The sequence below is a fragment of the Fusarium coffeatum genome (genome assembly GCF_003316985.1).
Source record: "Fusarium coffeatum strain FIESC_28 chromosome Unknown BRIP53273_contig_116, whole genome shotgun sequence".
Lineage (NCBI taxonomy): Eukaryota > Fungi > Ascomycota > Sordariomycetes > Hypocreales > Nectriaceae > Fusarium > Fusarium coffeatum.
In genome coordinates this window covers 1-67,134 of record NW_022157909.1, presented here as the reverse complement: position 1 = coordinate 67,134, position 67,134 = coordinate 1, and the positions used below count along the sequence as shown (strand labels likewise).

At 48.6% G+C, this 67,134-nt stretch overlaps 22 protein-coding genes across 22 annotated transcripts; 8 read left to right on the top strand and 14 right to left on the bottom strand.

The window, feature by feature from the left end:
- Positions 1–686: 686 nt before the first annotated feature.
- FIESC28_05457 (uncharacterized protein) lies at positions 687–3,731 on the bottom strand (the record flags this gene model as incomplete). The annotated part of the gene is made up of 1 exon (XM_031159603.1): positions 687–3,731. One exon carries the CDS (start codon positions 3,729–3,731, stop codon positions 687–689), a length of 3,045 nt encoding a protein of 1,014 aa, XP_031016343.1.
- A 2,208-nt stretch (positions 3,732–5,939) lies between these two features.
- On the bottom strand, positions 5,940–8,657 carry FIESC28_05456 (uncharacterized protein; the record flags this gene model as incomplete). The annotated part of the gene is made up of 2 exons (XM_031159602.1): positions 5,940–6,956; positions 7,005–8,657. 2 exons carry the CDS (start codon positions 8,655–8,657, stop codon positions 5,940–5,942), a joined length of 2,670 nt encoding a protein of 889 aa, XP_031016342.1.
- Positions 8,658–16,055: 7,398 nt separating this feature from the next.
- Positions 16,056–17,280, bottom strand: FIESC28_05455 (uncharacterized protein; the record flags this gene model as incomplete). The annotated part of the gene is made up of 2 exons (XM_031159601.1): positions 16,056–16,990; positions 17,046–17,280. The coding sequence occupies 2 exons, from the start codon at positions 17,278–17,280 to the stop codon at positions 16,056–16,058; spliced, it is 1,170 nt and encodes a 389-aa protein (XP_031016341.1).
- A 1,608-nt stretch (positions 17,281–18,888) lies between these two features.
- FIESC28_05454 (uncharacterized protein) lies at positions 18,889–22,374 on the top strand (the record flags this gene model as incomplete). The annotated part of the gene is made up of 3 exons (XM_031159600.1): positions 18,889–19,084; positions 19,141–21,896; positions 21,946–22,374. 3 exons carry the CDS (start codon positions 18,889–18,891, stop codon positions 22,372–22,374), a joined length of 3,381 nt encoding a protein of 1,126 aa, XP_031016340.1.
- A 692-nt stretch (positions 22,375–23,066) lies between these two features.
- On the bottom strand, positions 23,067–24,194 carry FIESC28_05453 (uncharacterized protein; the record flags this gene model as incomplete). Its single annotated transcript, XM_031159599.1, has 1 exon — positions 23,067–24,194. One exon carries the CDS (start codon positions 24,192–24,194, stop codon positions 23,067–23,069), a length of 1,128 nt encoding a protein of 375 aa, XP_031016339.1.
- Positions 24,195–26,421: 2,227 nt separating this feature from the next.
- FIESC28_05452 (uncharacterized protein) lies at positions 26,422–26,940 on the top strand (the record flags this gene model as incomplete). Its single annotated transcript, XM_031159598.1, has 1 exon — positions 26,422–26,940. The coding sequence occupies one exon, from the start codon at positions 26,422–26,424 to the stop codon at positions 26,938–26,940; it is 519 nt and encodes a 172-aa protein (XP_031016338.1).
- A 178-nt stretch (positions 26,941–27,118) lies between these two features.
- On the top strand, positions 27,119–27,950 carry FIESC28_05451 (uncharacterized protein; the record flags this gene model as incomplete). The annotated part of the gene is made up of 2 exons (XM_031159597.1): positions 27,119–27,191; positions 27,304–27,950. 2 exons carry the CDS (start codon positions 27,119–27,121, stop codon positions 27,948–27,950), a joined length of 720 nt encoding a protein of 239 aa, XP_031016337.1.
- A 1,066-nt stretch (positions 27,951–29,016) lies between these two features.
- Positions 29,017–30,512, top strand: FIESC28_05450 (uncharacterized protein; the record flags this gene model as incomplete). Its single annotated transcript, XM_031159596.1, has 5 exons — positions 29,017–29,208; positions 29,315–29,376; positions 29,741–30,173; positions 30,228–30,312; positions 30,367–30,512. The coding sequence occupies 5 exons, from the start codon at positions 29,017–29,019 to the stop codon at positions 30,510–30,512; spliced, it is 918 nt and encodes a 305-aa protein (XP_031016336.1).
- A 1,924-nt stretch (positions 30,513–32,436) lies between these two features.
- On the top strand, positions 32,437–33,279 carry FIESC28_05449 (uncharacterized protein; the record flags this gene model as incomplete). The annotated part of the gene is made up of 1 exon (XM_031159595.1): positions 32,437–33,279. The coding sequence occupies one exon, from the start codon at positions 32,437–32,439 to the stop codon at positions 33,277–33,279; it is 843 nt and encodes a 280-aa protein (XP_031016335.1).
- Positions 33,280–33,780: 501 nt separating this feature from the next.
- FIESC28_05448 (uncharacterized protein) lies at positions 33,781–34,735 on the top strand (the record flags this gene model as incomplete). The annotated part of the gene is made up of 2 exons (XM_031159594.1): positions 33,781–34,644; positions 34,697–34,735. 2 exons carry the CDS (start codon positions 33,781–33,783, stop codon positions 34,733–34,735), a joined length of 903 nt encoding a protein of 300 aa, XP_031016334.1.
- Positions 34,736–35,600: 865 nt separating this feature from the next.
- FIESC28_05447 (uncharacterized protein) lies at positions 35,601–38,876 on the bottom strand (the record flags this gene model as incomplete). Its single annotated transcript, XM_031159593.1, has 7 exons — positions 35,601–36,944; positions 36,992–37,327; positions 37,373–37,606; positions 37,654–38,304; positions 38,351–38,470; positions 38,527–38,778; positions 38,865–38,876. The coding sequence occupies 7 exons, from the start codon at positions 38,874–38,876 to the stop codon at positions 35,601–35,603; spliced, it is 2,949 nt and encodes a 982-aa protein (XP_031016333.1).
- Positions 38,877–39,528: 652 nt separating this feature from the next.
- On the bottom strand, positions 39,529–40,803 carry FIESC28_05446 (uncharacterized protein; the record flags this gene model as incomplete). The annotated part of the gene is made up of 2 exons (XM_031159592.1): positions 39,529–40,661; positions 40,770–40,803. 2 exons carry the CDS (start codon positions 40,801–40,803, stop codon positions 39,529–39,531), a joined length of 1,167 nt encoding a protein of 388 aa, XP_031016332.1.
- An 879-nt stretch (positions 40,804–41,682) lies between these two features.
- FIESC28_05445 (uncharacterized protein) lies at positions 41,683–44,355 on the top strand (the record flags this gene model as incomplete). Its single annotated transcript, XM_031159591.1, has 3 exons — positions 41,683–41,914; positions 41,966–44,095; positions 44,144–44,355. 3 exons carry the CDS (start codon positions 41,683–41,685, stop codon positions 44,353–44,355), a joined length of 2,574 nt encoding a protein of 857 aa, XP_031016331.1.
- A 588-nt stretch (positions 44,356–44,943) lies between these two features.
- Positions 44,944–45,944, bottom strand: FIESC28_05444 (uncharacterized protein; the record flags this gene model as incomplete). The annotated part of the gene is made up of 2 exons (XM_031159590.1): positions 44,944–45,079; positions 45,154–45,944. 2 exons carry the CDS (start codon positions 45,942–45,944, stop codon positions 44,944–44,946), a joined length of 927 nt encoding a protein of 308 aa, XP_031016330.1.
- Positions 45,945–49,798: 3,854 nt separating this feature from the next.
- FIESC28_05443 (uncharacterized protein) lies at positions 49,799–51,498 on the bottom strand (the record flags this gene model as incomplete). The annotated part of the gene is made up of 4 exons (XM_031159589.1): positions 49,799–50,059; positions 50,113–51,143; positions 51,193–51,320; positions 51,374–51,498. The coding sequence occupies 4 exons, from the start codon at positions 51,496–51,498 to the stop codon at positions 49,799–49,801; spliced, it is 1,545 nt and encodes a 514-aa protein (XP_031016329.1).
- Positions 51,499–53,159: 1,661 nt separating this feature from the next.
- FIESC28_05442 (uncharacterized protein) lies at positions 53,160–54,193 on the bottom strand (the record flags this gene model as incomplete). The annotated part of the gene is made up of 3 exons (XM_031159588.1): positions 53,160–53,747; positions 53,856–54,059; positions 54,110–54,193. 3 exons carry the CDS (start codon positions 54,191–54,193, stop codon positions 53,160–53,162), a joined length of 876 nt encoding a protein of 291 aa, XP_031016328.1.
- An 866-nt stretch (positions 54,194–55,059) lies between these two features.
- FIESC28_05441 (uncharacterized protein) lies at positions 55,060–57,603 on the bottom strand (the record flags this gene model as incomplete). Its single annotated transcript, XM_031159587.1, has 1 exon — positions 55,060–57,603. One exon carries the CDS (start codon positions 57,601–57,603, stop codon positions 55,060–55,062), a length of 2,544 nt encoding a protein of 847 aa, XP_031016327.1.
- Positions 57,604–58,866: 1,263 nt separating this feature from the next.
- On the bottom strand, positions 58,867–59,989 carry FIESC28_05440 (uncharacterized protein; the record flags this gene model as incomplete). The annotated part of the gene is made up of 2 exons (XM_031159586.1): positions 58,867–59,420; positions 59,470–59,989. The coding sequence occupies 2 exons, from the start codon at positions 59,987–59,989 to the stop codon at positions 58,867–58,869; spliced, it is 1,074 nt and encodes a 357-aa protein (XP_031016326.1).
- Positions 59,990–60,958: 969 nt separating this feature from the next.
- FIESC28_05439 (uncharacterized protein) lies at positions 60,959–62,060 on the bottom strand (the record flags this gene model as incomplete). Its single annotated transcript, XM_031159585.1, has 3 exons — positions 60,959–61,637; positions 61,686–61,822; positions 61,869–62,060. The coding sequence occupies 3 exons, from the start codon at positions 62,058–62,060 to the stop codon at positions 60,959–60,961; spliced, it is 1,008 nt and encodes a 335-aa protein (XP_031016325.1).
- A 1,154-nt stretch (positions 62,061–63,214) lies between these two features.
- FIESC28_05438 (uncharacterized protein) lies at positions 63,215–63,645 on the top strand (the record flags this gene model as incomplete). The annotated part of the gene is made up of 4 exons (XM_031159584.1): positions 63,215–63,257; positions 63,311–63,326; positions 63,375–63,557; positions 63,612–63,645. 4 exons carry the CDS (start codon positions 63,215–63,217, stop codon positions 63,643–63,645), a joined length of 276 nt encoding a protein of 91 aa, XP_031016324.1.
- Positions 63,646–63,870: 225 nt separating this feature from the next.
- On the bottom strand, positions 63,871–64,489 carry FIESC28_05437 (uncharacterized protein; the record flags this gene model as incomplete). Its single annotated transcript, XM_031159583.1, has 2 exons — positions 63,871–64,275; positions 64,322–64,489. The coding sequence occupies 2 exons, from the start codon at positions 64,487–64,489 to the stop codon at positions 63,871–63,873; spliced, it is 573 nt and encodes a 190-aa protein (XP_031016323.1).
- Positions 64,490–65,077: 588 nt separating this feature from the next.
- Positions 65,078–65,878, bottom strand: FIESC28_05436 (uncharacterized protein; the record flags this gene model as incomplete). The annotated part of the gene is made up of 4 exons (XM_031159582.1): positions 65,078–65,571; positions 65,621–65,687; positions 65,740–65,798; positions 65,851–65,878. 4 exons carry the CDS (start codon positions 65,876–65,878, stop codon positions 65,078–65,080), a joined length of 648 nt encoding a protein of 215 aa, XP_031016322.1.
- Positions 65,879–67,134: the final 1,256 nt, after the last annotated feature.

The window sequence follows — 67,134 nt, the reverse complement described above, 5'->3', positions numbered from 1 at the left end:
TTTCTATGATGGACAACATGGACTCGGTCAAGACACCATAGATGTATATCATACCCGCGATACTTGTCGAAGTATTCAGACAACCATCAGCTAGTTTCCATTATCTAATTGTGTTTTGTAGAAAGACTGTGTATAAAAGCAACAATCTCATCTGCCACTCAAATAATGCGAAAGTCGTCCTATAAAATTGAAAGAGTTGGATCAAAGGATATAGTTTTAATGTCAATCTAAGCTAATTATTTCGTCTTTTATGCTCTCGGCGGGCGCTTGTTAAACAACATGGTATCTTCACTTCGCATCAGTTTCAAGTATAGATAACGTACCCAGTATGAGCTGGGAATTCAATTCTCACCAAAACAAACGCACTTGACGTGTATCTACCGCTCCGGTTGGAAATATCATTCTATCCGCCGATCCAGCCAAAAAGCAATGTACCGAGATCCGTGAAACAAGTAATTCATCAGCGCTACCATGACCTCTTGAAAGGTAAAGTTGAACCAGATCCCACCGAGTGAGCCATATTAGCTATCCATACCAGTACGCCATGAAAGCCAAAATCAAGTAACGCTTCCCAAGATCAGATCCCGTCCTTGCCAAGGTGAAAAGCCAAACGCTAACCTCCATACCATGCATCCGTGTTGCTTGCCCTCATGCTTATCAAAACACCTCAACTTATTATGCGCCGTCTAAGCTGACATTTCGTCTTGCTCAACCTTCGTTGCTACTGCGTCCCACCAAGGTCCATGGGCTGCCCTGTCGACAGTTCCAATCTTCTCTAACAAATTCGAAATTTCTCTCACTCGATCGACAAATTCAGAAAGACCAAGACTGGCCAGCTTCTCGCCTGCATTATTAGCAGCCTTGACCTTGTCGCTTGCCGATCCAGCAGCCAAACGGGCAAGGATGTTACCACGAAGGCGAGTGAGCAAGAGTCGGAGAACGGGTTCTCTTGGTTCGTTTCCATTTTGTGCCATATCTTGGCTGGCAGTCAGAACCTTTGTGACAAGGGCACGCAGGTGACCTTTGGTCGCTGTCGGCATCGACCTACCAGACTCGAGAGCGGCCATAGTGCCGTCCAAAGTAGTTTGAAGAGGGTGACCAGCCTCTAATACAGCCATGATGCGAGACGCCTCCATTTTCCAGGAAGACCGGACGTCACGCTTTAGCAGGTTTTTGCACTGTAGCAGAATTGCACCCGCTGTGATGACACGCTGGATAGTGGTGGAGATCTGACCAATGCGGCCGTAATCCAGTCGAAGCATCTCTGGCACTTCTTCAATGGGAGTTGGCGAAATCTTGGTGAAAATATCGACAAGCATCTGTGCGTAGAATCGTCCAGCTGTCGGCCGTGACCGAGGATGGTTGATTCTCTCAGGGTCCTTTTTGTGAACTTCTGCCAGAACCTTTGATCGCGAAGCCTTCCATGTCGCCTCGGCAGCTGAAAGACCAAGCTGGTTCTTTTCCACATCCTCGGCAAATTTCTTGGCCTCGTACGGAGCTGCAGACTCAATGAGCTGAGGCGCGGCAATCCGCATGAGGTAGTTGATGTAGTCGCAAAGCATTAGGTCAATGAAGCCGTTTAGAGCCTCAACTCGGTCGATGATATTGCCGTCTGCAAGCTTGTTCTGGATCAAATCTTTGACCTCTTCGTCCCGGAAAGGGGCACACAATTTCGGCAAAAGAGATGCCATGGCAGTGAAGAACTTCTCATACGAGAAATTACCCAACGCAAACTGCCTCTCCGCCATCTCAGGGTCCAGAATTTCGCCAATGAGGTTGTACAACGAGTTGCCAGGCTTGAGTAGGCGCTGAAGTTTGTTTTTGATATTACTAGCCACAAGAGCGAAGAACTGAAAGTTGATGGCACTGTCGTCGCCCTCCATTGTGGCACGCATCTGTGTATACATGGGCTGTTGCTGATTTGACTGTTGTTCCTTATACTCATCCGAGGAGAGCTGATACTCCTTATTGATAGCCAACTCGTGAACCACGATTCTATTGTTGGGCAGTAATCCATTAAGTCCAGTCTTAGGGGCAGGGGCTTTCTCCTTGGCTTTGCTGGCAGGTGTCGCAGGTGGCGTGAGTGTTTGTGGTTCAGACGAGACCAGGCTGTCGGCTGTCTCGGATGCTTCTCGAGGTGCATTCTCAGCTACACGGGGTTTTGTATCGCCCGTCTTCTTCTTGGCAGTACGAGACTTTCTAGCCTCGGATACCGCGTCAAATATCATCTTTTTACCCTTTTCTGGGCCAGCCAGCTTTTTGATACGCACAATGAGCATCAGCTGATTATCTTGGATGCTCTTCTTGTAGAGGGCTGTAGCAGCATCGTCGGTCGTATCCTTAACCGTCTGATAGATTGCGTCAAGCTCAACGAACTGCATGAGCATGACCTCAATCAAGGCATTGGAGTCTCGAGACTTCCAAGCGATGAATGCGTTGTAAAAAGTGGCGTACGCCTCTGGCAGAGTCTTCTTGAGCGCCGGTGGCATTGTGTACTTGTTGGCAGATGTCAGACGAGAGAGAATATTCTCGAAAGAGATAAGCACATCTCGTGCTTTGCCGACCAAGTCTTGTAATTGGGGATTAGCCAGATCTGTCGAAGGCAGACGATGGGAAGCAAGTGCATCGACGACCTCCTCATCGCCACTATCGTTCTTGTTGCTGAGGACCTGGTTGGGATGACCAAGAATTAGGAAAGCACTCAGAAACGTGCGAACAGCGGCCATCTCGCCAACCGAGCCCGTCTCACCCTCTTCAAGACCACACAGCCGAAGTAGCCGTGCTGTGATAACAAGAACTCTTTCTTGGGCCAGGACTTCCACGACAGTATCAAAATCTGTATCCCTGATCCCATCAACGGTTAGACCAAGGTCGTTGAATTCGGCAATAGCTCTCTTGCGGAGGTAGCCGCGCCACCACCATTGAATGCTGGCTGCTGCTTCTTCGGTGGTTGGCTTGCGTCTCTCTTGCTCAAGGTCAGGCAATGAGTCGGTGGTCTTCCTGGACATGACACTATGCCCACGGCTTCGCTTGGACGTGTTCTTTGTTCGTAACTCCTCCCTCCGCCTTTCCGCTTCGGCCATTCTCTCGTCAATCTGAGCCTTGATCCTAGCCATGTCTTGTTCTCGCTTCTCTCTCATGAATTCGGCAACTTGTTTTGCCTTCTTGACTTCGTCTGCGCAGTTGGCGACAATTTCTGCCAAGTTGCGTTCCCTGGCTTGCTGTGCCGCAATAGCCCGCTCTTCGGAAAGCGAAGGATCGCGATGAGTCGCTTTTGCGAGGGCTGCTCGAAGACGAACCTTTTCGGCATGTGCTGCTCTATCAGCAAGCCGAGCCTTGCGATCCTCAATAATAGAGGCGCGACGAAGGTGTTGAGCAACATGCTTGCTCTGTTCACCTCCACGGTGACCAGATGGTTGGATAGAAGAGCATCGTGAGTGTGCGGATGAAACTGAGTTGCGGCGCGAAGATGCAGCCGAATCTCTGCGGCGAGCCTGCGATGGGCGATAGAATCGAGCAGCGATGTGGGGAGGTGGTGTATATATTCTCGGGTCGTCCTCAAGGACGTCATCCTCGTCGTCAACCTCAGGTGGAGGCATAGACAAATCAAGACCGTTCTCCATTTCTTGATCAGAGAGCGGTCCGTTGGATTCTTCGATGTTGCGCGACGGCTCTGCCAGGTCATAGGAGAGGCGGCGCATCGTATCGGGGGCTGTTGGCAGCTGTGGCATGACCACGGCAATAATAATTATGTAGTAAAATCGATCAAAGATCAAGTAATGGTGGAAGAAAATGCGATCCCAATATGGGGGATGTCGTTTCGTGGTCGACGCCCAAACGGAAGAGGCCGGACTGGGCGCTGAAAGCGTAAGTCAAGAACCAGGCGCCGTTTCGGCCAGGGCAATTCTGGTGGCGCAGTGGGATCTGTGGGCAGTGGTTCTGAATCAGGGAGTCTCACGTCCGCTAAACGAGCCCACCAGGCGAGGTTGGAATGAAGGAGTGCGCAGTGTATCGCAAACGAATCGTATAAAAATGGCGACGATCACCAAAAGTGAGGGGAAGTGGAAAAGATAAAGTATTGTACAAGCCTGGTAATATTAAAGCCTACAAAAGCGAGCGGTCTTGATGAACAAGGAGAAAAAAGAAGTGTGAGGTTGGAGGAGGGAAACCGGCGAGAAGATACCAGATGGAGGCGGGGATGGATGGAAAGATCCAATGGAGCGCGAATCCTTATCGCACCTGCTTGTGCTTGTTGCACGCACTTGCACTTGCAGTCCGTAATGAAGGTCAGGTAAGTGGCGTATTGTCGAAGTGCCGCTCTTTCCGCACTCTGTACTGCTTGCGATCGCAACTGCGACACTAATAATACAATACAAAACGATGTTGACGATAAAAAGGAAGGCACCGACCGACATAACACAACCCACCGCGACTGCCTTAAAGGGTCCTGCACCAGAAAGCACGTAAAGTGGGGTTTATCAAAGGAAGGTTCCAGTTGTTGTTGAAAGCATGGACGATTTTTGTTACAGGGCCTTACCTTATTGCTCCCTTTTTCCTTGGAACACATTGTCTTGGGCCTGTGAAACTTTGACGCCCCGGCTCCGTGGACACGACAGGGCATGTGTCAGAATCCTTTCAGGGCACTCTCCACTAAGGGGGATCCATTCTGGGGGACTTTCAAAGACTTGGCTACAGCGGAAGGCTCCCGTCCAGTCCGAGCACGATGTCGGGTGCTGCTCAGGGCTGCTAGGCTGAGTGCTTACAGCGGATTTTCGACATTTTAGTTAAGATGAGCTCTATCCATTCAAAAGAACCCACCAGAACTATGTCTCCACGGATTATCAATCACTCCAACCCAATCTAGCCTCATCCGTTTCTTCCATGGCTTGGTGTAAGTCAAGTTCTACAGTAATGTACATGTACAAGACGCAGTGAAACGAGGCCCTTTTCTCCACGGGTCACGCCCGTCTCATACCCCAGCCATGTCATTTCTATCTTTGGTTTACTGGACCAGAAGCCCCCAGATTCTAATTCATGCATCTTTGACGACGTCATCACACGTGTTTCCCCCCTCTCATGACCCATGGAAGGTTGTGCATTGAAAGCTCTCCTGTGATACACAACACTGCCTGCAATTGGACGTCTTCATCGATGCTAAAGTAGTGCTTCAGAGACCAATAGGAATGTCTGAAGCTTCCCAGAAGGGTACAGCATAGGTAGGTTAAAGGATCCTACTCTGAGACTCGAGGTATAAAAATAAGGTAACCTAAATGATGGTCCCACATAACATGAAAGGATCAAATTGATTCCGTCTCTTGGGTATATCCGCTTTCAATACTCGGGCTGTAACTCACACCAGTACAAATGTTTCTTTGATATGGAGCGTTAGGATACTGGGCTGTTAGAAGAATTGGTCGCCAAAGGCCTGCTGTAGGTCAACTGTAACGTTAACCCGCTGTTCTTCAAGGATCAAATCGACTGTTCTACGACGCTCTTTCAACCAAACCCACATCTTCAACTCAAAATTCGTATACACGTGCACATCATAGTACAGTCAGTCACGATCCAATAAACGCGCACGCAATGTAGCCTTTTATCGATCCCTACTATGCAAGTCCCATGTTTCATGCAAGGTCGCACCGTTTCCCTCCCCCGTCATCCCTTTTATTCTACTATACAGAAACCAACAACCTTGTCCCACCACTCTCATAGTAAGTGTCAACCAAAGGTGGCCCTCCGTACCGTCATTTTTTATATAATGTTCCCTTTCATAAGCATCGCATGCTCGCTGTGCTGGCATCCTGATCAGAATCATACGCAGCTGAACCAATAAACGCCTGTAACCCATCCACCCATATTCCATTGTTGCATTATTCCATGTGCCTATGCAATTGTTTGTGCTCCATAAAACCGTTACTTATTCATGATGCATTCTGGTCTTAGTGGCGAAGGCTTCCACTTCGAAGTCGACCGTTTGGAGCGTTTGACCCTCGCTCGTTCATTCTTGTTACCCATTCAAGAACCGTTTCGTAACAGAGAACGTATTGTCTGAGACTTTGCACCATGCTCAGTCTCTGTTCTCGGAAATCCTCTACCGTCTTCTGGATAAGATCCACACTGTCATCGTATACCCAGTCCGTATCAATGTGGGCGCCGCCTCGAGCAACCTTTCTTTCCATGCTCGTTCTCTGGCCAGGGGTGTAGAAATTGAAGTGCTTCATCGATCGAGGGGAAGTATCCATATTCTCGCCCATAGAGACATCTCCATCGTGATCGCGTGATCGTACCGAATCTATCTTGGCTTGTCTCTGACGCTTCAACATGTCAATAACACTGTCGACAGTGCAGAAAGTACCAGTGCGACCACATCCAGCAGAGCAGTGTACGAGCATTGGTCGCGCACGAGAATCGGCCTCCGGCTCGTCGTACCAGGTGATAGCAGGCGGTTCCAAACTTGAAATCTTTGATACTTGAGATGTCTCGACTGGCAGGGCAGAACGTTGCATCACATTGGCCAACTCCACAAGAGCCAACAAGTGCGATGGCTGAGCGGGTGTTCCAAAGTCGGGCCATGAGGGGAAGTGCAGGTGCGTAATCTCTCGAATGGGCGCAAACGGATGAGAAGCGTGCGAAAGAGCAAACTTTCGGACGATCACATAGGGTGTTTCAGCTGGTGCGCCTGGTGCCTTGGGTGTCTGGTTCGGATCCATTGTAGTCGTGGTATGAGCGCGCTTCCTACCCGCCTCACTTTCCGAGACAGATGGAGTATGGTTGGATTCGGACCTATGCTTATCAATGTCAAGAGATACCTTCTTCTCAGACAGAAGCTTGAGTCGAATAGCCCCAAAATCTCGGCCCTTCCAGTAAGGGTGACACTTGAGTTGGCCGCCCTCGGACTCGGCAGTCAACATGACTACGACACGCACATCCTGCTGCCAGATAACAGACCAAAAGTCCTAAACGAAAGTTAGTAAAATTCCGTATGCTGTAAGTGGCTGACATACCTCGAAGGTGGCGGGGAGGGGTCCCTGGGTGGCGATATACTGCTTGTTGCTTCGAGATGCTTTGAGATGACTAGCGTTGATGTAATCGCATGTTCCTTCAGGCTTCTCTTGCAACTTGACTCGAGCGTGCTCGAAAGGCAAGATGTCCTTGTACCTGTTCTTGACTCCCTTCTCAACACCGCAAAGCTGTACCTGGCTTCGCTTATCTTGGTTGTGCGGGTTGAAAGCTGCGTATGCTGCCTTCATTCGAGATTGCTCATCAACCTCAATGTGCAAAAACTTATCTGAAACCTTCTTTCCGTGATCAGGCTTGGCAGCCGCCTCTCGAAGCCAGCGAGGTAGAGAGGGGGAATCCAATGCAGAGGGTCTTGAAACATCCAATTGGCCTACACCGTCTGCAAGGTCCATGTTCTGTCGAATGTTGGAAAAGAACGGGTTCACATCATTGCTGGCGTTGGGAAGCATAACTCCACCAATGACAGGGGCAATTCCTCCATGGCCAGGACCAGGCTTTCCGGGTGCTCCAGTAGCTGATTGATGATCGACAAAATCGGGAAAGTTCTCCTGGAATGAGTTGAAGCCACCCTTGAGGATGCATGTGCCGCCAATGTAACCTTCGTTGGTGAATTTCTTGATCATGTTCTGAGCAGTGATCGCATCTCGCTTATCGGAAGCATGAGCATCATAAACGACAATGTAGTCTGTCTCCTTCCATGTGTCAAACTTATCTGAATCAGCGCTGCTCTGGAAAGTCTGCTTCAGCTTCTGAATATTGAAAGTAGCTCGCTTCAGAAGAGTGGTAGGGATGCAAAGGTTGAGAGCACGCTGAATCCTGGACTGGGCATAATTTTGAGAGGAGCGAAGGTCAAGAAGAAGTAATCGCTCCTGCTTTACGTTCTGAAGCATGTCTCTTAGCTGCTGTCCGGTGATCATGTGTGGTTGTCCAGGCTCGAGGGTTGCTGGTACAGTGGCAGAGCGGTGGATATCTCGAGCATCAGGAGGCTCGGGGCGATGTTCCATGACAGACAACCTGGGGTCGCGGTCTTCAGACCGAGTTAGACCTGTACGGTTCTGAGGAGGATCCATTGGTAGAGGAGACTCGAATCGTGGTAGGCTTAGTGCGGGAATATGATGGTGAAGAGACGATTCGGAATTACGCTTTGAGTCCGATGAAACATAGGCCGAGTCCTGTAAGCTGTCCTGGTCGATATCCATTCTGCTAGCTGGCCGAACATTGGCAGAGCTCAATCCCCGACCAAATGGAGATGGTCCGCCAGTATCGCTACCATGAGTGTGCCATCTCGGTGGTCGAGGGCGCACAGGTGCGACTCCATTTGATGTCACCGAAGGCTGAGCATAATGACTTGTGGAGAGAGCAAAAGACTTGCCCCGATTGAAGTCTGCCTGCCTCCTGAAAGCCTCGAATTCGGGATTGGCATCAAGAGGAACCTGCTTGGGGATGGCGGCCTGGAAAGATTTTACTGATGACGATGGGCTCCAGTTGTCATTAGGGAGCCCTGAGGAGGAGCCCCCCTGCTCATTGGCCGACTCGACAATGAGACCAAAATAATTAGGGCTTGGTGATCGATTATCGGAGACGACACGAGGCGATAATTTGGGTGGCGGATGATTTTGGCCGACCGAGTATGGCATTCGTGGAGAGGCGAGAGGAGTCGAGGTTTTTGGCTGTTTAGTAGGCCGAAGCGACTGAGAGTGAGAATGAGAATGAGAATGGGAGTGTGAGTGATTGAGGTTGTATGAATTCGAGCGAGAGTGGGAAATAGAATTAGAATGAGACTGCCCGACAGGGGAATATTGTGCAGGAGTCTTCATTGTATAGTGTAAGGGCGTTCGGTCGCCTGGTCTAGTATCATGCATAGCGAAGGCGGTGATCGGGGTAGTCGACGTCATCTCTGAGGACGCAGGGGGGCAGGAGAGGCTGAACGAGGCTCATAAGGCCATGGTGAACAGACTGAAAATTAGTTTTAAGAGAGTTTTGATTGTGGGAGTTGACGGTTATTTGAAGCAATAACTTAACTTCTAGAGTCAAGCTTCAGCTAAAAAGTAAAAGGGTATGTATGGTATGTATGTATAGAAAGGTATGGTCAGGGTCTTGGAGGGCGAGAAACCTAGAACCAAGGAGGGTGCGGCTGGTAGGTAGATTAAGGAAATGCAGTGCCACTGTAGCTCGCACCAGCACAGGGTCAAGAAGCGGGCAGAGGTAGAGGCAGAATAGATAGATGGTGGGGTCTTTCTTTTTTTTTGGTTCTGGTTCTGGTTCTTGGGAATCCCTGGAAAAGAGACTTGGAAACAAGCCAAGAGAAGGGGGGGTACAGTATGAGGAGAGGGGGCGTTTACATGGGCGGTTGATGTAGGGGTCAGGTCCGGGACCAGGGGGTGATGCAGTATCGTGACGAGACGGTAGCCGAATTCGATGAAGGGGTCCTGACGTGCTTTGACCTCAGTATTTAACGGAGGGAATTGACCCGAGCCCAGTCTGAAGGGTGCGATATAGTAACTGCATATATAGATGGTGTTGAGAAAAGATGATGATTCTACTCAACAAAAGTAGACTCTTGCAGATTGTATCATCTGTACTGCAACAATATCACAGTCGAGATACTGTAAATGGTGACAAACGGTGGCAAGAAATCACAATGAATGGGGGTCGCAGGTCAAAATAACGCCGTTACGGATCCAGTGGGATGGCGACGGTGGCGTCTGACGGACGATTGATGACGTGGGGTGGAGATGGGACGGGAGAAGAAAAGAAAGATCCAATGAGTTGATGAGAGGAGAAGCGACAAACAAAGATAAATGTCATGTCAATCAGACCAAATCTAGCAGGTAGGATTAACAGATGGAGAAGAGTAAAATTTTATTCTTTTACTTCTTGCCTTTTTGGACAAAATGATTAGTATTCACTTCAGTGCTGGCTTTCCTTCTAGAAGAAGCATGACAGCGATTAGCAAAGCAACTGTCAAAAAAGAAAGTCATCAGTGGCGTTGAATAAGTCCGCACCCAGTTGAGTTTGTCATCAGCCTCAAAACACAAACACCGAAACCGAGAGATTCTATGACAGCTGTCAAACAAATAATATACATGGTAAAATGGAATTCAAAACTGTCATCTACCGTATTGCTTGTCCTCGTGCTACGTCTCTCTCAAAGCCAAGACTGCGTCAGCATGGTACACTCAGTACAGCATGGGCAGGCAAGTGGACCAGCGTCGTTCGTGTGGGGAGACGAGAGGACAGGCGATCCCATCTGCTGCAGACCATTAATCAGTTGAATCCCTATCCCATGCCTGGGCCTACACTTGATCTTTAAAACTGGGAAACCCAATGCTTGGAGGTTGGCCAAATCGTTCGATTATACCGGTTAATGGAAGCTATCACGAGATTGGCAAGGATTTCTGCAAGCAAGAAGGGACCTCTCGCTACTTTTGCTTCTCTAGATAACCCTAAAGAAAAGCATAACCAACATACAAAAAAGACAAAAGACAGAGTCAGAGAGTGTGCTGTGCTGTGATGTGCTGTTGACTGTTGAACTGTACCGTAGTATCAACCACAATCTAAGCTTTTTAGGAACTCGCTCGTCACGATAGTGACGTCGATCATAGTTGCGCCTGTCACATCAAAGTACCCATTACAACACAGCATCTCCCCTTTTCTTCTCGTGTTAGTTATGACTGTTCAACCGACTATCTCATAGTGGCATGTTTTGAGCATGAAAGGTGGTGGGTGACAGACAAAAGACAAAGAGACAATGCTGCAGAAGCAGCTCGCAGGTGAAAACGGTCGTTGGAGTTTGGTGTGGTCGCGTGTAGTAAAGATCATCCAAGCGAATGGACGCTTGTCACTGCAAAGGTAGCACCGGTCCGGAGTTATGTCTTGTGAGTGTGTGTAGGACTCGCGACGATACCACTCACTAAAGTCAGCCGCGCAGATGTGCAGGACCCCTTGGAGATCACTACAGTATTATGTTCGCATTCGCACACCATTGTCCTAGCTCGTTGAGATGCGAAGATTGTCTATCATTATTCACTGCTGGTCGGGCGGTGGAAGGGGACTTGTATGGAGTCCTCAGGTAGGTTGTCGGAAGAATTGGCCCCAGGGAGCACAAGAGACGAAATAATTTAGTCACCTTATGCTACCTTAGGCTATTACTTAGGCTCCTTTATTTCTGTAGCCTAAGCCTTAAAGGACAGCTTTTCTGCTACTTTATGTGAATAGGAAAGAAGGAGAATTCTGGTTGATCTGAATAGACAGGATAGCTAATGGTTCTAACCGAAGCTATTATTCAACTCTATTACACTATCTAAACTGTCAAGTATGCAAGGTACCTGGATATCGGAAAAGCCCCAATATCAGATATAGCAGAGGTATTATTGAAGCTTGACAAGAATATCTACTCTCCAGCCTTGCTCAATGTCACGCATTCCCCATAACCATAGCCCCTCCTCGTATCTTAGCGAGGAACATTTCAACAGAGTTCAGTTGAATCTCCGAAATGCCATCATCTTTTTTCCCTATCCCTTGTCTTTGTCTATCAAGATCATCTCCCCCGCTGATGTTCGCTATTAGACTTTCCCCTCTCCTCTGTCGCTTCAGTGTCTCTCCTCCCCCTGACTATATCGTCATGGCAGCGTCAAGGGTCCCCACCTGAAAAATATGGAACGCTTCAGGGAGTGTGCAGCTGTTTTGTGTTTCTCCTCTGTCACTTCATCCAATCAGAAACCCGCGTGGCGCCGTCGTCAACGTCACTGGTCCGCATCCATGTAAGCTAAAAAAGCTGGCATCTTTTTTTCTCCCATTCAGATTCTCCGCCTTTTTATTCAAATGCCTATCCCATTCTGCCAACCTCTGCCCAAAAACAATGATCGCCCAGAGTCTAGAACGGTCGTGTTGGGGAAAAGACCGCGTGTACAAACCATACTTCGTGTTTCCTCCAAGGCAGCACAACATTTATCCATAGATTAATGGCTCAGCCTCGACGTTTCCTCTCTGTATCCGAGTCTCGAACAGGCTGGTAATCTCGCACGAAACTATTTCTGCGGCATGACGTAGCTTGTGATGGGTTCGGTACAGCATCTCCGTTACAGTGCTCTATACAATCTACAGTTTTGACTGCAGTCACTGAACGGAGTTTCAGCTGAGAAGCCATCGGAAAGCTGAATCGGAACCGAACCAACCCTCCTCCCGTTACTGTCAGAAAACGGCCGCTCCTCCGCTCCGCTTCGCTAGTCTACAGAATCCCTAGTCTAGCGCTCTGATCTGTGTAATGGTTTTGTTTCAAGGCTGGATGGCTTATGCCGTAAACCCCAGCCATCGGCTTCTGAGATGAGCTCAAGGACCTCCGCTTAGACAGCGCTTGAGACAGGGCTGACTTGGCGATTGCTAATCGTAAGTGAAGCATAATGCCCATGTCCATTTTCGATTTATTAGCAAGGGAACTCTTATGCGAGGATCTATGATCGTGGCCTGATGCGACCAAGCTCACGCTATGCCCGTGGCCCCTGTCGTCTATGTCCGAGTCACGACGATATTCAACGGCCGAAGCTTAGCAAGCCGCGTCCCCAATTCCGAGTCAATCTGGCAGTCCTTGGGTTTTCCATTCCAGCCTTGTCTAAACATGGTTGCCGTTTAACCACATCGTCCGCCGGTCCCACCACAGTTAGTTACGGTTGCCGTTTGAGGACCCTGAATCGGCACTAAGGGCACACCCTTTGTGATGGGAACCTCAGACATCTTCTCACCGTCACGTCCGTCCCATCCACTTCGAAGGGCCTGGACCCTGAGATCATCCCCCCTAGATGGATGGATTACCAAATCAAGAACTCGACTAGGTTGCACGCGAGTACAGCAGCTCATCCTCTTCGATCAGCGGCGCTTGCTAATCCCAAGGGCTTTCTTCTCGATACTGTATGTATGTTACAGCAAAGCAGCAGTAGCATCAGCAGCAATTCCGATACCCTGGCCTAGCCTCATTCTTCATCCCGAGACTCGGAGCTTGAGCTGCTAGTCTGACCTGTCTTGCTTTGTCTTACCTTTTCCCAGAGAAAGAGCATGATCGAGTTTCGACAGTTACAGTAGGGGAAAATGCACAAAGTGGAACTTCTCGAGGCGAAAAGAAGTTTATCCCCTTACCGCTAGTTGGTCCCAAGAAGATGGCGTCCGATTTCCCAGCTTCTAACGTTAGTTAGCCAAGCACCCAAAAGCCCTGAGGGCTGGTGCCACGAGAACGCCGCCTCACCTGGCCCGGACTAGCTTCATCGCAGCAAGGCGGACCCTTGAAAATCTGACTTTAGCATCTAAAACGCGAGGGGCAGCACTGGGCACGAGACTGATAGACAACACGACAACTGTAACCTGACCAGGATATGCCTGGGCAATCTGGCTCTTAGGTTTCGTCTGATATATGGGTTTTCCAACAATTCAGCATTGTCCCCCACGTGGAGATTGCATTCTGAGAGATGCACAAGGCTTTCGAGTCTCGACTGACACTGACAACCGCATTCCCAAAGTCCCCAGTGCCTGGTACCGCCCAAGGCGTACAGGTCTATGCGGCCTCAGTGACGTAGGTGAGGCCGTTCTAGAATGCTCAGGCTGTGCTTCAGCTGTGAACAGCGCATAAGTCAATGTGTTCTAGACACTGATTATGACATCGTCGACTCGAGTTGAGCTTCTTGGTTGATATGTTTGGATAATTAATGTCTCCGAGGTTTGATATATCAATTGTGGTTCAGTTATCCCTGTCGTAGATGAGTCCAGGCATGCCGATCATGCAAGTAGAGACAGACACAAAACAGTTCGTTCATCTTTCTAAAATAAGGCATGTGAAATGGATGCATTTCTGAAAAATTACATACCCAATTTAGCAGAATGGGGTGTGATATGGAAACAACACCTCCTCGCTTCCGACTGGTTGGGTATATCGGTCGAGATGGTTGGTACCCTGATCTTCGGACATTCTTCAACGGCACGAGTTGCTAAAGAATGTTTTGTTCCTGTTGTCAGGTGTACGATGCTTTTGTTGACTTGGGTTGTCCAACTGCTAAACATGGCCTGTCCTCAAGCTAGTTCCATCCAATGCTCGTCTAAATATTACTGCGTTGCGCGAAAACTACGTCTGTATTACGATATTCTAGAAGCCAATCACTTACAACACATCTCGATCGTGTCAGGATATTAGAAGAACTGGCCGCTAAGAGCATAAGAGACGAAATAATTTAGTCACCTTATACGAGCTTAGAGAAGCACTTAGGCTACTTTATTTTGGCGACTTGAAGCCTCGGAAGACAATTCTTCTGCTATCCACCTGGCTATCTCTTACCACAGGGTCCATCTCAAGTCTCAAAACCGCCAAAGCCTCACTGACTCGCTATAGTAACGAAGTCCGTCATGAGCACATCACAACTACCCTCGCATACCAGCATCACGACCAGCTCTCCAGATCTATCTTCCGAGAGTCCCTGGTCCCTGTACACCGCCCAGCACATCAGCTCATTATCACCACTAGCCCAATATATAACTTGATCTTACAAAAACTCAATTTTCTCAAAAAAGATCAGGCTTCACCGGTAGAGCAATCAGTTGACCAAAGTACCAAGAAATATCCTGTTTCTAATTCTTACACATCTTGGTTTTAGGAAGATAAGTTGTTCGTACCTGGGAAGCATGAATCTGTTAGCGTGACACACGACTCGAGGCCTTGAAACTCGTGCGGATAGTCGGGGCGCCCGGACGGCGTCAAGTTGAGCTTGTGGAACGGGTCGAGAGATGGGCTAGACTCAAGATAGCTGGTCTTGGTCGATGCGTCGAAAACACCATGGTTAGTAATAGTTGACTGATACGGCTATAATGAAAGCTTCACTTGTGAAACATTATGATAATTGATAATAAGATATCATAAAGTCGAAGATATCTTGGGCTTCTTTAGACTACCTAAACATGACAATTTGTTATAAGCTTCATTTCAGATGAATGGTGTGTCCGCGTCATGTTGGATTTCCTGGTAACAAGACAAGTTGACTCTCCCATGGTCGGGGTTATCAATAACTGTCAAACATCAAGGCCACCTACAGATCATCCGATCTTTTGGTCAAGACATATATGTCGAAAACGCTAGGAATTAGCATATACCATATAATTAACAAATAACATGAGCCATGGCAGCTACCTTCCTCCTCTGTGACTCTATGTTTTTGCAGTTCGCCGAAGCATTATTTCCTTGTCTTCTAAATTGGCCAAACATATAGATAACAGAAGAGAAATCATCTTAGACTTAGAGTTCCAAAATAGAGTAGCCTAAAAGCTAACTCTAAGCTCACATAGAGTGAACAAATCATTTCGTCTCTTATGCTTTTGCCAGCTAATTCTTCTAACGCCACAACGCCTAACTACTAAGCCAGCTGTGATGGAAATAACCTCGTTCTAAAATGATGTCTTAGCCGACACTTCACTGTTGGACCACCAAAAGCAGTAGCTACCTTAGGACCTAAGGTGGTAACTTGGATACATAGCAGTCTGACATTCACGGGACATATGTCTCATGTGCCAGCGGAGCGGCCGCTCCGGCATCATCAATATGGCTCTGAGGCTTTGAGGCTTGAGACGTGTAAGGATCTCCAATAAACCAGCTGATGCAATTCAAGACAAATTTCCATGTTTTTGTTTACTGTTTACCTTGAATACCGTATCCGGCTCCTGAAGCCACCGTTTGCTGGGCATGCAAGGGGTAACTTTTAAAGATACGCATTCAAGAGTCTGGTCTCTAGTCACGGGGTCAAAGTTAAGCCATCATACGCACTCGAACTGACAGCGCAGATATCACAAGGCGAGATCACAAACCCCAAGTAGAATTGCGTGTGTAGCTTCATATGATTGTGTCCACTATTGGTACAATTTGCTATCCTTACAACTCCACTCCCGCTGTTATAACACAACCCATCTATGAATGACCAGGCGCTGTTTCGAACCCAGGAGATGTACCAACAGCAGAGACGAAATGAAGATGGATGAATAAAAGAACGCCCCTTGTCGTAATTTTCTCACTTCCAGAGCTTGCCGAGAGACACTTCCTTGTCGTCGTGCTTGTTGAGAATCTTTGCCGTGGCAAGCTCAAAGTCTTCTTGTGTGACATGCACTCTTCGTTCACGCAGAGCGTACATACCGGCTTCTGTGCACACACCCTTAAGCTCAGCTCCAGAGCATCCGTTCATCTTCTCAGCAATCTTGGTGAGGTTGATACCGCGGGTCAGGTTCATCTTGCGGCTGTGAATACGGAGAATATCTGCTCGAGCTTCAACGCTGGGTGGGGGGAACTCGATCTTTCGGTCGATACGTCCTGGTCGCAAGAGAGCAGGATCGAGAATGTCGAGACGGTTGGTGGCCATGATAACCTTGATGTTCTTAGTAGGCTCGAAACCGTCAAGCTGGTTGAGCAACTCCAGCATAGTTCGCTGGACTTCGGAGTCACCACCCGAAGAGCCCTCCACTCGCGATGAACCAATGCTGTCGATCTCATCCATGAAGATGATTGATGGGGCGTGTTCTCGAGCCATAACGAACAGCTCTCGAACCATTCGACTACCCTCACCGATATACTTCTGCACCAGCTCGGAACCTGACACTCGAATAAATTTACAGGCAGTATGATGAGCGACAGCTCGCGCCAACAGTGTCTTTCCTGTACCGGGGGGACCGTATAGCAAAACACCCTTGGGCTGTGCGATACCCAGAGACTCGAAGAGTTCGGGGTGCTTGAGACCGAGTTCGATAACCTCTTTGATCTCCTTAATTTGCTGGTCCAAACCACCAATCATGTCGTATGTGCTGTCGGGAACCTTTTCAACCATCATGAGAGAGACGAGGGGATCGACGGAGGAAGGTAGCATCTTCTCTAACTTGTAACTATCGGATAGTAGAGTGACTCGCTTTCCTGGGGTGAGCTTGCCAATGTCGACGCTATCGGATACATCGACGACTAATTCAGTGTGAGTATACATTGGTCAAGGATTACTATAGCAAGGTCGTCATACCATATTTGCCTTCTGGGTGCACCTTGACGAGAATCTTCTTGGTACTCATGACCTTGACAACCTCGCCGACATAGGATCCGGGCTGCTGCAACAGACCAAGTTCTTCTCTCAACAATCGCACTCGGGAGTTGTAGTCGTTTCTCTGAGCTTCAAGGCGACGAAGCGCGGCTTGACCCTTGAGAATCTCGAGCTTCATGCCCTCGATCTTGTTGTGGTAGTACTCGTCGAGCGCCATCTTGGCGTAGCTCCCTTGACGTCAGGGAAACGAGCTGTGATATGTGGTTCGGAGAGTAGGATCGAGAGATTTGCTCGATTTGTTCAAATTACCGGTTCGAGGCGTAGTAGAGGGTGGTGATGGGGTCGTGAATTGAAAGCGCCGTTGGTGATGGTATGCGATGTGGTTGAAGCTCGATGACAAGGCTACAGCTTGTCTCGTAATCCTCCAAGGCGAGTGAGTGCACAGACCAACCAAGGTTGGAGCTGCCCAGTGTCCAGCTCGGGGTTATGTTGCGCCGTCGTCCGGGCGATGGACGTACAGGGTAAGTTTAATCGACTTCAACACTCCAGGCACTAAAGACCCAGCACCGTAAGTCTTGGATACTCCACTATCGGCGAGCTCTCTGCCGCGCTGCCCCCACTGAGACATGCTAGACCGCTTGAGCCTAAGACTTGTTGATCGAAGACTCATGAAGCTGACCACAACTGTTACTGTGCATGGGGATTGTCGTTAATGGCACGCTGAGCATTACTCAGATCACAACCATAGAAGATTTATTTGCCGCTAACACCGCTTTCTATCACTTCTCACGAATCTTTTCTTATCTTACAGAAGCGAGTTTCCTTGTACCCCTCTATTCATCAAGCATCAAAGTCGTGCAAAGAGCCGCCCATTGGTACTATTCAAGACCCTGGGGATGCAGAATGACGTTGGTTCATTGGACAGGGGGGAACACGCGCGAGGTGCGGCAAGACACACTAAACTGTCATGGGGAAAGTTGGCTGATCACGAGCTGCGAGCTTGGTTATTGTGGATCAAATAGCCTAGAGAATTCATGGAGAATTGTCGATGCGATGTCGATTGCCTACGCTATGAGTTGAAACCACGCTTGTTTATATCGTGTATGTACATAATGTATACAGATTGGGTTGATATGTGAGTAATATAGATAGTACTCGGAAAGTTTCTTTGTAATGGAACCCCAAGAAATACGGTCTGGCCTGGTCTGTTGATCTCGTTCCTCTTTTCTTACCTACATACAAAGGTCCCTACCCTACCTGCCTCCTCAAAAGTCTATTCTCTTACTGGAGAGTTGTTTTGGTAATCACCTTGCCTTGATTGCACTTCCTCCTTCTCTGCTAGGTCTCTCTAGCGGATTTTACTTTTGGAAAGCTCTCTGCGGCTCAAGTACCACCAATTCCTTGGTTCTCATTCGGACACGCCGTCGGTCTCCTTTCCATCATCTTCGTTTGCCTTTCTGCCCAAGGTAGAGAGACACAGACGACGACTCGAGTCGACTGGGATTAATTCAACCTTCAAAACCCAACAGTCCCGCTCTGCCCAATCTATCTCGTTTCATCTCGATTTCCAGTCGCTTGGACCGCCTCCATCATCGCATCGCATTGATTGTATGACTTTCTAGGTACTGCATCGTGACATTGGCATGCTCGGCATTCCCACTTTCTGCGGTTGTCCAGCTACTTCGAGAACAGAAACAGGGACACCTCGCGTCTGATCGCATTCTTGCGGCTGTGTCTACTGTACTGCTTCTCTTCTTGTTTATTCGCCTTTTTACAACAAATCCAGATTTCTTGTGACAGAGTTGTGTATTCTTTGCCCTCCACTATGGATCCTTCGAGACGAGAAACCTCGTCGCCTGGGCGCCATCTTGGCGACGAATCGTCCGGCAATGCATCTCCCGCCGACACGCGTCGCCCGACTGCCCAGCCCGAGTCTGCCGCATCTCCTGTTCTTCGCGGTGATAACATGTCCGAAAGCTTCCAGTCTTCAGACACAGTGCGACCTAGACCAGAGGGTTATGGTAGGTTTCATGCCTGTTTTGGCGAATGGACCAGGGTTGATCTTATTTCTCTTTAGGTGCGATAAGCGGTCCAGCTTCAGGCTCTGCCCAACAATCGAAAGAAACGTCCCAGGAGCGCAGTTCGATTCGCCCTGCCCAAACTTCACGACCTTCTCGCGGCCCCGAGAGAATGCGATCTGCTACTCGATTGCGAAAACCCCCAATGCCTCGACGACCATCTTCAAACACCCCCTATCGTGGCGGCGTCTTCTCAGCAGAAGATGAAGTGCACGAGGTAGAAGCCGACGCTGCTGTGCGCCAACAGTCCTACCGCCGTAGACCCCAGCTCCCGACCCAGCTTTCCCGCGTTCAATCGCATCCAAACGATGAGGGTGACAACGACAACAACAATGACAGTAACGAGCCGTCCACCGATAGCCCTGGCGAAGGTCGCGATGACAACGACGATGACGAGGAGGAGACTCCCATCGAAGAACAGGACGATTCAGATAGCGATGTCAGTGAGGCCGAGAGTTTCACCCTGAAAGATCGACAACAGGCGATCAACCAAACCCACCCCTTCGGTATTCGAGTGTGGAAGCCCGCATTGTATAAAAAGGATCGTTCGATTCAAAAGTTCGCCCAAGCAGATATTCACTCGGCTCCTGGAGGTCGTGTTAACAACTGGCTTCTTACCTTCAATCTGCTCTGGACACTCCTATTTGGCTGGTGGATGGCCACTTTAGCAGCCGCTGGCGCTATTGTGTGCCTGCTTTTTGCTGCTGCTCCCAGTGGAAGAGAGTATGGTAGAGTTCTTTGGGGCCTCGCCGGGTATTTGTTCTACCCATTTGGCAAGTTTGTTCGCCTAGAAAAGGACGAGACCTACATGCACGAGGACCAAGACGAGGGGCGCAGTATCTCGGAATATGAACAATGGCAAAGCGGCGACCTCGAGTACGGACGACTCTTCTTTGGACCCGCTGACCGTAGCCGTTCAATCGTTGGACGTTCGAGAAGAAGTATCGATTCGGAGCCTAGCGAGACAGAAAGTCTTCTTGGCCGAGGCCGACGTGGTGAACATATCGAGGCCGATGAGTCTCCTCAGTACAAGAGACGACTGTTCGGTCGCGGTGAATGGAACATCGGCCGCGTCATCTTTTTCGTCTTTTTCTACTGCCTCATCTCGCCCTCGCTTCTGTTTGTGTCGGGCATCTGCTGGTTCTTGGTCTTCTGGATCCCCATGGGCAAGACCACATTTTTGCTGTTCGACCACCTCCGACGACACCCCCTGGCTTTGTCATTCGAGAGTGATATAAAATACATTCGTGAAGATGGCGGTCCGAGCTCGTCTGTTCTCCTCTGCACCTACCGTGCCGTAGGGTCAAGATACTGGAAGTATACCGTTGACGGAACCAACATCTTCCTCATCAACCTGATGGTGGTTGTGTTCTTCGTCATTTTCGACTGGCTCGTGATTGAGGGTGTCTTCCATGTCGAGGGCTTCATTACCTCTCCCGCTTTCCTCTTCTGTGCCGGTCTCCTCTCTATCATCCCCCTGGCCTACTTCATCGGACAGGCTGTTGCTTCTATTTCGGCACAATCATCAATGGGCGTGGGCGCTGCCATCAATGCTTTTTTTGCGACTGTTGTTGAAGTGTTCCTTTACTGTGTTGCTCTTACACAGGGCAAGGGCCAGCTTGTTGAAGGCAGTATCGTGGGTAGTATTTTTGCTGGTATTCTGTTCTTGCCAGGAATTTCTATGTGCTTTGGTGCCATCAAACGAAAGACGCAGCGCTTCAATGCCCGATCCGCGGGTGTGACATCGACAATGTTGCTCTTCGCTATTGTAGGAGCTTTTGGTCCAACCCTGTTTTACCAGATCTACGGAACTCACGAGCTTAACTGCATGGACTGTGAGGACTACAACACTGGCGAAAACGGTAGAGACTGCCGCCGCTGTTACTTCAGCCAGGCTCCATCACTCAGTGACAGGTTCTATCTTGAAGCTGTGCGTCCTTACTGTTACATGGCAGCGACTATGCTGTTCTTCTCGTATCTGATCGGTCTATGGTTTACTCTCCGAACTCACGCTGCCGTCATTTGGAACGCCGAGGTTGAGGAGAAGCGACACGAAGAGCACATGCATTCATCAAGTCTCCGCACTTCTCAGCTCCATGGCCATGTTCATCCTCATGCTCACACTCCAGCGACTGCCGAGACCAGCGGTACTGACGTTCGTGATTCTCAGCTTTACAAGCGAATTCTGGGCCAGTCTCTGAAGCAATCTGGTTTCGGAGAGGATCTTTCCCGCCAGAGTTCCACTGCTGGACAGACGGCTGCCACCAACGGCTCAGCATCAACCCCTCATGTCGTACCCCCCAAGTCCAGCGGCGGTGAACCATCGCACTCTACTCTCCATGTTCCAGGCCTCAGCGATGCCGACAACAAGATGCTTGTGCGCGAGGTTGCCGAGATTGCTGCCACTGCTGCCACCATTGCCTCGCGCGAAAGAATGTCGAGAAAGCCATCCGCCCTTCCTGCTAATCACGGAGCTGGCCCTCGTCCTACACCAAGCCGTCAACACACCCACGTTGAAGCTGCCGAGACGGAGGGTCCTGCCACCGAGGCTCACCAAGCACACGGTGGCCATGATGCCCCCAACTGGAGTCGCGCCAAGAGTGCCATTATCCTTCTTGGAGCAACAGTCCTGTACGCCATCATTGCCGAAATCCTGGTTGACACTGTGGATGTTGTTTTGGAAAGCTTCGCGATTGATCAAAAGTTCCTTGGTATCACCTTGTTCGCTCTTGTGCCCAACACAACTGAATTTCTGGTAAGTTGCTCTGTTCATTATGTGACAACAATATACTAACCGCCGATAGAACGCCATCTCCTTTGCTATGAACGGAAATATTGCGCTGTCCATGGAGATTGGTTCAGCTTATGCCCTACAAGTGTGCCTGCTTCAGATTCCTGCGCTCGTTTTCTACTCGGCCTTCTGGCCCGGAGTGCCTGAAGGTGCTGATCCGGCGTTGTACACTTTCTCGCTTCTGTTCCCTCAGTGGGACCTTGTCACCGTCATTCTGTGTGTGTTCTTGCTGAGCTACATGTATGGTGAAGGAAAGAGTAACTACTTCAAGGGCAGCATTCTTATGCTGACCTACTTGGTTGTTATTATCGGATACTACTTCAGTGGCTACACATCTGATGCTATGGGCATGCAGAGATTTGATGTCATGGGATCCGATGGTAAATACCAGAGCTACAAGACGATCGGTAGATCGACAAGGGGAATGGCCTTCCCGGCCTGAGATGTTGATCAGTGAGCAGGGGGTCGAGTTGAAGATTGTCTGGAGTAATGCATTTACGTGGGTTGTTAATATCGGACATACACTACATCATACATACAACATTGAAGGTGCCTATTACAAGAGAAGTCGCAATTTTGGGTTTGCATCGTTAAGAAGGATGACTGCTTTTATACGGGCTCATAAGCTACCAGCATTGGCGTGGTTATAATGATATTTTGATAAGGGTTCAATCATTCCAAGGTGTTGGTCATTACTCAGCTGTCTTGTAGTCGTTACTTAGAGTTACTTAAAAGACAGGTGTTTGGGAAATTACAATCATGTGTTGGGTCCCTTCATTATACATGAAAGTCATCTGAGTAGCCAAGGCAGGTCGGTGATAGAAGAAATGTCCTCTAAGGCTCAAGCTGCCATGATAAAAGAAGTAAAGCGGACATAAGTGACCAAATTATTTCGTCCCTTATGCTTTCAGGGGCCAATTCTTCTGGTGTCACAAGGCCAAGGCTATGGGTCAATTCCACATGATTGTTAGACCAACTTGGATCTGCATTTACATTAACAATGTGAGTGAAAACATGCAATATGTAGTTGTTATGGACAAAGGCCTCTGGAGAGAACCAGAGGCTGAAGTATACTATGTACAAAGAAGTGATAGGATGTCAACCCTAACGAAGCTGAGTAGACGGAGGTCTAATTTAAGCCATGCCGAAACCAGCGGAGGTCATGACGCTCTTGGCGGTGTTGTAGTCAGAGGCAGAAGCAATGGTCTTGCCCTTGAAGTTGTTAAGGAAGCCAGTGCTGGTACCACCGAGAGATCCAGAGCTGCCAAAGCCGTTGATCTGGCAGTTTCGGCCGAGAGCAGAAGCACAAGCGCCACCACCGTTGGGAACACCGAAGAGCTGGCCCTGGATACCCTGGGAGTTGACGGGGTTCTTGACGTTCTGGAAGACGTTACCCTCGGCAAGAACGCTGCCAGAGTCGATCTCGAAGGAGTGCTCGGGAACGTCGTGGAAGAAGTTGTTGACGGCGTGGAGGAGAGTGTTGCCGGCGACCTTGGGGCCACGGCCAGAGACACGGTAGATGTAGTTGTTCTTGAGGGTGACCATGTCGTTGGAACCAGCAAAGTAGAGACCCCAGTAGTGGTAGTTGTTGCACTTGGCGGACCAGTTGGTGGTACCGTCGATCTTGCTGTTGGAGATGGTAACACGGTTGCAGGCCTTGTTACCGAGGACAATGTGCTGACGGCCGATGAGAGAAGTGGTGACATGGTCGATCCAGACGTTGTCGGTATCGTCAAGAGTAATGGCATCACCACCCCAGACGAGCTGAGGATTCAGCTCAGTGATGTGAACGTTCTGGATGATAACGTTCTTGGCTCCGACGATGCGGAGACCCTTTCCACGGATAACACCCTTGCTACCAACACCGATCAGAGACTTGTTGGAGCCGACCTTGATACCCAGAACACCGGCCTTGTCGTACTTGACGTTGACCTTAGGGGCGTTGGGCTGGTAGTTGTTGCACCAGCCGTTCTGGTTGATGGCGAGCTGGCACTTGGAGCCGGTTCCCCAGGGAGCACAACCAGTCTCGGAAGCTGAACCCTCAGTGCCGATGAAGCTGATGGTGCGGTCGAGCATGATCTTGCGAGGCTGGGAGTCGCCGAGGTAGCTGACAAGCTCCTGGGCGTTCTTGGGGTAGACGGCGCCAGCGTTGCCACCACCGGTGGTGCTAGAGGCGAAACCCTCAGCCTTGGTAGGGAGAGCACCGAGGGCTGAAGGAAGGAGAGCGGCGACCGCGAAGAGGGTCTTGAAGAGAGAAGGCATATTGAAGGATATCTGACTCTAGCAGAAGTTTGGATGTATGTACAAGAGAACCAGAGGCCCAGCTACTGGTTGTATATAAAAGAAGGAGTGGATAGAGATGAGAGAAGAACTAGAAACAGAGAGGATATCGCGAAGCTCATATAAGCATAGGTAGCTCGCAAGCTAGACCGAGCTGTCCCTCATTAGATCGGGGGGTCTCCATGCCAAACGAGGAAGCTATGGTACTATCATGGCATGGATAGCTTAGCTCCCCCCTTGGCGTACGGCATCTCGGCGTTGGAGACAAGATTTGATCATTGGCCATGTACTATCGCAGCCCTATTTACTGTAGTCTACATGAAAAGAGTGTCACTCGGTCAAAACTACTCAAAACAGCCACGGACCCTTGACGGAGGCCTTTTCCGAATCGGGTAACACCGAGACTCCTGATTCGTGGATTCTTTTATCGGACCTAATGTTTCGTCTTTAGTGGGTAAATCTGTAGAGATACGTCCCCTTGCTCATATCAAAAGGAAATAACAGTAACAGTAACTCCTCTCTCTCTCTTCTAGAAGCAACATGGGATGATTTCTATTAAACCCGACGTATCCGCGTAAAGAGAAAAAAGGGATGCGATGCGCACCTATCGGCAGATGCTCTCCGCACCCAATGAGGTGGTCACTCAGCCAAGGATCGTACAACAACTGTTTTAAACATGGATGTTCCCCCCTTGAGATTGCTACAGTAGCAACCATTATCAAGAATTTGTGTGGAGATTCAAGCTGTCAAATGTCACCAAGTATCCATATAGCGGATATAACGTCTTTGAAAACCGGGATAGTAAAATGAAATGTCCTTGGCTCTTTATTTACAGTTTGACTAGATGCAACGCTTATGCTATGGTGAGGTTTGGTTAGAAAGTCAGGTGAAGACAAGGCCAGATGGTAAAATCCGACGACACGATACGAGAGCAATGACCTACCTGATGGGGCCTGGCATGTCAAAGCGGTTCATGCTTCTTGACTCGTGGATTTTTCACAACGTTGCTGATCATGACTAGTCCGGCAGTTCATCGAAATCTTGGGGTAGTATGCAGATAATGCTGCAGGTCCTTTGGTTTAGGCTAAGCATGAATTACTATATTCGAGCACAAGTTGTCTTGGCGGATTGATCTTCGTCTACCGCCAACAAAGGATTGCCCAGGGCAGAGAAGCGGCAAGTATTCTTTGTTGTGCAACACCCTCATTGAACGTCTTTAGAGCACGAAAGACTAGTAGCAAAGGCAAGCGTATTGGGCTCTCAAGAGTTACCTTTATCTCCATGGAATTAGAATGGCTCCAGGACCTTCAGTGATAATGTAAGGTACATGTGCAGAAAGCCCGGATAAAGAGCCAATGCTACCGTCTTGAGACTTGCATTCGCAAATACAACATAGCAGTGACAAGGGCTCAGGCAAAAGGGGTCAGCAAGCCTGACCACAAGACCCTGTTCAGAAAAAGACCATGAAAGGCAGAAATACACAAAGGGCACTATGATTAAAGACCAAGAGATCTCAGAAGTGATTTGTTTCCTTTCTCCACCAAGAAGTTTATCAAAAGATCGACAACGATTATCGTCTGGACTATGAAGATCATTGCCCCTTGCTGTGTATCATCCAGGACCAGCAAGATCGTCTTCTAGGATTCCACATGTTTCACCCTTCTAAGGATCGTCAGGGTATCATAAAGCCAGATAGAGAAAGCCTAAGAAATAGGATAGCTTAGGTAGATGGTTTAGGTCAGTTCAGACTTGAATCTAGTCTAGAACGTTTTGGCGCCCTAAACTTCAAAGAACATCTACCTAGGTAGGTAGGTAGCTTGAGCTGAGCCCCGAAGTGATGATGGTGGTCATAGAGAAAGAACAGAACCAGAGTCTAATGTGATGTTATAGAACAAATGTGAGCGTCGGAAAGTTCTTTGGTATTCCTCTTCCTGTTCAAAGTAGCACAAACTGGTTACATGAACAATCCTGTTAGCCGATTGCCTACTATCAGGTTCTTCACGAACAATACTTACTGTTCGGTCACCGCACCTCAATCCCATGGGTTTCTGCTGGCATAAATAGACCCCATCACAAACCTTTTGGAAGCTCAACATAAACGATCTTTCAGGCAAATTCGAGAGACGAACACAAATCGGTCACAAGCACCATAAACACCACAAACAAATCACAACGTATATCTTCGACTATCCTTCAGTCATCTATCACCATGGCTCAACTTCAGCAAACCACCGGGCTTCTCCACCTACCCAATGAGACTTTGATACACACCATCGAACTCGCCATCATTGGTTCGTCCCACGCAAAATCAGCATCAGAGTGGCTCAATAATCTGAGCCAGACCTGTTCTCGGCTTAACAAGCTCGCCTGTCCTTACTACTTCCGCTCTATTGACCATGACATGTTCTACAGCGCCTTGCGTACAGCTAACGTTACCATGATGAACCGCTGCGAATACTATAACGCAGCGCCCATTGACAAGTTATGGTCGCGGCGGTTGTTTCCTTCTTTTCAGTACCGTACCTCGATAGACGTTCTACTATCCAATGTGTACGAGGATTGTTCCCGTACAAACTCAACGGACAGTCAGATTGCCATCACCGACAGGATTCGCGAAAGGGTACTCGACGGCTTGAAGTGGCTTCTTGAGAGAGGCGCTGATGCGCAACATGGAATTGCAGAGGCTCAATGGGAGATGAGTGCAAGAGCGGATGCCCCAACATTGTAAAGCCGGGCCACATGCATCCGATTCTGCTGAAGCAGCTGAAGATAGGTACCAGCAAGCGCGGAATGGATCTCATTTTTAACATGATTCAGATGTTGAGTAGTCATGGCTTCCCTACCCCAACTCGCTTCGATAGCTTGGCTCAAGGATCATTCACTCGGAGTATCGACGAAAAGAACCCATGGTTCAACCAAATGATATGCAAGCCAAAGTACAGATCATCGTCGCCGCTGGGGGTTGCAATGAACTCACACGTGAGTCCATCAGTACTGGCCCTAATACTGAACGAGCACGCCAACCGAGGCCTTAAATTGAGGGAGTGGCACAAGGTATGCCCACCCAGTCTTGCTAAGCTTGCGAGAACAGACAACTGCCGTGATGATTTTAAAATCTGGTTTGAGGTTACCTACATGGGCGAGCTCTTGGGAAAGCTCCATGCCGATCTGCACAGCAAATGGACCAACTGGGAAGAATCTTATTTCGGTGAAATTGCTGACATCTTCCAGGAAAAGCTCAAGCTGATGATCAAGTATGAGATGATCGACTACTCAGAGGAGGCGCTCCTCAAAAACATCGAACACGCACTCTACGACATCGCTCAAGAAGGCATGCTGGCAGGCCGATACGACAGAGAGCTTTTCAAGAGGTCGTGGGAAATGCTTGGTGAAGCAGTGTTGCCCTTCGCTACAGATGCCTTCCCGGTACTAGATTCTGATGCCGAGACAGACTTCGATGGCCCAGGGCGCATCCACAGGTACGCCATTAGCAGTCAATGGAACCCTTGGAAGGATTGGTTCCTTCGAGAGTATGCAACTGAGTGCTATAATCCGGATGACACAAGCAGTATTGATCCCGGAACTTGGCGCAGCGCTGACCGATATCAGAACCACATCATCGCTCACCTCCTGCATAAGCTTCCAGATTGGCATACCATGAGTCTGGATGACTGGTGCCATATTGCGCGGTTTGAAGTAGAGACGAATATCATGAGACACCGAGTACTACATGACTGACCGTTGCTATTAAATGCGATGTAAACCGAAACGTCAACTTGACAGGCGATATCAGAGTGTCATTATTGGTGGGATCTAAGAATGGTAATTTTGTTGGCCAAGTTTTCTATAAACATGTTATTACATTCACTTATGCAGCCAGCACTCAAGCATAGAAGTTTGGATAGTTCTCAATGTATAGAAATTTGATGTTGTTTTGATCAAATAATTTGTTGAAATCCACGTGATACGGTTGACGTGATGTCGATGTCGATGTCGATGTTGATGTTTGGAGTTGAGTTGCATGATGCAGATCAAGGTTTGCACTAACTAAAAGCAGTGCCTTCAGTGTCGATAAACATCCGAGACCATCCAAGTTGACTGGGTAGCACCTGCCACTAATAAAGAGAGACGAAATAAATCAAGCATATAGATACTTGATGTTAGTCTTAGGCCTAAGAGACGAAACAATTTCGTCACTTTATTATGGCAATTTAGACATACATTTAGGCCTTGTTTTAGCGCCCTAAGTCTTAGAAGACAATTGTCTTGCTTGCTGTATAGGCGATATCTGCTTATCATTTTCAACACTCTGCTCTGGGGCCCTGGGCTAGTTAACTTAAATTCCCCCATGATTAGCGGTCTGTAACTGCCCGCTTACGGGAGGGACGGGAACTAAAAGGTCTAATGAAAAGGCGTCGAGAAAGGACGAGACAACGGGAGAGGGAAGAGAATGAGGGGTTGGGTTGGGTTTTGTTTTTTTGTTTGCTCCTTCTTCCTTGCTGCACTTGATAATCAAGGTTTTATTACTACTTGCTCTAGTCTAGCTTGACCTTCCATACTCTACTTTAGAACAACCATCTATCTTTCCTTCCCTTTATTTATTCTTTTTGAATCATTGAATGTAAAGAGGGGAGGGAAGGAGCTACTCCACTCTTTCAACATCCCCATCAACCAACACGACCCAACACCTTCCGCGGGCACGGACACAGACAGCATCCATACCTCCTTCCGGGCAGCTACAGACAGCGGGCACTGACTGCCTACAACCTGTACGGAACAGTACTTGCGGTTACGAATGGATATCATGACGGACCAACAACAAGACACCCCCACAGCCCTCACTCCTATTGCTCTTACGCCCACTGCCACTACCACTTCTCTCGCTGCTGCTTCTGTTTCTCCTTCTGCAGCCCCCGCTCGAGCTGATTCGGCATCCGCTGGAGCTCCATCTTCCCCCGCGCCGCAGGCTGAACTCATCCCCGCAGAGGACCCTGGAGTATGTCATACCTACACCAAATTACCCGTACCTTATTTGTAAATCCCAGTTTAATTGCCATTGAGTGTTTGTCTGTTAACGTCTGGTCCCTTTTCGTATTTTGTAGGATGACCTCGATCAAGATGAAGATGATAATTTCGACGTCGATTCAGCTCTCGGGTCAGATGCGTGAGTTCCTTGCTATATCATATTACCACGTACATATCTCACTCACATGTCTATCTTCAGTGCCAGCTTCCTATACCCAGAATCAATAACAGCAAGCATACTCGAATATAGAACCATACAAGGCCGCACATATCACAGTGACCGACATGCCACCGACTATTTCACTCCCAATGATGAGCAGCAGCTCCAATCGGTTGATATCAGCCATCACTACCTTACCGTCCTCCTCGACAGTAAACTATTCCTAGCTCCAATATCACCCTACGTTCAGACCGTCCTGGATGTCGGTACAGGATCTGGCATATGGGCAATGCAGGTCTCCCATCCCCTCCGCCCACTTCCTGCTGCTAACCAAGTGTCGCAGAGACTTTGCAGACGCTTATCCCAGCGCCCAGGTTATCGGCTCAGACCTCTCACCCTGCCAGCCAGAATGGGTCCCTCCAAACGTGCACTTCGAGGTCGCAGATGCTACTCTCCAATGGCCGTGGAAGGATGACTACTTCGATTTCGTTCATGTACGCTATCTGTTCGGCGCCATCCACGACTGGCCGGCGCTCTTCTGTGAAGCGTATCGCTGCTGTGCTCCAGGCGGCTGGGTCCAATCATGCGAAGCCGACGTTCGTTTCCACTGCGACGACGGGACTACCGACAGTGAGCCTGCTCTCAAAACGTGGGGAGACCTCTTTGAGCAGAGTGGCATCGAGACAGGAAGGCCGTTCTTTCTGCAAAGAGAGACGATACAGGAGCGCAGTATCGCGGAGGCCGGCTTCACCGACATCAGAACATTTGACTATAAAGTACGTGCAGCGTCGCATCGCTCGAGGGCTCGCAGTGTTAACATCTGACGACAGGTACCTGTAGGCGGATGGCCAAACAATCGCAGGCTCGCTGAGACAGGCGAGTATGTCAGACTGACTTTGGAGAACGATCTTGAAGGTATGCTTTCAGCGCTTGCGTTTCTTGTTCGTGTGTTCTAATGAGCGCCGGTAGGATACACGTTTTATCTTTGGCATCATGTGCTCAACTGGCCCCGAGAAGAGTACGCGCAGTTCCTTGTTTCGATGCGCAAGGCGCTGTTCAACCGCCGAGTGCATGGTTATATGATGGTGCGGTACGTATACGGGCGGAAACCATAGCGAAGAATGTCGGCAGCGCCAGAGGATACGAGTAATGAATAAATGTTTGGGTGCGGGTTCGGAGAAAATAATCGCGGAAAGTCGACGAGGCGTGGGACCTGGGAAGGCGCACTTTGGATAGATCTTGGCATGGCAATATATCGGATGGTAAATACTCCGTACTCGTAATAGATATCAACCACAAGGTTAGGCGTATACGAATCGTGATGGCTGACCGTACATCATTCCGCACACCGCAGGAACATTACTTAGTACACAGCACGACGCGTCTGTCGCCATGGCAACTGCAGCATATGTCACGAGAGAACTTCTTCCTCACAGCCAGGGCAAGCCCCAGACAGTAATGAAAAAGAGAAAAGAAACACGCCTGTCAGACGTCCATCAACACCCACCCCGAGCGCGCGCCCGAAGGCAAGACCGCAGTCAGGGTCGAGATCATCAAGAGAAAACAAACTCTCTATACAGCAGCTGCGCGAGGCAACCACCGCCATCCTTGCGGACAGAGCGAGAGGACCAAAGTATTCACTCTAGGGTGTCGAGGATATACACTCATCAACCAGGGTGGGATCTGTGGCTCTTTTGGAGAACCAAGAGAAGGTCGAATACTATAGAAATGATTCTCTGAAGTATTGTCGACATGAAGAAGAAAAGAAAAAAAAGTCCAAAAGCTGGCGGCAGCGACGAATATTTATAGGCAGTATGTGGGGCTGCCAATCACTCACAGCTCACCGCCTAAAAGTTGGGCGGCAGAATAATTTGGAGCCGCAGCGGCAGGTAAAATCAATAGTGGGGCAGTTGCATTTTGGCAGGTGCGCTTGGGCAAAGGCGCCGAGCGACATTGCCCCACTTTCGACGCCTTCACCCAAGCAGAGGCAGAAGAAATGCCTTGACTGTGGATTGTGCAGCATTTTTTTCTTTACGATGCAAACATTGGCAATTTTACTTCACTTTTCTCGGTGGATCATTGGCTAGCGGTGTGCTTCTCGCCGAGATTTGATGACAAGTGCCGGAGCAGAATGTAACTGCACGAGTCGTTGGCTCCGGTCATGAGTAGGCCATGACTGTTCTCGGGATGTGGCTGGTGTGCTATGAATATTCTTCTGTTAATGGTTTATGCAAGGCCTTCAAGCTATGATACACTGTGTGCATGCAATGATGCTGTTTTATGCGTGAACTGCATTTGGATGTGTCAATTGCGTTTGTGCTGGAGGTGTCATGATGGAGAACCTTTGCCGTGATCATTGTCGCACCTTGACGGCCTCACTTTCGTGTGTCTCATACCGTATGTTGTATATATCCAGCCACTACGACGCCAATATTCCCTTCATCCGACAATTATACCGTTTACTGCAAGTCAAGCAGAAAGATTTAGTCTTGTTGTATCACCGCTGTAAACGCAAATTTCAACAATGCTACCCTGCACTAAATGTGGTCAAAATGAAATCCATTTTACAATTCGGTCAAGGAATGATAAATACCGAGCTATGCTATACTCATGTTAAATGCTAAGGTTTAACTGCCCAGAGTTCTCATCCAATGTAAAGGTTTGTTTGTATCCCATCATGGACTCGTCGCTTTTGACATCATGGCGAAGAACACTAGTACAGACTAGCATCCCGCTCCCTGCTAAGGTATGAAGACATGATAGCATTCATCAGAAGAATTAACCGCCAGGCGCCTAGACAGCGAATCAATCGAGTTATCTCATGCCAACCTTGACTAGAATTTAGCTGTTTTATTTAGCATCCTAAGTCTGTGAGAATTGAAGGACAGCAGAAGTGACTGTGGTTTGGTTTGGTGACTCTGGCTCCCCATGTCAGTTACCCCACGTCTCCTCATGCCTTGTCCGTGTACCTCATAGTCACTCACTCATGCACAATTCAACTCCAACATAATGAGCGTCAAAAACTCGACATCAATCAAAATGCCCTCAATAGATCCAAGAACACTCGTCTCCACATTCTCTCGTGCCCTCACATCCTTCCAATCATCCTCAGACGCATTCCGTGTCTTGTGCACTCTACCCCATACCTCTGATGTCCCCGCGCCGCGCCGACCCGGCCGCCCAGTCCGGCATCTTGTGGTCCTAGACTCGAGCTTCAACCCTCCGACACTGGCGCATGCAAGCATGGCTCGTTCTGCTCTCAAGTCAGAGGGCCAGCAGAGATTGATGTTACTGCTTTCAGTAAACAATGCGGATAAAGCACCTAAGCCCGCGAGTTTCCCAGTTAGGTTGAGCATGATGGAGGCAATGGGACGGGAATTGCTTGACGAAGGTCTGGAAATTGATGTCGCTGTTACCACAATGCCTTTCTTCCACGACAAGGCGAAGGCGATAGAAGAGTCGGGATTTTATGCTACCGAGTCTGGGGACCAGCCTACGCAGACTTTCCTCGCGGGCTTTGACACGATAGTTCGCATTTTCAACCCAAAGTACTACAGGGAGGGGATCCAGAATGCACTACGACCTTTCTTTGAGAGCTGCAAGGTGAGAGTCACTACGAGACCGGACAAGACATGGGGAGGAGTCGAGGAGCAGAGGGTGTGGTTGACCAAGGAGAGAGTGAGGGATGTCGGAGGTGATGAGACTTGGGTTGAGAGAGTTGAGATGGTTGAGGGGAGAGAAGGGGATGAGGATGTGAGTAGTTCGCGGGTAAGAGAAGTCGTTAAGAGTGGCCAAGGGAGTTTGGGCGGGTTGGTTGGAGAAGAAGTCCGGGGTTGGATCAAGAGAGATGCTCTGTATAAAGAGCGTGATGCCAGTCTGTAGTGGTGTTCTGCACATCTTAATGTCGAAAGTTTAGTATCAGAAGACTTGGCCACCTAAAGCCTGAGAGATGAAGAACAACCATTCTGTTGCCCATTTGCCAGTGCCACTGCAGAATAAGTGATAACTGCCTACCTACTCATACAGCATTGCTCTGCTTTACAGCTGCAAAAATTCCTGATTCACTGCACTGCTTGGCACTGGAAAACACTAATCTTAGACTATTGTTACTATAAAGAGCTGCGTTTCCTTCTGATCCTTCTCCTGATCCTTCCCTCCTCATCCTTCACAATCGCATCTCACGGGTTTTTTTTTCATTCTCCATTCCAGCTGCTTCTGACTTTCTCCGCTGTCCTTCGTCTTCAGCTACCTCTGCCTACTTCAGCTGCCCTTCGTCCTCCAGCTGTTCTTTATCTTCAGCTACCTCTTCCTACTTCTGCTGTTCCTCATTAAATCAGACATCTTCAACTCTTACATCTCCCCCTGATTTGGACACCGCCCAACATGTCGTCTGACACGTCGTCCAACACGCCGGCCAAGAGGCAGTACGAGTTTCCGCCCCAGCAAGATCATATCATTCAGCCAAGTGAAGACGACGTTGCGACATCAATGCTGGGCGATCGGGTGTACGTCAGCGCCCCAGGGCGGAAACTGTTCCGGCATGTCTGGCTTTGGAAGACAGGATATACAAAGGACACAACTACCAGCTTTGAGCCAGAAACTCATGGGCCTGGCGTCTCGAAACAGTCGCCTTTGCCAGACGATACTGAGTTGCAACCACACAACAAGGCAATGGAGATGCCGGAGATCGGTCTCGTCTTCGCCAGCGACCCATCTAGGTTCCATGAAGAAGTCAAAGGCCAAACTTCTCGAAGCAAATCCCGGCAGATAGCCCGGGACAAGCGAGGAATCATGACACGCAACGACACATGGTTTCGAGCGTACATTAAGGTAACGGACTACGTCCAATCCCAGGCAAAGATATCCGTTGGGTGTCTGCTCTTCGACGGCCATCTCCGCCCTATAACAACCGAGATCGGACATGTCTTTTTCTACAAGGAGTTCTATCCTGGCGCCAGTATCGAGAACGCCAAGGAAAAATCAGCCTACATGAGACAAGCAATCAAATTCTACTCAGCCAAGATCAAACGTCCACAGCCAAAACCTGGGGCCGGTGAGACTGCCAGTATGGCCTCCCAGGCGCTGGTGCCTGAAGTTGCCGTCGCAGGTGATCCGATGGACTGTGTCCAAATGGAGGACCAGCTGCCTCCCCATGAGAATGACGACGGTGTATCTATCTTTCTGGCTTTTGATGAGAACATCACCCTTGACGACGAAGATATGGCAAGCCTGATTGAGATTGTCCAGGTAAATACCTAACATAACACTTGTATCAGACAGTAACTGACAGCAAGTTTAGCCACAGATTGGGATGCCGTCCAACTTCAACCAGAGCTGATTCGAGCGATCCATAAAGTGATGTGCGTCTACGAGATTGGCGAACAAACACTCGGACAGCTCTTTCCGCAGTCAGAACTCACCTCCTTCCTCGAAATTTGTCACATCACTATCAAACTACCCTACGACATAGGCGATCTCATCAAGGGAGTGCGCCATGCTTTCCGAGTCAGCCGAATCATGCTAAAAATAGCAAAAGAAAGCACGGCGATATGTCTACTTAGACTTTAGCCTACCTGATTTCAGAGGATGTTCGCAGCATGGATCAGAACAAGGGAAAGAAAGAACTATGGTTTTGGAAGCTGTCCATTAAATGGATTACAACAAGGAGAATTGCAGCATGGATCAGAACAAAGGAAGGAAAGATATATAGCTTTGGGAGGCGGTCCATCACATGGAGCGGAACAAGGGAAAGCAAATAGTTTTGGAAGCGACCCATCGGATCGGAATAAGGAAAAGACATGTAGTCTAAGAGAACACCTAGCTACTACCTGCATTGGTAAACAAGCATTATCCCTATCTAAATACTGAACTTGCTATTTGAGTAGTAGCACTTTTGCGTGTACAAATGATATTGAGGGTCCTTGCCGATACTGATCTTGCGAGCATTAGCAAGAGAAAGAGTAAGCTTTGCTGTCACTAGGCTGCAAGGAACGACCTAACATCAGGATCTTATCAAGTCAGACCTCTTCAATCCTTACATTCCAGCTGCCTCTGCCCATCACACAATGTCTACTAGAGCCGTATATGTAATCACATAGAAACATTCAATATTTCTGATTGTATATATCAAGACTAAGAAGGATAAAAAACCCAAACTCCTCTAGACACCATGCGCATCTCGCCCGGGACTTCATTCATTACATTTACTCAGCACTCGGCGCGTCCATGACGCCTCGTGAGAACCATTCCGCCAATGTACTGAAACGATCCTCGCTGTTCTCCAGATCACTCTTGAACAAATCATGCTTGCCTGCCCTCTCGCGCTGTCCTTCGCGCATCTTGCGAATCATGTCGTTCTCAGGTGCACACTTGGGACACTCTGCATCACTGTCGTTACCGCCGTTTCGCACACAACGCTGATGGAAGCTATGCTTGCAAAGGAAATGAACGGCAGGCAAGTCCAATCGTTGACTGCAGTCGGAACACCACGTCGCCTGGAACACAGCCGGCTTAGATCCCAAGTCTGCAAGCTCATCACGGCGCTTTTCTGTATCTTCTCGGAGTGTGTTGATTCGGCTTCGGTTGGAGGCAATTTCCCTGCGCTCTCTCGTGATCGTATCGTGCAGGTATGGCTTGATCATGCCCATGGTAGCGACACCACCCCCTGAAGACTGGCCAACAAGAGTCTGGATAACTTGCAGAGGCGCCATGAGGCCATCCCTGTCAATCTTGTTTAGTACGTTAGCCAGCTCATCTGGACCAGCCTCCTCCAGCACTTTCGGGTCTGAAGTAAGATATGCCAGTGCGGCAGGGTATAATTGCGGTTCCTCGGGGCCATATTTCCTCAGAGCTTTCATGGCACCTCGGGTATCCTTGGCTGATGTGTAAGATCTAAAAATGTCGAAAAGGAGTTTCGCTTGCTCCTTGACAAGGACTGTTCCATCATGAAAGTTCGAAAGATGCGATAGAAGTAAAACGTTCGAGCTCTCCATGGGGACGTGTTCGCCTTCAATAAGCTTCTTCGCCTTTGTCTCCCATTCCTCCTTATGATGCTGCCCCTTCTTTTCATTCGCCTTGTGCAAGTACATCTCAAAGAGAGTAGTATATAAGTCTGTGCGGTCGCTTGATTTAAGGTCCTTCTCCTCGAGACAAGCTTCGAGGAAAACGATGAACTCATCAGGATGATCGATGAATGATGAAAACGCTGTTCTTGGTGGAGGAGGGGTGTATTTTGGCACAGGAATATCGTCGTTATCCACGACAATGCTGCCGTCGCTCACCACAGCCTTGGTATTCCCGACAGTACCAGGAGATGCGATCGAGGATGTATTCATGTAAGGCAGGGGAAGAAGATTGGAAAGGTTCTGGACAGCGCTTGCGGCTCCAGCTGCAAAGCCGCCACTGGTAGGTGTGTCGACGTCATGCTGTATTGTCATGGTACGTCGGGGCCTATAGTTGCCAGTATAGTAGTCCACGAACAGTTTTGTAGCATCTTGGGGACAATTCTCGATCAACACTCGTGCATACTTCTGTAAACAAGGATACGCCTAAATAGTGTTAACGAACATCCAACTCAATAGTAGGTTATACGCACGATATCAGGATCTTGGCGCCAGACGAAGTCGAGGGCCTCCGCATAGTTCTTGGAATCCTCTATCAAAATATCCACCACCAGATCGGTTTCACCGTGCTTCTTGGCAAGGTACGCGGCCTGCTCGTAGTATCCGCCTTGGCGACACATGGCAATTGCCGTATCGAGGTCGAACTTCAGATCCCCAGGAGACTTGATAAACTTTTCAAGCTTGTTGATATCTTTGAGCTTCGCATAACAGTTAAGAAGAAGGGTGGTATGATCGGCGGTTGCTTTTCGATGCTCATGGAGCTGCTCCAGATATTGAATCAAGTTATGAATGCGTTGTGTGTCGAGGTACTGAGAATGTCAGTTTTAAATTACATATCTGGACAGTTTACTTACTTTGCGGATAACCTGGGATGGCTCAGTGGTATCAATCGCTCGAATATACTGGACCATAGCGCCGTCATAATCAGCCTTCTGGTAAAGGTGATCACCGAAGCGGCGGTAGATAAGACTTTGCTGCTCATTATCCATTCCGGACTTCTGCGCAAGCTCGATAGCTAGGGGAAACATGTTCCTCTGGTACAACATTTCCAGCCTTTGCTGCAAGCTCTTCTCATGGTATCGATAAATCTGACAGTCTTAGTATAGGAGACAAAATTTTGTCAGAACCAACTTACCTTGCCATCTTGAAGGATCGTATAAAAGTCACCCCAGATATCAACAAAATGTCCCACCGGAGACATCAACGTCTCAGTATGACCAATAACCCGAAGGTCCATATCCAACAGCACGAAAGACGACGCATTGAACAAAGAATTAGTAGTCGTACTGCCAAATCGTCTTCTCATAGCCTCGGAATCTTTCGCCGTACTGCTTGCTGGCGGACAAGCAAGAGCAACATATTCGCGATAAACATCGATCTTGCTCTTGGGGGACTCATACGCTTTGGGCGGCCCACGACCATCCTGAGTATAAGTGTAAATGGCATCGTCTCGGGCAACGATAACACCATCTGTGTTTAGGTCACGCGTCATGCAACCAACTGCACATCCACTATCCTCTACGGTCTTAGGCGGCATCCCATGTCCCTTCTTCGAAAGGCCTAGCTTGAGAATCCGTGAGGTTGTGGAGACAAATAACGTGGTGAGCTTCTGTATCGCATCCCAAGCTAACTCAACGCCGGTGACTGGCTCTTCTGATTCGAAAACGATGCGCTGTTTGGTGCCAAGATCGTGTACCAACTCGCCCCGAATTACGGTGACTGCGCCATTCGTAAATCCCACTGCAATCTGTGTAAGATCATCCGTAGCCGCGAACGCAGATATCTTCTAGTAATCAGATTTCGTCCCATTTCAAACTCTGACAATGACTTACGGGAAATTGTCGCCGGTTGTTGCTGATCGTCACCGTGCTCAGACATGTCGGTGTGTTGGTCTTCTTAGCAAGTTTATCAAGCGCCCACACCTTGAGAACAGGTTCACTGCTCATATCCTCCTATTTCGATCATCAGTATACCAGTCGTTCGATCCAAAGAGTAGGAGAAGCCGTACCGCAACCGTTAACAAGAGACTCGTCCCCTCAACTTGGCGCATATGCGTGATGCTCCCAGCCTCGTAAGCCTGGAAGCGCTTGACGATCTTCCATGACTTGTTTATTATGCTGACATATCCATCAAACGATCCAAGGAAGAGGCTATCGGAACCTGCGCAAACGCTCGAGATCTCGTTGCTTTCGAAGAGCTGTCGGGTTTCGTCTTCGGCGAGCGTGATTTGGGCGACATCGAAGAAGTCAAACGACTTCCACTGTAATGGAGTGTTAGTATGCCAAGAATGTGAATACGACTCAATCGAAGAAGCCTATATGCGCATCATGGGAGGATCTTTCTTACTGAAATGGCCATCTTGAAGCACCCAGGAATGTCTTGAATTGGGGAAGATCCATGAGCCGCGGCGGCGCGATGACGATGGTGGGACAACTGAAGCTAGGGAGCTACAGTGGAAGCTTGCCTAGCGCCACAGTGGCTGCGACCTCGCTCAACCTAGACGCCCTACTGGGTTAACAGAAGACCTTCTCTAATCTAAAGCTTAGATTGTTGGATTAAGAGAGACTAAATGCTTGTCTAAGCTAGCATAAAGTGTCTGAATTATTTTATCCCTTGAGCTCATAGCGGTCAATGTTTCCAATAGCTTCACGAGCGTCTGGCAGAAGTGAGTAATGACTAAAATTGATAATGTTGCCTTAGTACGTAAGAAAGTAGATGGGGAGGTTTATCCCGTTTCAAGTCACAGGGCTCAAGTAAATGATCACATCTGGGAGGCTCTGACTAATCGTAGACTCACTTCTTGTCAGTTTCTTAAGATAATCAGTCTCAGGGTATCATTGTTGGTATATTAAGGGAAACCATTCCCCAACTGCCTATAGTAAGTACCGAACCAGAGCTCTATATAAAAATCAATCAAAACACCAGATACGCTCTTATACCCGCCAAAACCGACCGTCCCAGTAACTGAAAAGAAAGTAAAGCATCATTCGTTCCTGCGAAATTGACGTGTTCATCCCTCCTTAGTCCTAGAAGCCATAGAGGTCATCTCCCGTTCCTCTTTCTCGTTCTCATTCTTCTCGTTGTATACTTCTCGTGGTGTAGCCAACGGGCTGCTCAGACCACCAATGCTACCGCTCACACTCTCGGCTCGTCCATGGCCAAGTAACCCACTTCGAACACTGGCTGCATCTCCTTGCTTGGCATAGTAACTGTTGCGATCACTGGCCATGGCAGGCCCAACACCTGTGGCCGAGTATATGCTCGTTCGCTCGGCTCCTAACCGAGGGTTACCGTGAATTCCAGGTGTAGGTGGCATGCCCATTGGGTCGATATTTGCGCTAAGAACACTAAGGGGCAGGCTTTCACGGCTACCACCCCAAAGAGATGAAGGAGCCAGAGCACGCACAGACGCATCTGTATCCAGAGAACGCCGACGCCGACGCTTGCTGGATGATGCCAACGTGAGGATGGATGCGTTGTCAGTCAAAAGATTATTGGCTGTTGCAGCGGTATAAGTGGTTGGATTGCCAGTGGGAGCCAAATGAGCCGGGATAGCGGATGCAGGCGCTCCCGTGGTGGGGAATGGCTGGCTGAACTGGATAGACTGCGAGTTGCCTTGGTTCTGTGAAGCCTGGTGATGAGGCTGCCCGGGGCCGTTGGGAGCCATAGACTGAATCGTAGTCAAAGTTGTCGTCAAAGATCGAACAGATGGCGCTGGACTTGAGAATGTACTGTCTCCCCCCCTCCTAGAATCGACTCCTCCGCCGACGGTACGGTTCGTGCCGGCAACAGAATCTGCTCTATGGCTGGGGGCTATAAGCGAATGTGAGGCCTCATGGTCGGTCAAGACTGTGCCCGCTAGGCTCCGACCCCCGATCGTTGGTGGGGCCTGATCTTCTCGAGATGTCCTTGCCGACTGGCTCACGCTGGTATTACTTGTGCCCGTAGTGGTGGTGAATGTGCATGCACTCGTTGCACTCGTTCCGTTGGTTACACCGTTGCCGACCGTACCAGACTCTGGATATGGGTTGTTTTTCTTGTGGCTGCGCTTCTTGTGCCTCTTTTGGCGCTCACCATCAGATTTGAAATTGGTGAGCTTTTTAACCCATGTTGAAAACGGTCTCCTGCGCTGACCTGAACGGTCTTGACCATGTTAGCATCAGTTGTGCTGATTTCCAAGATAATTTCAAGGTGGCGACATCGCGTGATCGCAGGCATCCCGCTTGAAAGCCCAAGTCCTCAATCACTCACCTTGCTCTGGAGAAATCGCGTCGGTTGTCGCCATCAAATTGAGAAGTCGTCAAACGGGTCCGAAGCGTCGAGTCGATACTACCAATACAGCGTCGTTGGGCAGCGCCCGGAGGCGGGGAGACAATGGCAACAGTAAGGAAAGAGAATCGCTAGAGTAAGGGCTCGCTAGGAGTAGAAGTAACAAGCAGATTGAAGCGACAATCTGAGCAGAATGATAGTAAAGGAAAGCAGATAACTAGGGAATAAGGCTCGAAAAGACGTCGTCAGCAGATCGAAGTGTGTGGTATGGGCGGCAACGAAGGCTGAAAGCGGCGAAGCATGATGGTACAGCACCACATGGTAGGGATCGAAATCACGTGATTGATCTGTAACATTCGAGACAAAGACATCACGGACCAGAATGTTCTCACATTGTTCCTGACCCGTTCTACTATGGCTTATCTGTCCTGGATTAACGGAAAAAATAGGCAGAAATTCTCCCACCCCTCTTGACCACGCCCAAGGGGTCCTCTCTTCATATCTCATGTGGCTACAAGCTTCGGTTGAGTCTCGAAGGTGCATCGTTCTTGGCGCCACCTCCACTATGCGGACCCTGGATTTGGGGACGTTACCCACTGTGCCTTAAATAGATCGCCCGGGCCCCGTCTGGGTATCAGAAAAACTGTCTGCTAAGAGCCAAAGAAGCGAAATAATTTGGGCACTTTATGTCAGCTTAGGCCAGTACTTGAGCTCCTTTTATTTTGACGCCCTAAGCTTTAGGACAACTTTTCTGCTACCTGAAAGCGCCCCAGAGACCAGGTACCCCTAGTTTCAGCTCGCTTCGACGTCATCTCCCGTTTTGAACTTTTTGCAGATTCAACAACATCACAGCTCAAGACGACTCGAGGCAAACAAGCATGATCCTTCGAAGAGTATGATCATCCGGCAACTTCCACAGGATGTCATCGACAAGCTCAAATCCTCGGTCAATATCACGTCCCTGAACGGAGTAGTATGTGGTCTAATCGCCAACTCTTTGGATGCTGGTGCTTCTAAAGTCAACATCTCGATCGACTACAGCAGAGGAAATTGTACCGTTGAAGACAATGGGTCCGGGATCCCACCTGAAGAATTTAAAGATGGCGGGGGACTTGGGAAGCTCCACCGTGAGTGAAACGGTTGAGCTTTAACACTTTGACTAACTCTCGCTTGCATAGATACATCCAAATTCCCTACGCGGTCATCGGTTCACGGAAAACATGGTGATTTCTTAGCGTCCCTTGCTACGTTTTCTCTTCTAACCGTTACTTCTAACCATGAAAGACACATCTCTCACAACTCCATCACAATCCACAATGCCCGGGTTTTGGCTAGACAGTTGCCCGCACCCCCTGAGTTACGGCTTGTCAACTTTGATCACGGAACTCGCACTACAGTCCGAGATCTTTTTGGTACAATGCCAGTAAGAGTAAAGCAAAGAACTAAGTTCAGTGAAAGATCTGCGGTCGACAAGGAATGGTCGAAGTTGACTCGAGCTGTCGTCGGCATGCTTCTTGCGTGGCCATCGGGTATATCTGTATCACTCAAACATGCAGCTACTCAGCGTGAACTCCGATTTCGACCATCTGACCAAATGGATATAACATCGAGAACCTCCCGTCTTCTTACCCAGGCCAGTCTTGCGGACTCAAGTGATGCAGACAATTGGGTACCTATCTCGGCGTCATGCGGACCTGTCTCCGTCAAGGGGGGCATTTGTAAAAATCCTGTTGCAACAAGGCGATCTCAATTCATAAGTCTAGGAATTCTCCCTATCAACAACGAGTTCGGATCAGACGTCCTTTATGAAGAGATCAACAGGATATTCGGAAACTCTAGTTTTGGTGTCATCGATGGTGACCAAGACCATCGAGGTGCGTCGTCAAACCTTGATGAGTTCATGGGGAGAGAGCTACGAAGCCGAAAAGGCATCGAACGGTGGCCCATGTTCTACTTGAACATCACAACCTCCAGTTTGGAGGGCATCAATAACCCGGACCAACTAAACAGCCAAGGTCAGACGTTGTCTACGATCATTGACCTCCTGAAGGCGACATGTTACGGGTTTCTCAAGAAGCATCAATTTCGACCACGCAAAATTCAGCTAGCACCAGAAGAATCGTTATTCTCAACAGCAAAGAAACTAGGTCGGTCTAAGAAACCAACCAAAAAGCAGGCCAATTCATCGAACAGCTCAAGGGCCAGCTCTGTTGCCTCAGCTTCTAGGTCCAACTCGATTGTAACGCGAGTAGATAGCCCCTTTGAGGGATGGCATCGAGTTAAAGTTGGAAGAGCCACACCACTGAGCTCCATTTCAAAGTCAAAAGATCTCAGTACAAAAACAAGAGAGCAAGACTCTCCAGGTCGCCTTGTTGGAGAAGGTGGGCAGTTATTGCGCAAACCGTTCGACATACCTTCTCCCGAACCAGAGGACGAGCCAAGTGGTTTGTCAGTGAGCAGTGGCTTAGGCTCTGATATCCGCACTGTCGATTCTGAAACAAGTGACGGTAACACAAGCAGTGGTACTACCAATCAACTTACACAGAAGCGAGACAAAAGACCCAGCAAATGGCTTCAGGGTGTAATCAGCTCATGGGAAAATCCTATTTTTCAGTCCGTGGAAGCGTCAGTGCCGTGCCTTGATGGCCCAACTACGGATCAGCAGCACATCTGCAGTAGAAATGGCCATGTTGGGTTTGACACGGGATCTATGAATCTTAGTGGGAGAATTTCTCGTCAAGCACTTCATCATGCCACTGTGATAGCCCAAGTTGATCGCAAATTCATCTTGGTCAAACTATCATTAGAAAGCGCAAGACCTGAGAGCTCCGCCCTTGAGAAACAGGGCTCTGCACTGGTTATGCTTGATCAGCATGCAGTTGATGAACGATGCAAGCTGGAAGAGCTCATGCTGGAGTACTTCACTACTGACCCCTTGACGAATCAAATATCGTCTACGACAGAGTCGCTAGACCGGGCAATTATCTTTGAGGTTCCGAGTGAGGAGTGGTCTCTGTTGGAACAGCATCGCGAGTATTTTGCTGCTTGGGGCATCATTTACCAACCACCCATCTCGTTACAACGAGGCAAGATTGTTGTTACCGGCCTTCCACCAAGTATCATCGAGCGCTGTCGCTTAGAGCCTAGGCTGCTTATCGAACTTTTGCGCACAGAAGTCTGGCGCAGTATCGATAGCAGCGTTCCACTAGTACGACCATCGACTGCTGCTCCCGACAAGCCCCTTATATCACGTTTCAATGGGTGCCCAAGAGGCATCTTGGAATTGTTGCACTCCAGAGCTTGCAGAAGTATGTTATTATTGCCTCATATCCCATCGTATAACTAACTTGTGTCAGGTGCCATCATGTTCAACGACGTTCTTACAATCCAACAGTGCGAAGAACTCATCGCTCGCCTCTCACGTTGTGCATTTCCTTTTCAATGTGCTCATGGACGACCCAGCATGGCACCCTTGGTTGATCTTGTGAGTGGAGGGAAGTTTGGCGGGTGGCAAGAGACGGAAAAGCAGAACAAGGTATCATGGAAGAGTTGGCTAAAGGCGTCATGATTGTTGTGATTGTATTATATACCTTGCCTAGAGTTGATATCAGCATAGCCCGCATCGGCCGAGAGCCGAAAAGGCGAAATAATTTAGTCATTTTATGCCAGTTTAGGCTTATAATCAGAACCTAGCCCGATGTCTGGAACAAAGGTGCTGGACTTAGCGAATAATTCGTCAAAGCCATGCTAAAGGAACATGCTTTATCGTTTATGATATCGATACTTTTCACTACCTTGAGATATTTCTCGATATGCGCTGATGCAAAAACCATGTTCATCCAAAACAATCGCACAACACAACTGTGCAAGCAAACAGGGATATCTCTAAGCTAAGTTTACAACCATCTATCCTACAGGACTCATACAAAGAAGTATCCAGCAATGCAAATACGACGCTGTCCAATTCCGCGCAAGCCAGTTTCGGCCAAACGGTTTATGCTGAAATCCGCTCTCCAACGCCATTGATCCATATCCAACGCCTCGTGTGCAGCAAGAGGTATGGCTGCCTCTGCGTGATTCGTGAAATTAATACAATGTAGTTCGTGATTCGTTGCTTATTCGCGGGCTGCAAATTTGAAGTTCTTAAAGAGTAGGTTTAAGTAGAGGGCTCGCTTGTTGCCTCCTCAGGCTTATCAGCAGCCAAATGGCGATCAGCAGCGTCGAGCTTACGCTGCGTTGCTTCCTCTTCGTTTTCCTTGATCCAAATCTTGTTATCATGATCCCATCGGTGGCTGTAAACTCAGTTAGCATTTGTAAACCCGACAACACACCGTTGTGACGGCGAAGAAAGGCTATTATGACTTACCCTGCCCAGCTCTCAGTAACCAAACTCTTGGTATCATATTCATCAACCAAAATCTTATTGAAGTTGAAAGGCACTCGAGCCCTGACACCTTCAAACTCTGTGATGCGCATGGGCCACAGGTCCTGGCTCTTGTATCGATGCTTGTTCTTGCAACTCCAGATACCTGGTCGTGACACCTCCCGTTCGCGCAGGCCGGTAATATCAACGTACATGCCGTTTTGCATGTCGATCCAACGTCCATCGATAATGTTTCTACCATCAGCTCGGTCAATGTCGACATGGTGGGGGTTGATATCCAGTAGGTATCTCTTGGATATAAATTTCCCCGTATCAGTTTCGGTGTAATTCCAATTATGTTCCGTACGGTTGAGGTTGTCGCCGATCCATTGAAGGGTGCTGTTTGAGACTTGAACATCAAGATCATAGTCCCAAGGCATAATCTGCCCATTCCACCACCAACCTAGCAATGTTCCATGAGCGATCCATGTCTCAACGCCGTAACTGTCCATAGTAAACAGGTAACTTCGGATCAAGTCTCGAAGAACATCGCGATGTTCGTCATATCCGATTTTCCATTTGAAGTAACGCCCATCGTAGTGGCCAAGCTCAATATTGCGACCGGCTTCGACAAAGTATTTCGGAGTCTTCGGTTTTGGTTTATCGTCGGCGCGTTTTGAGAGGGACGAGGTTTCTAAGAAGTTTCGAGTTTCGCCGGATAGTGGAGGGAGGGCGGCTGCTGGTGCAGAGAATGAAGCGAGACTCCATAGGAGTAGGGACTTTACAGAGCGCATCTCTGTTGTGTTACTGTGTTGTTTTGTCAGAAGGTAGGGTAATCGTAGAGTCGTATGCAAGACAATCGCTCGAGTCGAAATGGGATATGCAATGTGTGGTGGGATGTCGATCAACCCAGATCTCGCTAGCGATAGTGTTATTCGACTCGAGATAGTGTAGCAATGCAGGGAGAAAAGTAGTTAACAATGTTTTGTTTGTTGGGACAATGGAGTGCGATATAAAGCAATGGCCGAGCCGGACTAGGTGCGAGTGTCACCAACAAGAGGTTTGCATGATTAGAAATGCGGGAAAAAGAGAGAGAGAAGCCGCTGATAAGAAGTAGTGACTTCTTTCGAAGGAGTGAGTGAATGACGGAAGATGTGGATGGCCCTGGTTCTGAGCCTGGACCCGAGCGAGGGAAGTGGGCGGCGCCGCGACAACGTTAGGGGGCGCGGGGGAGACTGAGCACGCGCCTCCTTACCCGGACGGGGAATCCTGAGCGCTAAGAAAGTCTAACAGGTGCATGAGAGACAGAATAATTTTGCCATTTATTAACCAGTATCTGGGTCACTTTATTCCGGCATTCGCATCCTTGGATCCTTGTCTTACCTACTGGGTAACATGGATTAATTGTATCAACGCCTTATCATGATTATGCTTCTTTTCATGCAGCCTCAGCATCCATATCACTAGGCCTAGAATTATTATATTTTAGCGTTTTGCTGACGTTTTCATTCCGTTTCCAGAGTACTATTCAGCCGTTGAGGCTCAAATCTAACCGCCCTCTTAGATTCCACGGCAACCAACACCCGAACACGACTCTTTTGTGCCGCGCAAACATTCATTGCAAGTTCCACCGTATTATCTTGGCTGTGTAATGAATATTCCTATGCCCAGAAATGCCAACGCTGATACTCGGTAGGAACAAGGTATACGCGGACTCTGACAGTCCTTAGTGGACTGTTCTCGGAAGCGCTAAGCCCCGCAGAGGAAGCGGTCGTGTGCTGGCCCGGCCGTTAAACAGAATGCCAAGAGATTCTGAGATGAAGCCAAGCCTGTAAAACCAGTTTGTAAAAATTGTGCTGCAAGTCGACATTTTCACATCATTTCTTCGCCATTAACTTTTGATACATGATCAACTGACAAGGCAGTGTAGCTCTAGAATAACACAGTAAAAGCCATGAACCGATTATAGATCTCAACTTACACTACGGAACAGGCGAGATCTGATCGGTAGCCCCATCTGGCATGGCCTAATGCGTCGTCATCAAGTCTCCGATCGCTGAGGCGTTTTAGCACCACCGACACTGTGGTAACCACCCACCACCCGGATCTAATGCAATGTTACCTCCGAGAAAAAAAAGAACCATCATCAGAAACACCAAAAAACGTAATTCATGAGTAGTTCTCATGAGGCGACTCTCCCGCCGGGAATTGAACCCGGGTCTCAAGCGTGACAAGCTTGCATACTGACCACTATACTACGGAAGATGATTGGCTAAGCCAATTGTAGTGAGTTCGATGTGTGGTCCGTTGGTAATATGGTATATACAGCAAAAAACAGTGATGAGCTGAAGATGTTGAGTCTGCTCCCGCACAACGCTGAATCGCGGAAGCATGTTCATTCGTGATGGCAACTCAGTCTGGAACATCACCACTGGGTCGCTGGGACGTGGCTAGAATCGCGGACTTCAAGATTGACTCTGTATCCGCAAGAGCGTAACAGAAAGGCCCTTGGGTATCAGAAGAATTGGCCGTGGAGAGAAAAGAGTATGATCTTGAACACGTCTCGATCAATGAGATGCATCCCAATTGATCCAGACGGCCCCAATGCTTATCCTAAAACTTTAACTCAAAGTATATGAGATCGACAGATAATAAACTTCAAGCTTATGCTGCATCCTTCACTCATGCATGCGTAAACTCAATTATCAGAATGTCACAATCCAGATTCTCAGTGATCTTCAACAGAGGGCTATTAGTAACCAATTGCCGAGCGATTCTCAACAAATCCCCAGCTACAATTGGCTCAGCCAGTTCATCTTCCGTAGTATAGTGGTCAGTATGCAAGCTTGTCACGCTTGAGACCCGGGTTCAATTCCCGGCGGGAGAGATCCAGCCACCTGCGACACGCAGGTTATTATTTTTATGCACTATATGGTCCATTCCAGACAGTAGGTGAATTGCTATCAACCTACCTCTTTTTGATGTGTCTGTCTGTTTACGTGAGATAGAAGAGCCTCGATTTCTCACCCTTTACTTACACATGCTCCTACCTTGTTACATAGCTAGGTGGTAGAAACGTTATTCTCTAAGACTGAGAGTGTTAATATAAAGTAACCTACTTAAGCACTACTCGGGGCTATTATAAGGCAGCCTAATTATCTTGTCTTTTATATTCTTTATGGCTATTCCTAACAATATCTTGACGCTTGTACGAGACATAGCACCTGCTCTCTACCCCTACTTCTAGGAATTACACTGCTGCTGAAGATGAAGGAGTACAGATTTAAGCACCCTTGCACCCCTTATTATGACAAAACACCAAACTTGAGGTAAGTTCCTAAGGGATGGGGGTAGATGATGGAGGTAGGTGCCTAACTGGTGAAGGCAGCCCCTGCTTAGCTGACGAAGAAATTACAAGTTAACGGTATGTTATTGTTGAAAGGAGAAGCTGTATCCTGTATGTCTTCCTTTTAATTTCGAAAGGCAGTGTAAAATCTTGCATAAGAGGATAAGATTCCCAGTTTATTTAGAGCAAACATCTACTAAAACTCTAATTAATACTGCATTATGACTTACATTTTCTACCCAGCAGTTTCAATTGGTAGTTACATTTTGATTAGGATATCCGATAAGCATTACCTTCTCTTTCTTGCACAATGTTAATTGTACTGCTAGATTGGCCTTTTTACAACGTAAAATACAAGCCTTATATACAGCGGAAGCGGTACAACGATTGTGTTTCTGCATATACTGTTAAAACACACTATATATCCGATGTGGAGATATCGATGTGGAAGGACGTTGCGAACAATCGGCTCGAAACTTACACGCTGTTCTGGAGCTATATTCTCTCTATCCCACCTGAGGATCGGTACTGGGCACACGTTGTTGGTTACCGCACATGGCATGATCCCGATTATTACAAAGATGAATCCTGTGATGGCTTAGGATTGTTTCTGCAATCATGGTTTCCGAACTCCGACATCAGTAAATATGTTTATAACGTGGATGGCGCTATTCTCTTACGACCACCACCTACCTACATGACGAAGAATTCGAATTGGCTACCCTCTCAGACCTTGACAGCTGAGAGAGCAGCAAAACGTAAATGCGAGGGGCTGCCAGCAAGAACAGGCTCAGATTTCAGTGACAAAAAAGAAGCAAGATGTACAGGCGGATGTGAGGCGCCATTAGGAGCTACGGACGACTCACCTGCAGATAAGGAAGATAAATCTGATGGAACAAAGAACTTTAAACGCAAGGAGGACGAAACCAATGATAAAGCGGAAATGAATAAAGTCGGGGAGTCATCACGAATTGCAGACGACTCAACTATGGACATGGAACAATGTGTCAAGGAGGTATGCAGGTCCCTGCGACATTGTCGGTTAATAGATTGAGTCTCCACGGCTTCGACCAAAAGGGGCGGCCAAGTGATGTTTGATAACACAGCGAGCTATCGGTCGCTTCATTATTCACGAAAGAAGTTGCACGAGTAGAAGCGCCAGTAACAGATAGAGGATACAAACACTGTTGAAGGTTTGCAAATTATTTCATAATACAAAATTCGCTACTATCCAAGAAACCCAATTTGACACACAAATGCCTTGCGCTAACTGATAACCAAAATTCAATGTCCGCATCCATCTTAGTCGTGCCATCTGTGGCCAGGGTGCTTCCAGTCGAGGTTGGCAATCTCCTCAGAAGATAGGCCTGCCAATTCCTGCTCGACGTTCTTCTTGTCACGTCGTCGGTTATCCCACTTCATCCAGAGATATCCTGAAATGCTGATCAAGAAGATGAGACATCCCGCAGCACAGTTGAGACTGTTGCCGATAGGGTAGTTGGGCTTGTCCTTGTCGAGGTAAGACCAGGTAGCGATGAGACCACCAATGTTGCCAAACATGACCTGAGAGAATGTTAGTGAATTGTTGGGATTAGAGCTGGGATGTGTATACTTACGTTAAGACCAATGGCACTGCTTCGAGCGGTATCACTGACAACGTTGGCACTGATGTGAGCGTTTGTCATGGTACCCAAAACCATACAAGTGCTGGCAATGAGGAAGCAAGCACCGTATCGAACACCAGGCTCCTGGGATCCCAGGAACATAGCATAGCCGATAACGACAGTGGGCGCGGATAAGATGATGAAGATCTGTCGCTTGTCAACCCACCAACTGATAGCAGGGAAGATAAGAGCAAAGCAAGCACCGACGGCGTAAGGAGGAACACTGTGGAGCTGCTTCTGGACAACGCTGTAATCGGGGTAGATGCTGCCGACGATGGTGGGGAGGAAGAAAGCGAGACCCTGGACGGTGATGTTGTTGAAGAGGAAGATTAAGGCGATCTGGAGGGTGATAGGGTTGGAAACACCGCGCCAGAGCTTGACTCGGTCGATACCGTCGACGACTTCGGTCTGGGCGAGACGTTCGGACTTGACACGGGCGATGCAGAGATCCTTCTCCTCCTGGGTGAGCCAGCGGGCTGTCTCGGGTCGGTCGGTAAGGGTGATGAAAGCGAGAAGACTGAGGCCGATGGTAATGACACCCTCAATAGCAAAGATCATTCGCCAGGTGTGAAGGCTACCGAAGTGGTCAAGCTTGAGAATAGCACTGGCAAGAAGACCACCAAAGGCACCAGCAAGGGGAGCCATAACCATGTAAAGCGACAGACGGAAAGTAAGCTCAGAGCGCTTGTACCATCGGGACAGGTAGTAGGCGATTCCGGGCAACATACCAGCCTCAAAGATTCCAAGCAGGAAACGAACACCGCAGAGAGCAGCTTGGGTGTTGCAGAAGGCTGTGGCGACACTGACGATTCCAAAGGCGAGAGAGGTACCGGGGAGGAACCAACCGGGGCCCATCCATTTGCAAGTGACGGTGGCGGGGATTTCGAAGATGATGTATGAGATGTAGAAGACTGAGAGAATCTTGTTGTAGTCGTAGCCCTCGAGCTGAAGATCGGCTCCCATACCAGCGATACGGGCGTTACCTGCAGGTTGTTAGAATGAGATAGGATGAGAGGTGATGCTGAGACGTACCGATATTGGCACGATCGATGAAGCAGAAGAGATAGAGGACTGCTACAGTTGGGACGGTGTACAAGTCGAGTTTCCATCGTAGTCGACGCTCAGCAGCTGCATCGAACTGAACAAGAGGGTTACCATAGCTAAGAAGTGAAGTTAGTATGAGTGAGGCTCGAGTAAGATGAGATAGTCTTACGCATCAGTAGCAAACTGGCCATGACCAGCGGCATCATGAACAGTGCCACGGTTAACATCCTTCATCTCAGACTGCTCATCGAAGCCCTTCTCCTGGTCCCTATCCGAAGAGGTAGCGGTAGCCATGATGACTGAAGGGCACACGGGGTATCAAAGTAAAAAAACAACAAGCCCAAAAAAGAGATGTAGCTTTAAAACAATAAAGAATAAAGCTGTGTGTCTGCAGATCAGAATGGATAGAATAAAAAAAAGGGGGAGCAGGGTGCAGGTTGATATAGCAAAAGCCAAGGGAAGGATAGCACCTCGGGCTACCGTGTCGGGGATAGAGCTAGGCGAAACCCCTCTTGAAGTCTGTGTATATTTCCCGAGAGCAGTACAGTATTTAAGGTATGTCTGTGTGCATTTCCCCTCACGAAACTAGGTAGGATCTCGTTTAAAGGTTGCAATGCAGAGAGAGTGTCGAGTGTCTGAGTTTTTTGCCCCCGTTTTGCCCTAGAATGAGAGGCCTTGAGAAGACTTGCTGGGTCTAGACAAGGGTCTTGTGTTGCATTAGGGATGGCTTCCCCCGCAATATTGGATTTCCTCTTTTTTCCCTTGTCCATGTCCATTTCTTCCGCGGGTGCCCCTGTTGGTCAAATATGCACTATGACTGTTTGTGTGTGTTGCAGTACAAAGTATTGGCTGTATCGGCTAATATGGATGGATCCCTTATCTTCTTTTTCTTTTGTTGTCTGTCATTCTCTCAGTAACGGAAACTCGGACAACTCTCGCTGATTTTGAGTCAACAATTTAGCTTGAGAGCTAGGTTGGCCTAGAGTGAAATGACTATTGTGCGGGGAAATGAACGGGTGGCCAATTTGGACTTGGACTTGTTCTGTAACCGAAGACGTTTAAATCAAGTAAAGTTGAGGTCAAGCGTTGGAGAAGTTTGAGTGACAGATGGAAAAGATCATCACTCAGTTTCGCACTTGTCACCACGTGGAGAAAACGGCCATGCAGGCAATCTATCCGGGTAAAACGACTCCAAAAATACGTATCTTTAAATACAGTCATTGTTCTGTAGTCTGTAGAGACAGGCTTCCCCAGATTCTCAACTGTTGTCATCTTACGATTATCTACACTTTCCCCAGATTCTCCCCAGATCTTCCCTTCTCTTCCCGAGTCCACAAAACAAAGATCAATTAGCAATCGTAAGATTATCTACTCTCATTATCGACCTTTCCCCGGATTTCTGGGGTAATTTCCAAGGTCTGAATGGTCGGTTCAAGACCTGAATGCGGAGTTGGAGGGTCAAACTGGTCCGTGCCAAGTATCAATCGGCAATTGGAGTCGGCAACTCTCTTCTCATTCTCCAACAATTAAGGAATATCAATAACGGTAAATGATGAATTCTATCTACCGTTATTACTGTCATACAAACTCTATTATTTCATCATGAATTAAATAAACTCTTCGGCTGTTTCCTTTCGGCTCTTACCATCGGTTCATATCAAGTCTATTCATCAACACTATTCATACAGCACTCTATGCACCTTCATGCTATACACTTATGCTTAACCGCCACTCAATGATAGAAGAAGTGTCTAAAGATTAGACTACTAAAATAAAGTAGCCTAAGTGCTAGTCTTAGCTAGCCTAAGGTGACCTAATTATTTCGTCTCTTATACTTTCATCCGTCACCCTCATACAATGCACTCAGTCTATTATGCTTAAACTCGTGATTATCGTAAGACACCAGTCTAACCTCAACGCGGCTCCTCCTGTCAATCTAGCATCCTCATCCTAGCTCACCATACTCCCGGGATAACCGCCCACTTCTTCCCAACCTTGTCCTCTCCAAACCTCTCCATGTACCATCTCTTTCCCCTCACAGCCCTCGGGAACATGGAAAACATCTCGTTCACGAGGAACGCCCTCGCAGGCGCGCATCCCCAGCCAGCCGCCATCCAGAACCCAGCCCACTCTACCCACTCGCATAGGTAGTGTGGGAACAGCACGTACCGGAACAAACCCGCCTGCGGAATCTGGTAGTGCTTCTCCACGCCCTTGTTGTCACTCTTGCCGTTCTGCTCCAGCTTGACACGCTCTTGCCGCTGCATCTCCCGGCGTCGGATGTCACGAAGTTCTTCGTCGTGGAAGAAGTTTCCCGAGAGGCCGATGTAGAAGATTAGAATTCCTGCTGAGAATTGCAGGATGGACGAATGTGATGACCACTCTGCTTCTGTGATGGGCCCGTAGGCTGCAAGCCATGAGCCTATACATGTCGCGTTGAAGAGCTGGAAGCTGAAGCCAAGCAGCCACACCGCAATGTGCAAAGGCGACATGGACGGCTGAAGATAGGGGAACATGACCGCGCGGTAAGAGTAGTGAATCACCTGAATTCCCCATTCATTAGCCTCATTTACTCCTCATGAGGAGGCTACCTCGGTAGCGAACGTCCCCTCAACGGCAAGATGAACGGGAATGACAAAGTTTCAACTTACAAACAATCCCGCAAGGACCTTGTTCTGCCACGGCAGATCATCGATGCCATGTTGTTCAGGAAGAACTTTCATCAGGTACAGTAACGTCATGGCTCCTGGAACCTCCATAGTCAACCAGCCTATACGGCCTGGCAGATTAAGACGACTGGAGACCGAAGTTTTGCCCATGCCATACCACTTGGTAAGCCATTGAATCGAGCCAATCTGTTCATATTAGACGTTCCATTTCACATGCTTTCGAGTGAAGTGCTTACGATCGGATAAGAGATTTGCCAGACATTGAGGATGAAATTGTAGTTTTCCCGAGTGGGTGGTAACCACCCTTCGATAATAGCCATGATGACAATAGGGGGTCTGCGTCTCAACAACACAACTAAGACGTATAAAAGAGTTAGAGCTCAATTTTGGAGAATTGGGTCAAAAATTCGGTTCCTTGTAAGCAAAACCGATGAATGGCATAAATTGAACTGTCCTTTCTTCTTTCCATGATGTCAACAAGTTCAAGCGGGTAGCTGCGCAACCACTATTCTGACACTCTCCACCGCCTGCCACTTCAGACAATAACTTTCCATCTCGCTTGAATCACTGACACCACGGGAAATGGCTTGTATCTCTAGTTTATACGGATATAATTCATTGATATGCTTCGCTTAGCTCTCCTTTCCACATTCTGATTGCCTCACTTGTCGTGCTGCATCCCAAACTATGCCTGCACCAAAGTGGGAAGAGAGTATTCCCTTCACCAGGCCCTAGCCAAATGTCAGACAGGGACCAGTTCGATGTACTGGATACTAAAGCTTAGGATAGTAAAATAAAGTAGCCTAAGCTCAGGTCTAAATTATCTCATCTCTTAGGCTCTTATGTTTCTAATATCCTAATGCCTACATGAGTACCTAGTCAGCATTCGACCGCATCTTTCACCTACCACCAATAGTCTCACATGTAGACATGCTTCTTAAATAGCCTGATTATCTTGCATATAACTTGATTTTCATGATTGGACGACGTTGAATGGAGAGGGTAACACAAAGTCCCTGCATATCAAGTAGTTGATTTCGAGATATTATGACCCCTCCTTAAGTCTGTGCAGTAGAAACATGAATTATATTCTTAAAAAGCGCCATGTTTGCATTGCCCATTAAATCCACGCCGAATCCTCCAAGTTTCCAGTCCGTTTCTCATATCATCGTCCTCGCCCGTGTCCTTACATAACAACACAGTCCCTGTCCCTCTGCCCGCCATTTACCCCTACCCCTGGACCCGAAGGCCGTCTGCCCGCAAACTGGCCAAAGGGTCTGTGCCCCGGCGGTATCGAAGAATTGACACTCGCTGCCGTTGTCTGTCTTGAAATCGTAGGACTGCTGCTGGGATGGGTAGGGTGTCCCACTGGCGGCTGATAGGTTCTGTCGTGTGCCGACTGCTCATAGGATGGCGGCGCATCGTCTGTAGCTTCATCGGGTGCTCTTGACACTGCAGGTCGTGGTGGTTGAGCTGGGATAAGTGATCTTACTCTTTGGGCGGGTACTCTAGGCTGAGCGTTGGTCATGTTCGTCGTGGGCGCGCTGACGGAACTATTGCGGCCTGGGACGAGACCACTGGCACCTCGAGTGACGCCTCCACCTCGAGCACCTCTACCAGATGGAGCTGCTCCTGGACCTCCACGGCCTCCGCGATTGCCACGTGTCGCATTTGGTGGTTGAAGAGCTTGTTGCTCAATAAATTGCTCCGAAAGCATACTCTCTCTTCGTCTTCGTGCCTCTTCTGCTCTATGTCTTTCCTCTTCCTCCTCTTGTAGTTGTAATGCAAGAGCCAAATCCCGATCTTCTTGCTCAGCACTTGAACTCATTGGGGCTTCATCAGCATCTGGCGCTTTGCCGCGTCTATTTTGTACTGTTGTCCATTCTCCACCGTCGTTGCTGGAGTAGTTTCCCGCGCTTGTCGAAGGAGCAGCGCCGCCTGAGCCAATAACTCTGAAGTCCCCAGAAAGATATTCAGTGTTTCCTCCATTAATGTCTGACAATGTTTCCCAAACAATTTCATCATGAGATTTGAAACCCGCATCCGTCACTAGTGTGACGAGTTGCATGGACTGAGGATGGCAGTACAAAGTGCTGAAATGGTCATTTCGGAAGAGAATGGCAAAAGTACCAGGCCTAATGGCTTTGCCAATAACTTCGATACCATAAGGTGTAAGTTGAGTAGCCGAATTCTCCAAGAACTCCTTGATGATCATGATGTCTTGGTACAGTTGCTGCTCAGACTCGCTGAGACCACCGTCAGGGTCTGATAACTTCTGTTCAAGCTCTTCTTCTCGGAAAAGCAGATTCTGAACGTCTTCGTAAGATCCGGCTTGTCGTTCCAGCGCTTCGTATACATGGTCATTCTTTGGTGGCAGCCATCCATGGATCAGAGGAATGGAAAACGTGGCATACAAGCCCATTTCCGCTGTATTCTCGAAAGTTCCTGGGATCAAGTCTCCTCGTTCAGCAGGATGAAGGTGCGTCAACGAAGTACGTTTATATGCCTCTTTTATGCCTTCTGTTGGTATGAAGCGCGGATTAACATTCATGCCAGTATGCAAGCTTTGTAAAAAGGCGTACAAGTCGCCAACATCTGGTAGAGCATCTTCAGAGCTGGTACGTCTCGGTGACATGAGCTCATCAAAGACAGCATCCAGGAGCAGATTTAAGCTGACTTGTTCCCTTGATCGAAGAGTCTGCACAAGTGCAGTGTCTTCGATATCAGCAGGCGTTGTCAGTGTGAGCGCGTTGACCAGAGCGACAAGAGGGCAGGGCCCGTTTGCGTTTTGAATCAATATCGGGGATGTTCGTGGATTCTGTGAAGCGCTCGAGTCATGCCATTGTATGTTCTTAATTTGATATGTCTCGGTCTTTCCATCGATTGGATCTCTGGAAGGTCTCCAAGACGAGCCTTCTGTCGGCAGCGTTGGTTGTCTGGGCGGCAAGGGAGGCTTCTCCGGTACGTCTTCTTTGGTAGGACTTGTCGAAGGCTCTGATTCTATCAGATTCCAGTCATCAGGCGAACCTGGTCGCGCTTCTTCTGTAGCTTTGGCCTTTCCTTTATCAGCGCTACCCCAATCATCCCATATATTTCCATCTACTATACCCCCTGCAGAGACCTTCATTGGCGGGGCAGGAGGTTTGTCGTTCCTGCCTAATGGGTCCTCATCCCAGCCGGGCGAGTCTCTGTCGGACAATTGCGATACCATACCTGGTGATCCTGCAGGTAGAGGTTCTGGTGTCGGTGTCCATCTGTCTCTGGCGATGTTATCATCCATAAGGTTCGGGATCGGTTGTGGTGCTGTTTGCGGTGGCAGTAGCGAGCCATTCTGTGGTGCTGGTTGAGCTGGTAGTAGCGAACCATTTTGCGCATCCATGGCGGGCTGCCATGGATTTGTGCTGGATTTATCGAGACCTAGCTTCGCAAAAGAATCCGTCGGTGGTTGATCCTGTCTTTGTGGGACCTTCTTCCGTAGAAATGGGTTTGTTTCTGCTTTATCACCACCTGGTTGTAGCGCAGCAGGAGTTCCGTGAGGATTTTGCTGGAAACTCGGCTGTGCTCTCGCATCTCCCCAGGCTTGCTGTTCATCTTCATTATCGAAAGCGCCGCCGGGTCGTAGAATGGAAGGGACTGGCTCATTCGTCTTATCGGGCTGTCCGTTGCGGCGGGGTCCAACTTCCTCCCATCCGCTGTCATTCCCTCCTTCAGCCCAAGGATTATTCGACATTGCTTTATATCTGTTCGTATTGATTGTGTTTTCGAGTTGAAATATTTAGGTGTCAGAGGAACATGTCAGGAGTATGTGAGTGAATGGAACTTTGACCCTTGTCGTTGTGACCTGATACACTGTTGCAAGTATGCGGAATTGCGGGGGAGCGATTCGCAGCAGTAACAAGTGCTGTAAGCTGTATACAAAATTCGAGCGGATTTTCGCGATGGAATCAGAGTAAAGATTAGCGCAAAACAAGTCTTGTTCACATGAATATATCAATCCTGCAGCTCGCTCGACCCTGCTTGTCGCAGTACTGTAACAAGCTCGTGTGGGGAGATGTGTCGTCACTGGGTCCGTCCCGCGCTGTAGTGGCGGTGCAACATGAAGAGAGGCAATTCGCTGAGAGTAGAAGCTACTGCGAAGCGAGAAGCAAGTGATATCTGCGTCAAGGTTTTAGAGTGAAAGTTTCCTTGTAGCAGAAGCAAATAATGAGTCAAGTTTGGCATGCGCAGAGCTGAAGGTTGCGGGTATCTATAAGATGCCTCCACTGTTGCTCCTGCTCCTGCGTCTGCCCCGCCACTTGCTTACCACAGCCACGGGCCGCGACGGGAGCGATGACGTGGGCCTCCTTGTTCCTGTTGCTTTACTGAGAGGACCTAAGCTCACGATGTACAAGGAAATGCCTGGTATCGCCAATGGATGCCTGGCTCACCGCTTATACGGCAACTCTGGTCACTTTAAAGTGCCAGTCCCCGGCTATCTTTATCCTACCATCAAGACTAGTCGCATGGATAACCGTTCAAGTTACTGAGACAATATGAAGCATGAACGATTTACACAAACATGAAAGATACCTACCCATTGCGACAAAGAGGCAGTAATTCCGGACTCGGGATGTTGAAGATTCTATCCTTTACATTTAAGGGTCTAATCGTTAGCTCCACCCACCAAGTTTAGGTCAATAGTCTCAACGGTCTAAAGCTCAGGCCAACGGTCCAAGTTCATGAATGCGACATCTCAGCCAGAGTAGCAGTCGGAGTTCATTCTAAACACAGTGCACAAACACATACTCTCTAGGAAATACCCTTTAAGCATTATACGCTGAATAATACATAACGTGATTATGGGCGTCGTTCTCCCGTTAGGTCCGGTTTCCTTCGTCGCCATGCAATCCCAGAAATGCCACAACGCCGACTCCTATTCAAGAAACGTACAACATATATTCACTTCCATTCGCTCCCATCGACTTGAGTTTAAACTGTACACGCATACACATCCTTAAAACTTGACTCCAAGGTTGCGTAATCTATCACAAGACGGCTTGGTGTATGACTGTGCGAGCGCCATCTTGTCGGGATCCTGGTAGAACCACCCCTGAGCAGCATCCTGCAACCTCCGTTGGTAAATCAACTCGTTCTCGCATTCATTCCTGAGATCCCTCAACAGCTGATGTTCAGCTGTACGATCGAGCTTGTTGAGCTTGGAGTCGGAATATTTGGCGACTTCTTCGGGGTTCACGTAGTAGTGAACATTCAGGTTCGGTGTCGTGCGCTGTTGTGTGTAAGGATGTAGAGGGTTATCGTACACCATACGAGGATTCGATGCCGATGAGGTTCCCGAGTCGCCGGAGAAGAATGAGGTGATAATAGGCAGGATAAAGAACAGAATGATAGGTAGTAGACCCAGGAATGTTTGGAAAACGTTGCCTTCGTTCTGTCGTCCAGCAGCAGCTTCTCGTGGTCTCGTTCTGGGCCTTGCTCCACCAAACTGATGCACCCGGATGCCGGGACCTCCGCCAAAGTTAAAGACAAACTGAGGGCCTGTGTCAAAAGCTGCGATATTAGTATGAGTCTCATATCTTAGACAATCGGGTCTGCTCACCTCCGAATGGACCACCACCAAATCCGCCGCCACCTCCGCCAAAGAAACGGGCAAACATCTCCTCTGGGGTCAAGTCATCCTGGAACATCGGACCACCTCTACCACCACCACCACCAGCTCGCTGGTTGAAGAAGGGGTTGTTCGCCTGGGCGCTGGCAAATCGACTATCGGGATCGGTGCCAAATCTGTCAAATTTGTCTCTCTTTTCCTTGTCGCCTAGAATTCCGAAGGCTCTGCTGACCATCTTGAAAGCCTCATCGGCATGAGGATGTCCATTCTTGTCCGGGTGGGTCAGAAGCGATTGCTTGCGATAAGCCTTCTTGATCTCGGATTCGGTACATGTCGTCTTGACACTCTCAAGGTTCAGAATGTCATAAAAAGCAGTGGCCTCGCATTTTCGGATACGGATAACAGCTGCCTCCTGGTCGGGGGTAAACGTTCGTCCCTGGTTGCCCTGCTTATGATCGCGAGACCGAGCCGAGCCACCCGTATCAGCTCCGGAAGCCGTTGCGCTGGGCATCGAATTATTTTGTTGATCTGAGGTCGCTAGGTGTGGGTGATAGTCTTAGGGTACGAGGTGACAATCGTACAGTTGATTGTAGGGGTTGAAAGCGGGTTTTTGTTTGTCTAAGACTAGCCAAGAGCGAAGGTGGCTTCTTTGTAGGGAAAAAGGTACCAGCACGCAGCTAAAGGCGTCGTCAAAGGGGCGTACGCCGTTATTTGCGGCTTTGTTTTATTCGTGTTGGAATCGCATGAGGTTACGGGGACAAATGACACAGTGTTGGAATGGCGATGCAAAGGAGATGCCAGAAATTTGGTGTTTTTGAGTTGGACAATCCCTACTTGCTCTTTTGGGGGACGCCCGCTCACCATTTCCCATCCATCTCAAGGTCTCGACTCCACGTGATACCCCACCATGCTACCTTCCAGTCAGTCTACCCTGTATCACTTACACGGAAATTGACCTTGATCAAAACGAGAGGCAGAACCACGAAGATTATCATGCAGATTGAATGATCACTCCAGTAGTTGCATAAGAAGTTCCAGTCGGACAGTAGATAGTCAGGAAAATTAACGGCATGTCCTTTTCCCCCCTCATGCCAGTTTCGAGAATTAATTGCCGCGATTTGTTGCCAGAATATAACAAGTGAGGAGTTAAGACTCTAAGAGACGAAATAATTTAAATCCTTTTATGATAGCATAGGACTAAACTTAGGTTATTTGATCTTGGCGTCGTAAACCTTTGGATAGTGTTTATGCTACCTACCTTACCTTCGTAGATAGGCAACTTTATGAGACTATATTTGAAGGCGACAACACAAGATTGAGGTAACGGAAGACAGTCCAATGTCCCAGTCAGAAATATTCGTTGGCAAATGTGATAATTGTACTCAGAAACTATGTACGTCAAAAAGTATATACAGTAACAATCATCACGAGGCAAGCCTCTCTTCCATCATCACAGACTCAACAGTCTAGAATGGTTCGCTTAAGCACCGATGAACTTCTTGATCTCAGGAAGAACCTTCTTGTAAGAGATACCATCCGCAGGCTCCATGCTGTACATGTAGTCACCCCACCAGGGTCCAGCAGCCCAGTACATCCAACCAGTCCAAACATCAGAGTTGTCATGGAGGTGCTGGAGCTCGCCTTTGAGGGCCTCAATGCACTGAGAGTTGGCACCGGCGGCAGTCTCACCGATGATACCCTTCTTCTTGTTATCCTTAAGCCACTTGGTAGCCGTCTTGAGACGCTCAGCACCAATGGTGGCGCTGACACAAGCCTCGTGGGTACCAGAGCTGTCAGAGTCGAGGTACTGGTGCATCTGGTAGACGATCTTGTCTTGAGGATCCTTGAGGTTCTTCATGGCCTCGCCAGTGCCGCTGGAGACCCAGCTGTGGGCACCAGTCCATGAGTTACCCTCGACAAAGATGTACTGGGAGGTAGCGCCGGCCTTGCGGATGGCGTTGATGGCGGCCTGGTTGAGGTCGGCAACAAGAGAGTTCTCCATGTCATGGTACTCGTTGTTGGTGTCGAAGATGACATACTTGTTGTTGGCGAAACGCTTAGCAACCTTGGACCACCAGGCACTGAAGTCAGCAGTGCTGGTGATAATGTTACCGTTGAAGCGGCCGTAGTTGTGAGGGTCAATCACAGCGTAGTTGCCCCTGCGCTCGTTAGATAAGATTCTGTATGGTGTAAGTATGAGTACTTACTTGCTGGTGATGTGCTTGACAACATTCTCAAGACCCTTGAAGTAGGTCTCGTCGATAGCACCAGTGATGCCACCAGGAGTCATGCGCTCCATCAAGAAACCAACACGGAAGGTGTTCATACCAGTGCTAGCAAGGGTCTAACAAGGTCAGTACGGGAAGAGTTGTAAGTGGAAGTGCTCTTACATCGATGGACTTGGTGCTAGGCCATGTGTAGTCCTTGTCAAGCTTGCCAGGAAGGTTCTTCTCGCCAAATTCACCACCGGCTTCATTAGCACCGGTGAAGAGGAACTTGCCAGCAGCACGCTTTTCGGTAGAAGGAGCAGCCAGAGCAAGTGTAGCGCCGGCGCTTGCGAGAAGAAGATCTGTGAAACGCATGTTTGCTAGAGGAAGAGATAAAGACTGTAAAGTTTCGCTTCTTGTTTCAAAAGACTGTAATAGGATCGGTCAACGAGCCACACAGAATCAACAACAATAACTTGGGATTCATGGCGACTTTATATACACCTTGGCGCCCTGTGCAACTTTACCTGGCAAGGTTGCAGCACTTGCATTAAGATGAGATATTACATGGGTTAACCTTTAACGCATCTACCCACCCGCGATGGTTCTTCCGTGTGCCCACATGGCGTATAGTCTCGGTCGACTTGTTCCAAGTTTCGATCAGACTCTGGAGAAGAAGAGGAACATGTCCTTCCATGACCCATTTCGGATGGACTAGTATTCCCTGTTCTTCCGTCTGAAACAGAAGCTATGGCCCCCCTTATATTAATGAGCGCGCCGTGTTGCCGACGGAAAGCATAGTGGCGAAAACAAGTTATATTGACAACTGCGGAGTTGGGAGAAACATTTTCGATTTCGAGAAGACTGATTGGAGTTGTCTGAAAGTGACGGTCTTGGATACCACTTGGCTTGGCATCAAACATACATTTCGTCCGTTCCAAGTACCGTCCCCGAACCATTCAGTACATGTATACACCAAGTGACGCAATGAATCAGACAATGTCTTGGTCACATCGTCCGTGATTGAAACGTTGAGTCTCATTTCGTTGGTGGGATTCTTTTTCCGTTCATACAAGACTCAGGTTGATGAACCACAAAGTGCCGAGACCCGTTCAATCGGAAATATGCTGAGAACCCAGGCGTCAGGGTGTCAGAAAAGTTGTCCTCTAAAGCTTGGGCTGTAGAAATAAAGTAGCCTAAATGCTAGTCTAAGCTAGCATAACGTGATCAATTTATTTCGTCTCTTATGGTCTCGACGGCCAATTCTTCTGATACCCCGGTGGCCGGGGCAGCAAGCGACTCGACTACCGGCAGCACCCTAGGCGGAATAAACTGATCAGATTGTCAGGCCTGAGGCGGGTAATTTGCGTGCTTCTTTTCTGCGCTGAGCAGATCCATGCTGTGAATATAGGGTCACGTGGTGGTCTCGGATTAACTATCCGGAAAAACACCCCTGCGGATCGAGCCGTCGCATGGTGAAGCTTGGTGATGCCGGCCTGAAATTTCGAGAACGACATGTGCCAGTGATAATGCACGCGACACGGGTTCTTCTTAAGCGTTCCGTGTGGAAGGGTATGTTGATCTTCCGCCTCAGGGGCTGTCCAGTTGCTAATTCGCGTCAATAGGGCCACACTTGGTGCCGTAAGCCTCGACCGATTCGACTACCCTGACTGCTCTAACATGCGATAGCCTCCCCATTGTCTGGCCCAAGACTACAAGCGATAAGGTGCCCCCAGTACGAACACAAGCCCGATCAGCCACCATCCTGCCCAACTTCGTCGGTCTCAAGTTCGAGGTGCACAATGGAAAGGACTACCATGAGGTGACCATTACTGAGGATATGGTTGGGCACAAGCTTGGCGAGTTTGCACCGTAAGCTAGACATTCCAAAACGATTGATAAGACAGTACTGACGGGATTTTATAGTACACGAAAGCCCAACATTTGGGATAAGAGGTAGAGTGTTTGAATAGGAGCTGGAATCTGGGTATACCCATGTACAAAAGACTACATGTAACATCACTAGAGAGCAATGACTTCAATGAGAGATTTCATACGCATTTAAAGATTATCTATTTTACCCAGTCCAGACTTCGCTCGTGGTGTATTGATATCATATGGACCCTGTCCTTCCGTGAGCCCTTACCGTAACGCCTTGCAAACAAGTATCTTTCAGAAACAAAATCTAGCGATAGAACTCGCTTCGTTTGACGTTCACACCATACTCCCCAACAGCCATACCGAGATCCTCCATAGTGAGGACGGTTCTGTTCTGGCTACCACCCTGACCACCACCGCCGTAACCCGGTCGCTGAATACCGAGAGGTGCACCCTTCGTTTGATCCTTGCTTCCAGGCTGACCTGTAGGTTGTCCAGGAATAGGAAAACCAGCCGCCGCACCAAGGGAGCCCATGGGATTGTTGGTGTTTGACGATGCGCGGATTCGACTGTACTGATAAGCGTCGGCAGCGATGTCTGCGATGAACTTCTGTGTCGCGAGGGCGAGCAGTCGCGCAAGACGAGGATCGGTTTGTGGTGGTGGGGGAAGACCAGCTTTGGTCATGTAGTAGTTGGTAACTGCATCAGGAATCTGCGCCGTGTTAGAAAAATCAATTAGATGAGGATGAAAAGCGTACAATAGGTGCATAGTCGTCCATCTTGTTCAAGAACTCGCGAAGGGAAACATCCTTGCGGGTCGGCAATCGCGATTCAGGAACTGTTGGTGCTGGAGGAGCTTCCTCAGTAGGAACCTCTGGCGCAGGAGGGGTCTGCTCTGTGGTCTTTTCGGGCGCATCGCTAGCCATATTGACGGTTTTGATGAAATGCGACAAGTGATTATGAAGTTGAAGCTGAACCTGGGGGTAGGTCGTAGCCTGTAGGTAACGCCTTGATGGATTAAAGTCACGTGATTAGATGTCATGGCTACTAATGAGCCGCAAAGCGCCGCCAAGAGCCTAGAGCAACTAATTAAAGAGAGCTAAAAACAATCACCATGAGTTTCTCATGTGAATTTCCATTCTTTGTCAATCTTTCACAGAGTACTCTAATCTGTCGCTCTGAAAGTTGATCTCAACTACTTTGTGGAGCGACTGCAATTAATGGCAGCTTTCAACAAACACACAACTCTCTATTTTGACTTTACAGCACTGAAATCAACAATCATTTTCCTCAAATCTCCAAGCCAAACGGCGACGCCTTTGTGATTACCGCCTTGTTGACCTCCCAAACCAACGCCGTGCATGCGACTCCTGAAGCCGGAGTTGTCGTGACCGAAACTGTGGTCTTGCCTTGTCTTGTAGCTACTTGATCGTTACTGTGCCAGCGAACATGGGACACATTTGGAGAGCTTTGTTGCTCTATCGTACAGATATCTCGGTGTCTTGCGAAACAGCTTAGACAGGGAGCTTGAACTTCTTGCCCTTGAGGACCTTAGTGTAGTACACGTAGAAGAAGTCGCTGTACAGGACGGTCTGGATGATACCAGCAACAATGGCAATAGTGTCGACCTTGTGGTGTGTCTCGGAGAAGTATCGGTAGATCCAGTTGGGAATGTAGAGAGCGCGGTAGCTGCCGAGGGCGAAGAGGTAGTGGGTGGTGATGGTCTCGGCCTCGCCAGTTCGCTGAAGCATGAAGAGCTGAGGAAGGATAGCCACAGACTCGAGCCAGATGGAGAAGGCCCACAGAATCTCAGAAAAGGTGTAGTGGTAAGGGAAGATGATGGCGAGGACAGCAGCTCCAGCGAGGAGGTACTGAACGCGGAAAGTGTCGACATTAGGATCGTTGGTAGGCTTGTAGGCGTTGGTCATGAGGTAGATGATGTAACCTTGCGAGCCAAGGAAGAGGATCTTGAAGATGAAGTTGTAGATGCTATCGGTCGAGAAAAGATCTGGAGGCTGTCAGAATGCGTATATGGTGCTTTCTTTCGTGAAATATACCGAGATAGCGGGTAATATAGACAAGCATGTAGAGAGTCTGAGACTTGAAAGAGATACCCGAGCAGCTCTGGTGTTTGTTAGTATTGCTGATCTGTCGAAATTGACAAGGGGGGTCTAACGTTGAGCTGCACCATCTTGTGAAGCAAGATGAAGATGGAGCCGAGATGCGAAAAATCCGCTAAATAACATGTTAGCAAGTTCGTGATGGGATTCAACGAGTCGAAACATACCGGCGATTCGGAAGACGTTCAAAGGCATGATTGCGGTAGTGCAACTGTCGTCGCAAAGCTAACTAAGATAAGAAAGTGGAAAGAAGTTAAAGATAGCTGCTAAGAGCGCAGCAAGTTGGAAAGCGAGCGACGACCTGTCAAAGGCGGTTGGGGGGAAGTGAAAAGCGCAATTGAGACCTGTTGATGTTGATGGCTCGAGGAATTTGACAAGGGAGCTTGAGGATCGAGGATCATGAATCTTGAAACTGAGCTCGGCCGGAAAAAGGACACGACGCGATTGCAAGCTCATTGGGTCGTCCAGCTACGTAATGTCTCGCATGTGTCCCATCACGTTGCTGTGCTGTGATGCACGGCCACACAGCCACATCTTGTGGAAGAGAGTGTGGCGCAAGTGCCTTTGACCCCTGCATTCAGGAAAAGACCGGGAATAACGAAAGCCTCTTGTCTTTAGGTAGCTCAAGGTTCAACTTTGAACTAGGTACCTACCTATGAGACTTCAAATCAACATATGCTTGTGCATGCCGCTTGTTATAACGGTACTCGTCGCCCTTTTCTAACCTTAAAGGACTAAATGGCTCAAGAACAAAGCACTACGGCAAGCTTGTCTTCAACTGCATGAACCACACTATCAATTAGAGTATTTCGTTTCTTTGTACGATTTGACTTTTATTCTGCAGGCATCTAAGATGACTAAATATCTAGATGAGCTAACTTGAGATTCCTTCCGAAAAAGGGGATATAACAAAAACTCTTGTCCTTCGACCAAAATCTTGAATGTCTCCAAGTCCGTCTCTGTCTTGCAACGCTTGTATTGAAGCGGCCTCGACAGAGCCATCCCATTTCCCTCTGCTTCTAAATCAATAACGATCACAGGTTCTCGCAGAAATGAACAGTAGAGTAAAACATAATTAAAGTCATCGTCCCTGGATATAACATCGCATTCCTAATGTGCACCTGGTCCTCCTGGATGAGTAGGCGACGCTTATGTAGCTGAGAATCAGCTGATGCAAACATTTCATTACTGTCTGGTCGACTCTAGTTGGCCATGTCGGGACGATTGGGGAGGTCCATCGGCACCTGAAAATCTGACCGTCGTTGTCCTGGACGAAGAAGTTGGAGATACCATAAAGTCCGCCTATCCGTATCGAACGACATGGCAAGAACGAGTCGTATCCAGTAGAATGAAACCTCACTCCCAGCTCAAGAACCTAGGATAACTCTCTGAAAGTCGTCCAAGGAATTCAGTGCTGTTGAGTGAGTGTAGTGTGAATGTGTGAGTGTGAA